General features: G+C 38.9%; 4 protein-coding genes across 6 annotated transcripts; 3 read left to right on the top strand and 1 right to left on the bottom strand.

The window, feature by feature from the left end:
- The first annotated feature begins 11374 nt into the window (after positions 1-11374).
- Positions 11375-44258, top strand: LOC131231005 (uncharacterized). Its single transcript, XM_058227055.1, has 21 exons — positions 11375-11566; positions 11662-11793; positions 11915-11984; positions 12728-12770; positions 20736-20813; positions 20959-21043; positions 21214-21296; positions 21496-21553; positions 23247-23357; positions 26381-26438; positions 26653-26749; positions 27659-27694; positions 34447-34583; positions 36781-36851; positions 36953-37006; positions 37914-38056; positions 38343-38486; positions 39527-39766; positions 40370-40429; positions 41541-41774; positions 43704-44258. Exons 1-21 carry the CDS (start codon positions 11479-11481, stop codon positions 43845-43847), a joined length of 2166 nt encoding a protein of 721 aa, XP_058083038.1. The 5' UTR covers positions 11375-11478; the 3' UTR covers positions 43848-44258.
- A 1988-nt stretch (positions 44259-46246) lies between these two features.
- On the top strand, positions 46247-51851 carry LOC131230991 (uncharacterized). Of its 2 annotated transcripts, none has more exons than XM_058227038.1 (5): positions 46247-46374; positions 47121-47285; positions 50271-50380; positions 51060-51202; positions 51640-51851. In XM_058227038.1, exons 2-5 carry the CDS (start codon positions 47141-47143, stop codon positions 51680-51682), a joined length of 441 nt encoding a protein of 146 aa, XP_058083021.1. In that variant the 5' UTR covers positions 46247-46374; positions 47121-47140; the 3' UTR covers positions 51683-51851. The 2 variants fall into 2 exon arrangements, with proteins under 2 accessions (XP_058083021.1, XP_058083028.1); XM_058227045.1 differs by lacking the exon at positions 46247-46374 and adding an exon at positions 46386-46433.
- A 3080-nt stretch (positions 51852-54931) lies between these two features.
- Positions 54932-60127, bottom strand: LOC131230983 (galactoside 2-alpha-L-fucosyltransferase-like). Its single transcript, XM_058227028.1, has 3 exons — positions 59537-60127; positions 59306-59359; positions 54932-56604 (listed from the first exon to the last, which is right to left on the bottom strand). Exons 1-3 carry the CDS (start codon positions 59781-59783, stop codon positions 55136-55138), a joined length of 1770 nt encoding a protein of 589 aa, XP_058083011.1. The 5' UTR covers positions 59784-60127; the 3' UTR covers positions 54932-55135.
- A 2247-nt stretch (positions 60128-62374) lies between these two features.
- LOC131230973 (uncharacterized) lies at positions 62375-68777 on the top strand. Of its 2 annotated transcripts, XM_058227009.1 has the most exons (4): positions 62375-62711; positions 63810-63883; positions 65560-65621; positions 66511-66984. In XM_058227009.1, exons 1-4 carry the CDS (start codon positions 62481-62483, stop codon positions 66630-66632), a joined length of 489 nt encoding a protein of 162 aa, XP_058082992.1. In that variant the 5' UTR covers positions 62375-62480; the 3' UTR covers positions 66633-66984. The 2 variants fall into 2 exon arrangements, with proteins under 2 accessions (XP_058082992.1, XP_058083000.1); XM_058227017.1 differs by lacking the exons at positions 65560-65621; positions 66511-66984 and adding an exon at positions 68539-68777 and having other exon boundaries at positions 62382-62711.
- The last annotated feature ends 3074 nt before the right edge of the window (positions 68778-71851 follow it).

Here is a 71851-nt window from a genome sequence, read left to right as displayed (position 1 = left end):
CGATGGCCATGAGCACCAGATCATGCCACCTAAAACTATATTTCTACTCTAGTTTCTTTCGTGAAGGGAGACGATATGATGTTTTTTTTAAGTATCTCATTGATACTAATACGGTGTGGATGTCCTTTTAACTTCCCTTTTAGCCAAGCCTTGTTATATCTCAAATAGTATAAATTATATTTTCAAGTCAAGGCATTTATCACGAATGGTTGGGAGAGATCAAAGTTTGTCAATGGGAACGGCGATTAGGTGGGTGCAGCCCTGACCGTGGGGCCTACCTTGATCTATGTATTGTATATCCGCATGGGGCATGGCCCCAAAAATGAAGCAAATACAAATCTCCGGTGGATCACACCATAAGAAATAGTGGTCATTAAACCTCACCATTAAAATTTTCCAGGGGTCCACCATAATGTTTATTTGCCACCCAACCTATTGATAAGCTCGCACGGATTTAGATGCATGGAAAACACAGATAGCAGCTTGATCCAAAACTTTTGTGGCCCCAAGAAGCTTTTGATGGTGGCAATTCAATCCCTATTGTGCAGACCATTTGAAATTTGTCTTTGCTTCTTATTTTCTTTTCTTTTTTTTAACACGCCTACTCACACCCCCCCACACACACACCCAACCAGACCACATGGGCACTCCATCCCTTGTCCCAATTTTGAAATAGAGCCTGTATCTGATTGATTTGAACCAGGCCCTAAAATGAGCTGGCAAAACGAACAGCCCTACAGTCAGAGCCGCACCCACATGGCTAGATCGGGGTTGCACCTGATCCGCATCTTTATGGACGGATAGCATGGATAATGGGAGATAATGCCACTCAAACCTCCAATTATGATCATGAGTGTTTCAAGTTGGACTTGAAACAACAGTTCTTGTAATCTGACGAACAGACATTTGTAAAAATGGAGTGGGACTCACACCACTTTAACCATTTCCATATTATTGATCTTATGATATCATTTCAATTAAATTTCAGTTTTTCTTTTTCTTCACATTTAAATTTAACAAACCATTGGACTTTGATGCACAACGCAACCAACAGCAAGCGACCACGTGCCATGCATTCATCGTCTGGCGATTATATATCATGAATTGAGGAAAAGGAGGAAAAGAAGTGGATGTGGAACATGCCCATGATGGGTCCTTTCTCATATAAAATGAGAAAATGTGCATTGATGGGGAGAGTTGTATTAGAGGTCAGCTTTTGGCCACATTTCCTCTATCTAAAGGCGCATTTATTCCAATGTTCTTTCTATGCCTGCTCGTATTAACTTGAAACGAGAGGCAACAGCATAGAATCCCTTCTCACATGGCTGCTTTTATAAACATGTCTAGCCCAACTGTACTCATTTAAAGCCCCCTTCCTCATTTCAGCACATGTACATTTTCATTAAACTAGAAAAAATAATAAATAAATAAATAAGAAAAAAGAAAAAACACTCGCACAGCTAAGCTACAGCCATATTTGTAACTTGGATGTGGACACCACCACATTCTTCCATTGGTGCTGTTACCCTGTGTTCTGGCGCTCCAATGTTTCGCTTGCCTCCTGCTCAAGCACTAATTATAATTACATATCTAGAAATAAAGAAAAGAAAATAAAATAGAAGATCTATCCTCTTCTCCTGTAAAATCCTTTATTTATAATCCTCTTTATTATAAAAATAATTATCAAAATAAATTAAATAACCAATAGATATATAAAACATAATTAAAAATAATAACACACACACACACACACACACACACATATTTATGGGAAATGGTACTATAAGGTCGACCTCATGGGAACTTCCCATGAGGTCGAGCTGTGTGAACCCTACTGTGATGTGTGTCAAACATCAACACCATGCATTTGATAGGTCCCCTTAAGGTTATCGGATATCCCAAAAATCATTTTTATACGGAACTTAGGTGGGTGATACCATCTAAAACCATGTGAAGACATGGCTAAAACATATCAAAGTACTTTGTGGGGCCACTTGAGTTTTGGATGTGGCTGAAACTTGGTCCCACCCCTCATCCAAGTGGGACACACACAATGGATGGACACCTTGATATGGTACACTACACATATACACATAGTTGTGTACTTGAACAACACGTAAGGAAAACAAAGTTCAGAATAATTGAAAGAGCAGAAATGTGACCTTTTTTTCATCATTCAAAATCCTCAACTGCCAATTACCTGTCCCGTATTTTAAATTTTTTATATATAGAAAAACCTGAGCCCTAATGTCTAATACATGCGAAAATGATGAACAGTTCCCTACTGTATTTTGGATCAACAAATGATCAATTTTGAAGGGCAAAAGTAGTGGAAACCAGCAACAGCAGCTCCAGATGTAGCGTAAAATCAGATGGAAATGGATACTTGAAGGTCCAACGTAGGGGGAAAAGCACATGTTCGTGGCCCAACAAATTTGAGGGATGTATAAACAGCATGTGCCTCAGCAGAAAACAACTATATGACCACCATGAATTTGGTTCCCTAAATGCCTTCAATTAACCTCCTCAACCAAAAGTTTATAGTACCCATTTCAAGGTTCATGAACTATCGGTATCATCAAGCAGCAACTGCTTCCACTGTACTAGAGCTGATCAGATCTCATACCTACTTCTAACTTAACTGCATGTGACATTCGGAGACCATCACCCGATCTCTTCTTCAAATTCAATCACCATTGTTCTTGGTGAGTGATTATGTGACGGTTTAACCCCTCTAATTTGTTGTCTACCAATTTATCCTTATCCACACAAATGGTACGTGGTCTTGCCCGTACATGAGATAAGATTAGTGTAGGAAATATGTACTTAAAATAGTAGATAAAATTCAATAATAATAATAATAATAATAAAGTAATAAAAGATGACTTATTTGTTTGACCCCCACCCCCTCTCAAATCATTTTTAGGCATGAACACAAAATTGAGGCAGATCCATGTCGACACACATCACAGTGGGGCCCACACAGCTCTACCTCATAGTACCATTTCCATATATATATATATATATATATATATATATATATATATATATATATATATATATATATATATATATATAGAGAGAGAGAGAGAGAGAGAGAGAGAGAGAGAGGAGGCATGCTCACCTACGCACCTATGCACGTGCGCACCTATGCACACGTGTCGTGAGTGTCGAATCCGAACGGTCCATAAGATGCAAAATCCCATGAAACTTCAGGGAGTGAATTTTCACCCTGATATAAGATTTTGGTGGGCCATAGCAAAGATAAATTCAAATCAAGGGAAGAAACTGTTTGCATTTTTATGGCTCACCTATTTTGGTTCAAAGTAAAAATTGGTACTAGGGGGTTTTATGAGGTTCTGCTTCATGTGGACTGTTCAGATTTTCGAGAATCATCAGATATAATGAGTTCTCAAAAAAATTCGTACGTAGTTCGTGCGACCAGGTGAGCATTCCGCTATATATATATATATATATATATATATATATATATATAACAGTAGCAACAGCAATAACAAACAGCAAAATAATAGGATAGTAGGAGAAAATCAACCAATTACTTTTGATCTACGGTTTCCTTCATAGAAATTTCTCTAATAAAAACCTCCAACCAATCTTGATGAGCTACTTGGTTTGTCATTCATCGGATGTCAAGGGCTGAAGCTAACTCTCAAGAGACTGGCAACCACTTGATGGACGGAAATTGACAGCGCTTTTGTTTTTTTTGCTTTTTTATAATCAATATGAACCATCCATTTTGCTCATCATTAATTGAATGGTTGGCATCACTGAGTCAAAAGTGATTCTTGAGGGACAAGCAGCCAAGGTGTGGACACCTCTTGATGGATAGCATAGATCAAGGATTCACCTTCTTTTTTTTTTTATAGTAGTCGATCTGGACCATTTATTTTTTCCATCACCGACGGCATAGTTAGAACCATCAAAATGAGCACTAGATAATCCAAACTACGACCACTAGGCTTGAACTTGGGTTTTGGTTAACTGCACCCGACTGACCAACCTGAGTTCAGGCCAGTTGGGTGGGATTGTCCACATCCTCTAGTTGCGTATGGGTTGGGTCCAGAAACACCAACCCGATTTGAATTGGGATTGGGATTAGGGTTCGGCTCGGGTTGAGCATATTTGGATCCGGTCATGTCGTCCTGAATACTTTTGGCTATACAATTCGGGTTGAAATTCGGATCTGTCAGGCCCTTTTGAGGTTGGATTGACCCTCAACTCAACCCAAACCAACACGCCCAAGCTGCACCCCTAGCGCCCACATGATTGATAGTTTAGGCCAGCGGATGGATCTTTTCCATTGTCAACAATCTAGTCATCAAATTATGTAGAGTGGGCCATCAGTTTTTTTTATTAATTGGATGGCTAATTATGTAGAGTGGGTCGGAGAAACTTTCATGTCTAAGATGGACCAGAGAAGGCCAAATTAGAGGTGGAAATCATCAAAACCACCAAAACCTTAAAATAGGCATATCTCCCAACCAGAATAAGTTACTCAACGTACCATATATGATGTTGGGGTAGGATGAGCTATTTTAGCCAACCAATCTGGCTATGCTAGGTTGCCCATGCCAAATTTGCAAGATTTCATCAAATCCACTATCGAAAATCAATTTTATTTCCATTTTTACTATTTATATTAAGTTTTAGTTTGAGTACAACTCTTTATCCATTTAACTTTTGCCATGGTTTACAACATGAAAATTGTTTAGAAAAAAATAGGAGAATAATGTGCTTAGGCCACATAGTACACTTACTATAAACAATAATAGTAAGTTATGAATTTTATGGAAAGTTATGAATTTTAGGGAGTTTTAGTTGTAGTTTAATTCCAAAACTTTTCCCATGGCTTAATATCCCTATTTAAAGGGTTGTAAACTTGTTTATTTAAATCATCAATCAATTTACAAATTTTTATGAATATTATTTCTATTTTCTTATTTTTTACTCATGGATTCGAGAAGTCTCTGCAAGGTGTCCAGAGAAGCTTTGTGGATAGGAAAACGGTGATCGACCTCATCACGTTCATCCCTACGTCAGCTAGGAACATCAGATCAAGATGATACCTGAAAGACATGCAATCATGTGGTCCATTTGATGGAAGAAGCTATTAATTACTGGAGTTTTTCATTGTAATCAATATATACCTAACAAAATAATATTAAATAAATAAATTAAAGGTAATTCATTGTTTTAAGATGTCTATTAGCTCAATTGTTTAGAGCTTGGAATGTTGCAGGTTTGAAACTTGCATGATCATATTTTAAATTATTTTTGTATTTTTGAATTATCTTTCTCTATTTAATTTGTATTTCTAAATTAACTTTCTATATTGTTTTTAATCAAAATTTTACTACTATTTGTTTACTGCCTTTTTTTTTCTAAATTATACTCTGTTAAGACAATCATTTTTTGGTCTATTTTATTTGTTTTCTAAATTAACTTTCTATATTGTTTTTAATCAAATTTTGTACTGTTTGTTTACTTTCTTTTTTTTTCTTCTTCTTTTTTTATAACTTTCCTAATTTCTGTTCTGTTAAGACAATCATTTTACAAGTCACTGTCTCTTTTTGCTTTTGTTTTTTGTTTTCTAATACTATTTTGAGACTTCAATGTATAATGTTGGACATACGGTGAATGGACGATTCCCCATTAATCTCCCCACCCTGTAAATCAGTGAATTACACATCTGCTGATGAGCAGGACCCACAATTCCTAAGGAGTCTCATCCTTCCTAGATAATGATGCTGATAAAGTGAAGAATCATCTGCAAGCCCGGCCCACAAAGTAAAAATAGAACCAACCTAGCCCAGATTTGTGATGGGCCAAATGGTGCCTAGCCCAAGATTACAATGCCCAGCCCATTCAAACACTTGTGCAAGATCCCGTCCACTCATCATACACTGGAGCCTAAAAACAAGCGCAGCATCCAACCAGCAGTTAGTCTACGTGTTTACCAATGAATTATTTATGCAATACATTACAAAATGATCTTACAAACCCCAAATGGAGTGAGCTGGACCCATCAATATAAAATCTATATTAATAATCTATATCGATTTCGTTTACTCATATTGGAACCATTTCGATTATGGATAATAGAAGAAATAGGAATATGTCTGTCAGCAGCTGGGCATATCATTAACATGTGCTATATTTTCAAACATAGGCTGAGTCGAGTGGGTTCGGTCCAGTCCTTTGAGCCTGTAATAAGTTGAGTTGGATTCGGTACGGGTCAGGCTTTTTTAAAATTTAGGTGCATCTGGTCCAGCCTTTGGGTAATGCGAGTTGGGCTCAGTTCGAAAGTTCTACACCCATTTACTAGATAAGTCGAGCTCAGTGTTATTCCCAACCTGAACACCAACCGCTACCGCTTCACACCTAGTCAACAGCCCGGGTTTGTTCCGAGCCAAGGTTGTTCAAGCTCAGTCCACCATGTTAACGTAGGCCCAAACCTGGCCTGGGTCCATGGTGGGACAAAACAAAGAGGCCTGAGCTGGCCCATGATGATTATTCATGGTGTGAGCCCAAGAAAGCCACCCACTTCTATGCACATGATATTTGATGTTCGTGTATTATGGCCTTCATGCATGATATATGGCAAAAATGCCCTTGAAATTCTAAACAGTCCTAGCCAAATGGGCAGGCTCCTAAACAAGAGAAACTCTCAACTCTAGCCGGTTCGATGTCCAACCAGCTTAGAAAACAAAGGTCATTAATGGTAATAAATACACTCGAGAGTTATTCACCTCACTTTGATAAAAGGTGGCAGCTCAGTTGGGCCCCACTGTTGTGTTGATGTGAAATTTACTCCGACCATCAAGTGTGTCATCTCATTTTAGGCTCAAGGCCTAAACATCAACTCCATCCGTGATTCAGGTGGACCACACGATTGGAACAATGGACAAGGCAAAGCTCACCCTCCAAAATATTTTCCTTTGTATGTGCCCCACCTAAATCACTGATTGGATTGATTTTTGGGCCCCTATCCTAACTTTTAAGGTGACATATAATTGTTAAGAGTAGAATTGATATAATCATCACGGTGGCCCCTATAAAAATCAAGCGTGAACATCTCTCTTCTAGCTATTTCCTTATTGTAGCCCAGCCGCATCACAAATAAGCCCAAGTTTTTATCTTTGAGCCTAGGATGAGATTATACATCTGACAGTCAGGAATGGATATCACGTACACATTATGTTAAAACACAGCATCCAAGTGGATCTCGCATGCACATCATGGTTGTAAAACTCACTTTTTCTAAAGGTCTCAAGTACAGCCTGTTGAACTACATTTTAAGATGCAACCAAAGATAACCTTCATCTAATAAGTTATGGGCCCATCATAATCATCATCGATCTTTTAAAAGAACTTTGTAATGGTTAATCATTGAATGGTTAAGTGTGGTCTGTGGCCAACCTATTGAAAGGGTTGAATTTCACATCCACTTAATACTTTGAAAAGTATCATGTGTGTGGACTATAGGGCTTGTGGTATTGTAGGTTAAGACTTATAAACTTCCATATTCAGGAATAATGGCTGTTTATCAAAACAGGTGTGAGATCAACGTCCACCCTTAAGTTTCGAAGAGGCCCACCGTAATGTGTGTGAGGGATTCTTTTAAACCATTAGATGTGCAATCCTATGGTAGGTGTAGATCCAAAAAATCAAACTTATCTATAATTCAGGTGGGCCACTGGGGGTGGCTAACAGTGAACTGAGAGTGGGTGTACTAAGAAGCTAACAAAAGAAAAAAGAAGGTGGGCCACAACAATGAAAACAATAGGGAGAAAATGTCCATTCTTAATTTTTACACCCCAATCATCCATATCTCAACCGGTAGACTGAGTGGAAATACCTCGTTTCAACACTTGAAGTCTTGGTATCGATTTGGGTGGCTAACAGTGGAGTGTGCGTACTGACATGGGTGTATACTAATAAGCTAACCCAAAACAAAACAAAACAAAACAAAACAAATTAAAAAGTCCATTGTAAATTTTTACAAGGTCCACTGTATTATTATATTGACCACTCTGGCCATTAGTTGCCACACTAAAAGTTAATCCTGAGGTCAAAAAATAAGCCCATCAATGATTCATGTGGGCCTAGAGGTGTACACGAGTCGAGTCGAGTCGAGCTTGTGCCAAGCTCGACTTGGCTCGGCCACTAGCTGATCCCAGCTTGAACCCGACTCGGCTCGGTCCTCAAGCCCGATTGGTCATCTCAGCTCGGTTTGGTCAGCAGCTCGGGCCAATTTGAGCTGAGTTTGCCTGTACAGCATTTTCACAAGCACATGGACTGCACATTCAAATTCTCACTGTATGTAAAACAGTAGCAGTAATTTTACAGGTATTTCATCCAACACCCTGTAGGCAACGTCAGAATCAAGGGAAAAAAAAAAAAAGTAGTTCTTTCATATACATACCTTCCTTGCACCAGCTGACACTTTGTTTAGTCATTTCATCAAACACTTGGTGAGCAACATCAATATCAAAGTAACTGAGTCATCAAATCAGTTTGATCTGAGTTCGATTCAAGTTAGGGTTCGTTCCGATTCAAGTTGAGCTGGACCAAGCTCGAACTCGGTTTGGAATTTTTTTCGAGCTCAAAAATTCAGCTGAACTCTGTTTCAAACCGAGGAAACGAGCTTTTTCGAGTCGAACCGAGCGAGCTACCGAGCTAACTCGGTTTGTGTACAGCCCTATGTGGGCCACACTTAAGGGAGAGTGAACTTTGCCCTTGTGTAGTCCACCTCAATCATGGATGAGACTGATTTTTTTTTAATTAGGCCTCATATGGCTCAACGCACATAGTGGTGATGGTGGTGGTCAGTATGGATTTCTTTCCACCAGAGCCAACGACCCATATTCCTTCCCTTATTTACATTTATTAAAATTAGTTAATCATCAATTTAGATGCTGATTTGATGTCGGACTGGTTGGATTTGGAAGTCTCTCTAAACAAAGGGCAGACCTGCCACGTTATTAGATGGGCTTATATCTTCGGCCTGGATCAGCCCTCGCTTTGTATTCTATCCCAGCCCGGCCCAAATTCAAATGGAATATCCCGGCACATTGACCGATCCAGTTAAAGATGACCACCATCCAATCTTGGTCACTATTTCAATGTGGGCCACATATTTAAGAGTTAAAATGTCCACTTGGAAGCCCATCAGATTCATGGCGTCGATGAGCGAACCATGGACCCATTCGAACAAATATAGAACGTTCCTCGGCCCTAGTTCCTCCGGAATGTACATGGCATCCTTTGTACAAAGTGGGGCCAAATGAGTTGAACATTGATACGTTGGACATACCGTGGATGAACCAGAATAATCTCCCCACCCATCCAAACGGAAGCGGATTGCGTGGTGTGCCCCATGGCACTAAGGTTGGTGGTTTGTTGACATCACCAAGTTATGTGGCCCACCATGATGTATGTATTATAATCATACCATCCATCTATTTTTTGAGATCATTTTAGGGTATGATCCCAAAAATGAGGCAGATCCAAATCTCGGGTGGACCACACCACAAAAAGGCATGGGACAATAATTCTCGTGTTGAAACCTTCCTAGGGCCCAATATGTTTTTTTTATTTTCCATCCAACCTACTCAAAAGGTGGCAAAAACCTGAATGAAAGTTAAAACAAATATCATATTAATCCAAAACTTACTTATGTGCCCAGATAAGTTTTCAGTCGTAGGTGTTCAATATCCACTGCTTTTCATGGGATGGTTTGCTTGAGCTTTATATCTGTCTCATTTTTAGGTTCAAGCCTGAGAATATCTCACATAAATGGATGGATGGTTTGAATATAACACATACATTAGGGTAGCCCATAGAACTTGGTGATGTCAACACATTCGGAGGTACTTGGTTTGTGGCACACCACCTAATCCACTTCCTATCAAAACTTTTCTCCTTTTTTAGCAGAGCTTGATTGCAACCTGGAACCAGACACATGGGGTTACATTTGCTGCTATTGTTTTCCGCTATACATGTGTGGGCATGATATAATTGAAATTGCGGCTTCATTTCAAACCAACACAACAATGACCCCAAGTGGGTCACATTTGTTGTTGTTTTTTTCAGCTATACATGTGTGGGTGTGCTAAAATCGAAATTGCAACTTCAACTCAAAAAATAAAAAATGACCTCAGCCATTAAGATAGGCAAACACGTAGTATATGACTGACATTTAGTGAAATTAATCACTTATTCAACCACTTGCTTAATGTGTAAAAATTGATGAGGCGTTATTCAGATGGTAGGGTTCATCTTTTAGTGATGGGTTACTCATTTGTCTTCCGTACAAAAGGATTTTTCAATAAAGATAAGTGAAATGAGAAGAGTAATCCTTATAGTTGGTCACAGAGAACAGCTACAGAGCACCTTTCTAAGTGAGTAACCGAATCCAGCGCACAAGCGTAAACTCAAATTACAGCTAAAGATTATTAGCTATTTGATTAACGCTATGGATTACACTACGAAATGTACATAGTATGCTGAAAATTAAAAGATTACATTAAGAAAGATAACTTACTTGATTGAAAGAAAGATGGATTTGGTTTGCTTGGGTTGGTATGTGATTATTTTTCTTGCTAAATTATTATTCTATTTATAATTTTAATCCAGCTCTCTATATCCTTTTTACGATCTGATGGTTACCATAATCGTTCATCACAGCTTGAACTTATACTTTTGTTCTTACCAACCTTCCATTAACCGTTCGAACACAATTGCTTATTCATAAGATGCTTAAGTATTGCACAACACCTTCTGATAGGGTATAACTACAACCACTAAGAAATCTTCATTTGTACATATCTATAGATCTTCAAATGCATCATGCACAACTTCTTTGGCCTGGGGTTGTCGCAGGGGATGACCATACTTAGAATGAACGACACCAATGTATGTAATGTATATCACATTGTCTATCTGTTTTTTCAACTTATATTTAGGGAGTGGTATTTGGATCAAGCTTATATTTGTTATTTCCTTTCATCCAGGTCTTTTTTTAACCTTATCACAAGGTTGGATGTTCAAAAAACATGGTGGAACTTAGGAAGTTCATCGGTGAGCATTCAAAGAACACTGTTTCCGGTATTGTGGTCTACCTGAAAATTTTATGTTGTTCTTTTTCCAAAAGACAGCTTAAAATAAACTGTCAAAACATATGAACAGAGTGCATATACAATGCATGCATCTAGGAGGGCCCTACGGTCAGGGTCGGACCCACATCGCTGTATCCGTGGTCGCAACCAAATCGCGTTCGTCTCTTTCCAGTTGAAAGTGGAATGTTGTCGTGTCTCTTTTGTTAACAGCGTATCTGCAGTCCAGCTGACGTTTTGTTTACGACGATCCCAAGGAGGTTTTAATCCGGCCATGTTAAGATCAACGGTCTGGATCATGAGCGTTACTCGTCCAATGGACGAACGGACGTGATTCCTTATGACCCAACCTCTATCTTCGGTTGATTTCAAGAATAGAAATTTCCCGCGGCCGCGCAGATACCGAATTCGTGCATCCGAGAATAAAGGTTCCGAACCTTTTTCAAAATCTTTGGATTAAAAGAGAAGAAACAGACACTTTCCTAAACTCTTCAATCTCTCCCTCTCTCTTCCTCTCTGCTAGGGCTTCAGAAGGCAATGGCAGCGATCGCTTCCTTTCTGAAACGCTACTCCTTCCCTCTAATCCTCTTATCTCTTTCAATCTTCTTTCAGCTCTACGTCATCCCTTCTGCTTTCCCTCCTTCTCACTATGACGGTGAGCTCTCTCATTTCATTCATCTTTTACTTTCTTTTTTTTTCTGTAGGTTCTAGGGTTTCGTTTTCCCTTCGCTATATTACTCGACTGCCTAATTGTTTTTATTTTTTCCTTCGATCAGTTCTTGGTGTGAGGCGGTTTACTTCCATTGAAGAAGTCAGTGAAGCCTACCAAAAGCTGTCATCGAACTGGTTATCTCTTTTGTTTTCATCACTCCATTGAGTTTCTTTTATTTTGATCAGTATCTGGTTTACACTGGTTATTGAATTCTGTTTTTCCTTCTAATTGTGCGAATTTCAATGCTGCGGTTCTGATATTTTTTCTTGGGTTGATTGAAATAAAACTTTCAATATGGAAAATGCAACCTGTTAGAGTTGGATGGTTATGATTATCTAATTGGTTCATCTTTTGCACTGTGGCCCATGACGAGTGGGCTCGACTGAGTAGATGCTCCAGATTGATGTATGGACTGTCTACTTGTCAGTGCAAATAGTTGCTCTGGATAGTTTTTTCCTTTTTAAATTATTCAGAATAATAATTCCTCTATGATTGTAATATTCACATAAGTGCATATTAGGGATGATTAACCTCAAAGTCCAAACCTGTTATTCATTTTGTTCCACAACCCTTGCAGGATTTTGTCTCATTCCTCTCTCCTTCTCACCAAAGTAATAACGTGTTATAAAACAGCATGCATTATCAAATCCTTTCCACATTGTTTTATTAGATGTCAAGCTTCAGTAGATCTTCTCATGAGCAGTTATCTGATAAGGTTCATGCCTTTATTTGTCTTTCTTAAGGTCAGGTCAAAATGCTTGCTGATCAAGTTCTTGTTGCATCTGCTACAAGTGTTTCACTGTCCAATATATTTTGTTAATACAAACATGGATATATCTATTCATGATATTAAATAACCTCATGTGAAAATTTTCAGGAACGCAGGAACTGAGGTCCCCAAGACAGTTGATTTCATCAAGGTTTGTTTGCGTTCTTTATTTAAGAAATCCCTTGGATTAGGAAGCCAATTATCAGATTAGTAGTTGCCATGGAATTTTTTTTCTTTTTCACAATGGATGATATTGACTTCATGGAAATGTAGAAAGGAAAAATACTGGAAAATACATGCAGTTCTCTCATTGTTCAATATGAATGAGCTTGTCTAAGTAAAAGAAAACAGGTTATGATAAGTACGTTATGTTGATTGGCACTCATTTACTGATGTTACACATCTTTTTGTCATCAACTTTATTTTTTGCTCACACTCCCTGGGAGGGATAGATCCAACTTACATGGATTTGTGCTTCATGATTCCATTATCTTTATTCATCCAATTTCTAAATACGTTTGGATAAAAATTGTGTGACTACACTTCTTTCGTCGAGTACTGATATGTGAAGGATTCAATCACCATCATAACCTTGTATTCCAGGCTAGCTTTGAGAATCTTGTTTTGCCAATCATAGATGTGAAGGGTTTAATCCTTTTAAGTTTTCAATTTAAACCTCTCTACTATTTTAGTTGGCAACAGAAGGAATCGCATTTTTAAGGCTGAAGAGCAACCAGATTATTGTGCCAGAATGAACCATTTTTCAAACTAGACGTCATTAATAAAAAACAGATTTGTAGTCATGAAAGTTTGAGTGTTGATGTTTCTACTTGGGAGATTTGATGAAATTGAAAAAAAATGGACACTGTAAATTACAAGTTGCTCCTTTTCCTTTTTCTCCCGATACCTCCCAAGGAAAATAAAATCCCGAATTGGATCCCGAATTGACGGGTTGGTGTGAGCTTATGCACTCTTCGAATAGGAATCCATTTTCGGAAAGATCCTGGCTTTCGTGTTGTGGTGGGTCGTCCGAGATCCTGCCTGTGCTCATGTTACCAATGGCCCAAAAAGAGCCATAATAATGATGGGTGCAAAAAGCAATGACTTTCTCTTATGTTAACATCTGTTCTCACCAATTCCGTGGGGATTACCGCTAGGTTAGAGTGCTTGTGAATGCGAGGGTGCTTGGTGCTTGGTCCTATGAGTGAATTGTGGATGATGCCATAGAATATGAGTTTAAAGATTCAACCACTCATGTTCCTTGCAAACAACATATGGATGGGCAAAGTTTTCTTTTGCAACTGATCAGACTGTGGTTCCAGTAGAGAATGATTTGGTGATAATAATAGAGGAGAATATTGAGAGAGAAGAAGAAGAAGGAGAGCTTGGGAGAGATGTTGTGTTAGGCTTGCTTGCTCTAACACATAATATTTTATTATAATAAAGCATATAGTACACCGCAGGAGAAGAGGGAAGTGTACACACGCACTTACACTAAAAGGGGCCACTAACCACATACACAATACACTAACATTCTCTATACTCCCCCTCAAGTTGGAGCATAGATGTTGATCATGCCCAACTTGTCACGAACAAGATGAAGAGCATCTCGACTCAAGGACTTTGTAAGAACATCAACAAGTTGATCCCTATCGAACAAAAGGAGTGACGATTTCCTTAGAAGCTACTTTCTCCCGAATAAAGTAACAGTCAACCTCAATATGCTTGGTTCGCTCATGGAAAACTGGGTTACGAGCAATATGGATGGCCGCTTGGTTGCCACGGTGAAGAGGAATAGGATTCGAAGGAGGATAGCCAAGTTCTTCAAGAAGATTGCGAAGCCACACGAGTTCACACATCGCATAAGCCATAGCACGATATTCTGCTTCAGCCGAGGACCGGGCAACAACTGGCTGCTTTTTGCTCTTCCAGGTTATAAGATTGCCACCTAGGAAGGTACAGAAGCCGGATGTAGAGTGGCAATCAAAAATACTACCTGCACAATCAGCATCGGAATAGACAGAAAGATGAAGATGACCATGCAACTGAAAGCGGAGGCCAAGACCCGGGGCTGATTTTAAATACCGAAGTATGCGGTAGACAGCTGTGAGATGAGAAGTACGGGGAGCTTGCATGAATTGGCTAACAACTCCCACCGCAAATGAGAGATCTGGGCGAGTAATAGTCAGGTAAATAAGCCGGCCTACAAGTTGTCGATACATCTCGGGATGAGTAAGGAGAGCACCATCATCTTGTCGAAGCTTCTGTGAAGTATCCATGGGAGTGGAAGCAGGCTTGCACCCTAACATGCCGGTTCCATGAGAAGATCGAGTGCATATTTTCGTTGTGATAAGACCAATCTGGATGATGAGCGAGCAATTTCAATTCTGAGGAAGTAGCGAAGAAGATTAAGATCCTTGATCTCAAACTTGGTCTTCAAAAAATCTTTGACCTCCCTCATTCCAGCAGAATCACTACCGGACAGAACAATATCATCCACATAGACAATGAAAACCATGATGCCCGTCGATTGACGACATATAAAGAGAGAATGATCGGCATGACTACGAATAAAGCCAAATTTCAAGAGAGCCTGACTAAAATTTTCAAACCATGCACGTGAGGATTGTTCGAGTCCATAAAGAGCCTTCTTCAACCGGCATACAAGTGCAGGGTTATGAGAAGCAACAAAGCCAGGAGGTTGATGCATGTAAACTTCCTCTGCAAGATCCCCATGGAGAAATGCATTCTTAACATCAAGCCGAAACAAAGGCCATGATAAATTAACAGCCAAGAAGTGCACAACACGAATCGAATTAAGCTTAGCCACCAGAGAGAATGTCTCGAAGTAATCCACACCATGAGTCTGTGTAACTCTTAGCAACAAAACGGACTTTATAGCGATCAATTGAGTCGTCTGGAAGAAACTTGATCGTATAAACCCATCGACAGCCAACAGGTTTATGGCCTAAAGGAAGTGGCACAAGGTCCCAAGTATGATTCTTCTCAAGAGCAGACATTTCTTTTATCATCACTTTCGTCCAATCAGGACTCTGAAGAGCATGTGAGAGAGATCTAGGAATAGTCTGTGATGAAAGGGAAGCTGCAAACGACTTAAAAGACGGTGAAAGATGATCATATGAAACGAAATTACTAATGGGGTGTTGAGTACAAGATCGTGACCCTTTGCGCAAGGCAATGAGAAGATTTAAACTCGAGGTAGGAGAGTCACCTGAGCCAACATCCAAAGTGAGCGAAAGGGTGGATGGCTGAGCGTGTAAAGATTTATCTCGATGATGATACACCTGCAGAGGCTTAGGCTCACACATATCACCAACAGGATGCTGAATAGAGGGGAGGTGAGTTTTCCCATGATCACTAGTGGAAAGAGGATAAGAGTCATACTCCCAGAGAGATCGGCCTAGAGCAGAGAAAAAAGAAATATGCGCAAAGAAGGTTACATCGGCAAATACATATTTCTTACGAGTCAATGGGTCAAAGCATTTATACCCTTTCTGACTCCGAGGATACCTGAGAAAGACACATTTAATTGCTCAGGGGCTAAGTTTATCATTACTTCCATCTAAAATTTGAACAAAGCATGTACAACAAAAAACTTTAGGTGGTAGAGGAAATGGATTATCATGAGGATACAATATGGTAAATGAAGATTTGAAAGACAGGATACGTGAGGGTATACGATTAATAAGAAAAGTAGCAGTTAGAAGATCATCACTTTAAAAATGTTTAGGTAGATGCATACCAAGCAGAAGGGTGCGAGCAACTTCAAGAAGATGACGATTCTTGCGTTCTGCAATACTATTTTGTTGAGGTGTGCGAGCACATGACGTCCTAGACAAAATACCACGTTCCTGCAAGAAGGACAGAAAGACAGTAGACATATTCCCCCCCATTATTAGAATGGAAGGATTTGATGGAACAATAAAATTGAGTGCATACTTCATGATAAAAACTTTAAACACATCAAACACTTCACTTTTAGATTTCAAAAGATAAATCCAAGTTATGTGTGAATAATCATCAATAAAGATAACAAAATATCTAAATCCAAAAGTGGAGTAACCGGAGCTGGTCCCCAGACATCCGAGTGAATCAGAAGAAAAGGTTGAGTTTTCCTCCCAGAAGAGCTAGGAGGAAACGTAGCACGATGATGTTTAGATAATTCACAAATATCACAGCATAATGGTTTAGTGACAGATAAGGAGAGAAACAAAAGTCTTAATCTATCTATGGATGGGTGGCCTAAGCGGTAATGCCACCGAGTGGACTCTCGATCTAGAGAAAGGGTGCTATAAGCGGCAACGGGTGTATCATCGAGGAGATAAACACCTCCTCGCTCATGCGCCCACCAATCACTCTCTTCGTCTGTAGGTCCTGAAACAAACAATAAGAAGGAAAGAAGGTAATGAAACAATTGAATCATTTAATAAGAGAGCTAACAGACAATAAGTTTAATGGAAAATGAGGCACATGCAAGATTGAGGGCAAAGACAAGGAAGAAGAAAGAGGGATGGAACCAATCCCAGAGATGGGAGATTGGGTTCCATCTGCGACTGTGACATACTAAACGTGAGGAGAAGGAGAATAAGAATAAAAGAATTGAAACTTACCAGTCATATGGGAGGAAGCTCTATAGTCGATGACCCAGGAGGTAGGAGAGGATGATGTAAGAAGGGCAGTACCTGACTAGGCCGAAGCTGTGTGAGAAGGCTCAGGAATATCACGAATGTGAAGCCGCATAAGGGCATCATATGCAGCTCGAGAAATGATAAGAGACTCCCCTGAAGTAGACTGCTCAGCTGTCGGGGTGGAAGACTGTCTCAAAAGCAAATGTGGATGTAACAGAAGCAGCGGCATACGTAGGACGACCATGTATCTGCTAGCAATAATCAACAATGTGATTAGTTTCACCGCAATGTGAACAAATGCGGGAACCATCACGTCCTCGTTCACGTCCACCACGACCACGAAGACTACGGCCGCCACGACTACGATTTCCCTCGCGGCCTCTACTGCGACCACCAAAACCAGAAATGCGCCATAAACTCAAGAATGGTACCCGAAGACCAAGAGATGACTGATCGCCAACAAGATGTGCTGAACGCTCGGGTGGCACAAATGAATGAGAAGGAAGAGTAGAGACAGTAGCACGCTGACACATAGCATAGACTATCGTCAATGGGGGAAAAGGATCCTGCATAACAATCTGATCTTGAACATGAAGATAATCAGAATTCAATCCAACCAGGAACTGCATGATACGAGTATCATCCCGCTGCTTATGAGCATGTTCATGATCCTCTTTACATTTGGAAGGAAGAGGCTGATACATATCCAACTCATCCCACATACCTCGAAGCGTCGAATGATAATCTTTTAAGGATCTGGAGTTTTATTGGAACCGACCAATTTCTTGAATAAGCTGGAATACCCGTGAAAAATTCTGAGAACATATCATGAAGCGTATCCCAAATGCCTTTAGCCGAGCATAAAAACATCACTGAGTGCTTAATCGAGGAATCCATACTATTCAACAACAATGCAATAACTTGATAATTCTCCTTTGTCCAAGACTTGTAGGTAACATCGGTAGAGCTTGGGGGATCATCTAAAATATACGACAACTTGTCACGGGCTCCTAAAAATACTTTTACAGGTTGTGCCCATTGAAAATAGTTGTCATCATTCAACTTAGTGGAGGTAATCTGCAAGGAGTTGGATTCAAGAGACCCTATGCCAAGAGATGAGAGCCCTTTGTCAGCCATAGGAGAGTCCAAGAGAGATAAACCTATGCTGGCCCTACATCAAGAAGGATTGATTCAAACAACTATATCTCACTCAATCCTTCAAGATAATGAGAGATAAACCTCAAACAAATATCAATCATCCAAAATACCATGAAACACAATAAAAAAAAGCCTAATTGAGTGAAAAACGGCCCAGCCGCACGTCTGTTTGAGGTTAAAAACCTCTCAAATATTGATCTTAAGTAAAAAATCCTCCACGGGTAGCTTGGGAGGAAGATTTCGGTCCATCTTGAGCAAAGAAACCAAAGAAAAGCTTACCGATTTGAGGTAGATCGAAGAAAAACGGAAGATGGGCCCGATTTTCGAATTTCTCTATTTCGCCCAAAATACCATGAAAGAAGGTCCAATAAATTCTGAAAAAATCATGACAAATCTTCTAAAATCAAGATCTATCAAACCTCTAAACTTTTAGCTCAAACAGAGTCCATGTGTCCGTACAACGTTGACGTCAGCAAGGTGACGTGTCGCCTCTCAATCTGTTAGATGCGGAATGCCTGGATCTAGGCTCTGATACCAAGTAGAGAATGATTTGGTGATAATAATAGAGGAGAATATTGAGAGAGAAGAAGAAGAAGGAGAGCTTGGGAGAGATGTTGTGTTAGGCTTGCTTGCCCTAACACATAATATTTTATTATAATAAAGCATATAGTACACCGCAGGAGAAGAGGGAAGTGTACACATGCACTTACACTAAAAGGGGCCACTAACCACATACACAATACACTAACATTCTTTATAGTTCCTGCTAGTGCTACCCAAGCTAAACCTTGTCAGACACAAGGGTAGAGGTTCTCATTGTCGGACTTGAACAAAAGAAAGAAAGAAGAATAAAACCGTTGCTCGCAGCATGTAGGTTGAACTAGGGAATCAGTGGATTGACTAACAAACTGGCAATAAAAGCTAAAATGGGAAGGTCAGGGGAGACGGATGAGCAATGGCTTCTAGTTAGGTCTCTCGTATGGTTCTCTGACCTTCTCTCAAAGCTTTTCAGTGGTATGTATGTACTAAGTCCTTGATTTTGTTGAATACAGAGCTTTGTATGGGCAATGCGGCAATCTGGCAATGGCTAGACACAAGTTGCTCAAAGATGGTTCTGTTGGACCAATCCAATGGATTTTTGTGTCTTGAAGTTTGCTGGCTCTGAATGAGAGGCTGCCTCATCTGCAAATGGATACCTCAGATCCTCGGGGTATAATGATCGCATCATCATTGGACATGAATTGATTAGGGATAGAAAGTGTCATTTCATTGAGGGGACTTAACTGGTTGGTATCTTCGAAGAATACACAGTTTCTTTCTGATCTGATGCTGTGAACCCTTTAGACATCATACTTCTTTGGGTGACTAGAGACAGTGAGACACTGTTGAAAAATGAAAGCCCACAATTTATTCCTTCAAAGCGCCTTCCATACTCATCCAGTAAGGGACCCCAAGTTCTGTTGCTGATGGGACACAGATGACCAGTGTATGCTAGCCTTTCTGTTGCATCTCACGAGCTGTCCGATATGTAAACAGAGTATTCACTTAATAAAAATACGCCAAATCAGCAATAGATCTATTCTAATGCACAAATCCAAGATTCCATAACCAAAAGTCAGTAAACAAATCAAGGGAGATCTAGAAAGCCAATGAAGTACCTTGCATTAGAAGATAGCATCATACAATATAAATAGAAACTTCTTCGAGCATGAATCTTGGCAAGAGAGAAGCAATAGGAGGAGAGCACGAGTCTCAAAACCAAGAAATAGCCTTTTGAGGAGTCCTAGTTTTCAATGAGAGAAATGTCTTCTATCGAACTGCCCTTCCTTTATATATTCTCTAATAACTAAACCCTAATGAAGGTTAAAATGACTTAAATGCCACCCTTCCCCCTTATTCCCCAAACCAACCGTGGCCCCCTACTCAAGCTAAAAGGCACGTTTAGCTGGAATTGTGATTGAATCTTGACCACCATTGTGTCCGGCACAACGCAACATTCTGAATTACGCAATCTCTTTAGTGATACACATATCTCGACACGTAGACGATGCCAATGTTTTTCAATCAGAATACGGGCCTGTCTCATACCAACAGCCATAAGTAAATATGGTTGCTTGAGAATGAGGGTTCTCAGCCTCTTGAGTAGCTATATCAGCTTGACTAGGGTCTTCAGACACATGGCTTGTCTCAAATCACCAGGATTTTTTTGTTTGAAAGGGAAGAAAATGATATGAATCAAACCTAATGTTTGTGGGAACGGTTCTTTCCAGTGGTACTTTATAATGATTTTGGGTTTATTGTATTTGCAGATCCGCTATGCTTTTGAGCTGCTGACCAACCCATTATGGAAGAGAGACTATGACAGATTTGGCATTGATGAATATTTGGTGAGATATAGTTTAATTTTGTTGTAACAAAAGCATGCCATGCTTAGCTGTCTCATAAGACAGGAGGTGCTTTTATCGTTCTTGCTATGTTGCTGCTTTTGTTGCCATATGATTTAAGAGTGTGCTGTTATTTTCTTGGCTGTAGCATGTTCTTGAAAGGGTGAAAGGACAATATGATAGGGAAAGCTTTTCAAAGATAGGCCTCCCACTACTAGATGAACCTCTCTCCGGTTGGTTAAGATATTTCATCCTGCATCTGCATGCCACTTGAAAAACCTTGTGCTGTTATTTTATTTTGATTTATATAGATTTTTACCTCAAAACGTTTTATGTAAGTTCCCTTATGGTGGGAATGCAAGTTTGGTGGGGTAACGCATATTTAAACCTTGTCTTTTTTTAGATCCCACAGACCATGCTTTAAATGTACTCACATCTCAGGACTTTATGTCTACCATTGCAACTGATAAGGCACAATTAATTCAGGTATGGTCTTTAGCTATCTTTTGATCTAATGTTTGAGTTCCTCTATTAACTTCTGTTAATTTGAATAAAATCATCAATTTAAACATAAATTTTATTATATTATCTATTGAATTGGTTCGTGTAGTTCATTTGTTGTTGGTTTTTTTTTTGGTCAAACTACTCTTGCATTGTGAAGCTTATGTTAGCAATTGCAATCTAGGTTTATTCATCTGGGAGCACCCGTTGCGCACAATTTTCTAATAGCTGGAAAATAATTGGTATGTGCTTCATTAATACAGTATTTCTACCATATTGAAGAATTTGATTGTGTATTTATATCTTTTTCATTTCCTTGCATTTTATTTTGGTAACTTATAATGAATATAAGCCAGAATAGCATCATGCTGTTCATGGGAATGTTCGGAGCTGGAAACAAAGGTTTCAAATCTTGCTCTCCAAGATGCTTCTTGTCCAGTTGATTTTAACCCATACCATTGTATTTAATACTTTCTAAACCCTAACTAGAAGAATATTCAGAGCATACCCAAAATATTCAATTGAGTTCAAATGTGGAGATTAACTTAGAGAAATTGTGGAATTTCTAGCTTGGAAACATCTTGAACTCCAAACCAAAACCCCACATGGATCCTCTAGGAAGCTGTACAAGTAGTCCAATCACACTTTTGTTGGACCATTATGACATCACCATAATCCCTGTCACGAGGAACTTTTGGATAAGTGACTCGACGCCTTTCCCCCTGCATATTGGGTTTTCAGGTCTGTCGAAAGGGGCTCATGCTTTGCAATGCAAGCCAACATTTTGTTGCATCCCACAGACCATGTGCCCAAAAATCTTCTAATTCAGAATATCCTAGCCACCGATATTTCAAATTTTTTTTTTCAGTTGATTGTGGACCATCGTTGTGTTTCTCGTCTTGACAGTGTCTTTGCAGGCCACAAACCAAAAGGTTGTGATTTTCCTATCTAGGAGCTTTTTTAGCATGGGTCCATCCATAATGGGGGTTTCAACCAGACTAGTGGCCTCGATTACTGAAGAACAGGCCCACTGTTTTGAATTGAAAGCTAACATATATTGTGCAAAGTGTCAAGTTGCATATCCTATAATCTATTTCGTCATAACCTCGTTTCCCATTGATAATTCATCATAAGTTGTTTGGTCCTTATCAAATTGTGTGATCTCGAGCCCCCATTGGAAAGCTTAGCCAATAGGCTACTGTAATAATTTTCTATTATTCGGATATCATTTGAACCTCGAACCATACCCATTTTCTTTGGTTACAAAAATAGGATTCCACTTCAAAAATCATGCATACCATGCACACCTTTGGAGGCATGCCTGTAGAACCATGAACCCATGCATACCATGCACACCTTTGGTTTGGCCTACATCACCATGTCACCCTCATATGAATCAAAGGACTAAAGACTCCGCATCACAGCTATATTGAAATCATGAAGATCTCTCAAGTTGGGCTTTCTTTCATAGAAATCATGAAAACTCTTGGAGAACTGTGGAAATTTTTAGGGAAAATGCTTATTTATGTGCCTATATATTCCTCCAATCTGCATGAAATGTTCAATGGTGTGGTTATGGACTATGGATTATTTCAAAATTTGCTTATAAAATATTTGAAGATCTTTGGAAAACAGCTGGAATGACAATGATACCTAGGTATGACACCAACGATTAAAGACTTATTATCAGTGCGCGAAGGAGAAGATGATTGAAGTCGATACGATGCATATAAAGTGCCCACTATTATTTGAGCATAATATGCCTTTCAAAAGAAAAGAAATGAGGATAAGATGGTTTCAGTCTGAGTCATATTTATGCCTGATTGGGTGTGTTTTTAGAAAATTTGTCATGTTCATGCATGCCCCTTTATTTTAAGCCATGAGCATGTTCTGTCACCATTTACAACCTTTTCTTTTTCTTTATCCCACATCCAGCTCGTTTGTTGGAGGGTGTTGCTAGCACTAGCATGGTAGAACTGGGCGAAGTTCAGCTTGCAACCTACCTTGCGGAGAGGAGGTCAACTGGCCAACCCTTCTTTAGAAATGGTAATGCTTTCAACTGTACATTTATATTATCCATTTCTTGCATTTTGATAGGTGATTTCTGAATTGGTTCTTTTAGTAGAATTGATGATCAGGGCAAGATTCCTTGTCATGTGCATAAGTACTCCTAAAAAAGCAGGATTAGACACTTGATGCAACTCCTATCCTTCTGTAATCAATGAATATCAATTAGGAGTTAGCTGACTGTCAGAATAAAATCGTCTCATTCAAGTTTCGGAATATTATTGAGATGACAATAGAGGGTGATGAAAATGAACCAGCTGAGATCATGGTTCTAAATGATGGTATCGGCCGCCATATTGGCCCCGCAAAAAAAAATGATACGATACGGCGTTGTGTATTGGAATTGGCTTGTATCAGCCCGTATTGGTCAGATATTTTTTTTTAAAGTAAAAAAAATATGAAAAAAAATCAGAAAAAAAGGATAAAATGAGATATTCATGAATCTGTCATTTTCTATTTTTATTTTTTGTATTTTGACCATGTATTTAATGATGTATCAGACCATTCTTTGGTAAGAATGTTATCCTGACGGGTTGACCTATTGTAAGTTCCAATTTTGATTTTTTCTTCATACTATTGATATATATCATAATTAAAAACTAGACATAATATTTGAAAAATGGTGACCAAACTACTCAGGTCTTATATATATATATATATATATATATATATATATATATATATATATATATATATATAAACACCTAAAAAACCCAAATATTTGAAATTAAAATTTTTTTTTCCAGAAATCTCAAAATTCTAAAAAAAAAAAAACTTTATTTTTAATCAGATCTTATCGAAAATGCATGGCCTCTCTAGATCTGTGATCAGGAACATCAGATCTACATAGATCTGATCGGAAATGGCTGGAGAATATAGATCTGAGATCAGATTTTAAAAAATGATTTTTGAAAAACATACAAAAAACGGGCGTAAATGCCCTAAACGTTTTTAAAAAATCCATAAAAAACTCAAATCAATTTTCAAAACTAATAGTTTTTGGTAGATCTAGGGGTATAATAAGCATAAATATGGATTAGAAGAAGGATTGACAATAAAAAATGGATTTTAACCTATTTTTATTTTTATTTTTTCAAAACTGGCCCCAAAGTGTTTCGATCCTTTAAATCGGATGAAATCCAATGTTTTGATCCTCCAAGTTGCTGTTAATGGTGCCGAAAATCACTTAGGATTGATGTATTCGAGGGATCTCAAAGATTGGAGGAGAAATGAGGGAGAGAGAGATCGAAAAGGGGAAAGAAAGGGGCCGATTTTGCCATTTTATACGGGTACGTAATATCAGAACCAATACGGCCCAATACAGCTCAACCTTTATCGACTGATATGGCCGATACAGGGCTGTATCGCGTGTCATATTGAGCCAATACGGATATGATACACCGTATCAGCCGATACAATACGGATATTTTGAGATTCATTTTGTACTTAACTATCAAGAGTGAGTGAAAATGGTTAAAATGGTATTTTTTTCATGAAATGTGTAGAATATGAGGTCATTGAAAATACTCCACAGTCCTGAAGGGAAACATGTCAGCTATTCTTGTTGCAGAAACAAAAATCATTGTGGTGGCTAAATTTTAAAATCTGTATTAAGGAAAACATGTGAAAGTTTCACATGATAGTTTCTTAGATTCTAGTGCTAAGAAACATGAACTTTGGTGTTGCTATATGACTCCAAAAGTTCATAAGTTTTTTTTTTTTTAATTAGTTATTATCCGCACAAAATATCATGTGGCAAAACCTGGCATTTAGTTGTCTAAACAGAAGAACTTGTGCACTGTTTTTCTGAAAGGTGATAAATTTTATTGAACAGCCCAAAGGGCAAAAGAACTATGCTAACCCAAAAGAGAGGAACTATATAAGCTCAAGCCCGAGCAAAAGAGAAACCAACACCCAAGAGAAATCAAGAGGCCCACTCCTCAACAAGCATCAGTGCTTTTCTAAACACTTCCAAGTGGAACCTGCTCCAGTTCCAAAAGCATTGGTTATTCCTCTCACCCCAAATAGCTCAAAGGCCCGCTAACAGAGCCAACTGCCACTTCACCCTTCCTCTTTTTCCAATACCACCTCCATACCATGCAAGAAAGAAATCATCAATGGATCCTCGTGTCACCCAAGAAACTTAAATGTTCCAAGAAAGCCTTCCCATACCAACTTGGCACCAGGGCAATTAAAAAAACAGGTGGATACACAGAAGGCATACGTTAGGAACTTGGGTACTGTTGAAGCTCTTGTAGCTCCAGTGTAGGGGCAGACCCTTCATGGAGGGATCACTGAGGATCGAGCCCCTATCCTTTACCTTTATCTGCCCAGAAAAATTAACTTGGGCACTTCCAGGGGCGTTATGTTTTACCTGCTGGCCCCATTTAGCTATTTCCCTCTGTGCATTTAGGTGGCAATACCGACATGAAGCCTTGTTAATTGGTGTACTTCAAAGATACCGTTGGACTTATCAGCATGTTTGTTGTACTATAATCATTTCATTTGCTTCTTGAGGCCTTGACTGTTATTTGCTCACGGTTACTTTCATCCCCACGAGAATTTCTATTTTGTGTTTTCAACTGATCCCAATAAAGTAAATCCTCTATTTCTTGGGCCTTCAAGCTCTCATGACATTTGGGGTCATAGACTCAATAAGTGGTACTTACCATTTGTAAACCTTGTAGCATTTTTAAAAAGTCGAATGAGTTGTTGTGCTTTGTTTCCTTATTATGTTGTGACATGCCATCATTTTCTTTCAAATTCATTTTCTTCATGAGTTATCAGAGTTTCAAAATGTTGATTGGAGTTGGAAGATCCAAAACCACCTCGTGAGATTTTCAAGCTTTTGGAGTCCACATAAGCTGCTTCATCATTTTTTGTCATATATGTTCTATTTTATTTATTATGCTGTCCATTCTAAATTGGAATCTTCTAAGCCATTTGTCTGCGTATATGCTCATAGTGTGCTCATAGTTTCTGATTCTTAATGATGCATGCAGGCCTTCCTTCCCTTGTTGCACTGCCTCCTGGTTGTAGAAGTTCAGATTGTCTTGTTAGGTGAGTTTCCACAGTTTATTTGTTATTTTAGCAAACCAATGTTATTTTTCCTGCATCCCATCAAAGCTTCTTAGTGCCTGAAATTTCTTCACTTGAGAATGATACAAAAAGGTTCATGACCATGTTGCTAAATGTATGCTTCATTTTACAAACCTAAACCTGCTAATTTGGATCTTTCTACTGTGGCCTATTTTGCTTTAAATTCTGGTATCAGGTACCATGGAGATCTCCAAGTGGATGCAATCGTTGATTGGGTTGCAACAACCATACTTGGTTTACCTCGTATTCTTTACTACTCGAAGGAATCATTGGTAATTCTTGAGACCATCGTCTAGTGCATATATTGTTATATACCAAAAAGGTTTTAATTAATAGTTGTTTGATCTGTTATACTTGGTTTTAATGAATTTCTGACGATTAAATTTTGTGTAGCTGCACCCAATAATTTCAGATTTTTTTTTTGCTTTGAATCAAATTGTATTGCTGATATGCTGAATATTTACTAGAGGAAAGAATACCCAACAACAAGGAAAGGTCTGAAAACACCATCCCAAGCAAGTGAATCCACTTCCCCTCACTATAGGTCTGTCAGTGGGCTGGGCCCTGGCCAATCAAAATCCAAATCTTGAACAGGACTGCCCAGATAGGCCTGGCCCAACCAGTTAAAAGTCTATATCTAAACCTACCCCAGGGAAGCCTGTTGACAGCCCTACTTCCCTATGAAATTGAGAAAATAAAATTATGGTCTTTGCGCTGCCCCTAATTTCTTACACCCACATTGCTTATCTCCATGAGAATAAACCCTGGGAGTTAGCCAACAAACTGTGTTTGAGGAGTCACCTTCAATCACCAAATAAAGAGAAACTCCTTAAACAGTGATTATGGCCACCTTCTATCACAGCCAGACCTGAGTAGGGAGAATCTCTCTAATGAAAACTTCATGGTACACAATATTCTTAGAGAAATAACTCAAACCAGAACTCTTGGTAACTATAGTCGGCATTTATCCATATTAGAATTTCAGCAGCTCGATGAATTAGGTGGATTGTTCATTTACACTAGTTTTTGCATGACAACATCATTTGATATCCTGCCTAATTTCCCTTAACCTTGCAATGCTCGTGATTTACTGTCTTGCTTATAGGTTTAAATTTTAAAATATTGCGTGTTCATTTCATTTTCGACCATCAGAAGTGATGTAGAACTGTTTCAATTTGCAGGGACAGAAGTTCATTATGAAGAGTGGGCAACATAAGGTATGTGTTATTTTATTCGGCTCTAGTAAATCAGAGACCTTTCATTTTTGCAGTGCATTATTTTTCTTATATGGTGCTGACCTTTGATATTTTCTATATTTGCTTATGAAATCCTTCTGTTGATCAAGTCTAGATCGATCCCTGTCATAACATGAATGCTATGATTAAAGCACAACCTGACTGGTGTTAGGTAGATCTGCTAAGAGATGAGAGCTGGACGCTCTTCTAAGTTTTCTTTATTTTCTCAACATAATTATACATTAGCATGAACTTCCAATTTTACTGTTTGGCATACTAAATGCCTAAGATATAACGCTTTTTTTAAGCTTCATATATATTTTAATGTATTAATCTCGGATATACAAGGTCCTTCACACTAATTGAGTGCAGTGCGCATAACGGGAAGAAGAAGATGTAAATCAATGGTAAAGAATTTATGATACTTGAGGTATAAAAGAATAAAATAATTGCAGTGGTGTATATCTGAAACTTGTGTGAAAAAGTTTAGTAGTAACTACCCGATCGCACGTCTCACCATCGTAAGACAGAGACAATGATCAACGTCAACACCGGAAGCTTTCTTCAGTTTGAGAAGACCAATTGCGAGGGTGGTTGAGATGGCGGGGGCACTTGAGATGTCAGGCAAGAGGACAATCAGGCTTCCAAGATGGAGACTGGGGGGCGATTAAGTAGGTGGGAAGTTAGGAAAAAGATTTATATTCCACCTGAGGGTTGCAGGAGATGGGGGGTTGAGTAGGAGGATGGAGTTGGTATTGAAGGAGAGTCGAGAGGCTGCCTAGCCACAAGGGTTGGAGGAGGACGATGAAGCAACTCTAGAGGGCCTAAAAAGGGTGAACAATGGATTGATGAGGCAACAAAAGGCGAAGGAGGCAAGGTGGAAGTAGTTAGGCAAGAAATCCTTGGATTCTGGGTAGGACTCGACGCCGTCGGGCCCTATCCCTGAGCTACCCACCCTCTTTGTGGAGAATTTCCCGGAGGGTTGGATGGAGCTCAACTTCCAGTGAATGTTTGAGAGATTCACAGCCGTCTCTGAAGTGGTGATTCCAAGAAGGAAAGGCTTAGGGGAGAGAGGGATTTTGCTTTTGTTCACTTGGAGAAGGTAGTGGAGGTGTCTGGAGTGATCAAACGTTAAATGGTAGAAGATTCGTGGCTCTCGGTTCAGTGAGCAAGGTATGGGCCTGACTTCGTCAACCACCAAATCATAAGAAAGGGGAAAAAAAAAACTGAGAGAAAAGAAGAAGAAGAAGAAGAAGAGAAGAGCGAGAAAGGGAGGTTGGGGGAAGCAAAGGAGGGCGGGTAGTAGTTCGGGGGGAGCTTATCCTGAGGAAGATCCATGATCCTGACATTAAAGCATAGGAGATGATTCTATTGGGGGAAGATAAACCTCTTCGTAGGAACCTTGGGCAAGAATATGTAAGGCGTCTCAAGGAGGATGAGATTAAATGGAGGCAAAGATTGTGGGCTACCTGGCTAAAGGAGGGGGATAAGAATACAAGATTTTTCCATAGCATTGCAAGTGCTCGTGCACGATGTAATAAGATGAATAGCATTGTAGTGGAGGACGAAAAGGTGGAAGAAAAAGGCTAGATGTGTGATAGGGTAGTTTGAGTTTATAAGCAATTGTCGACAACAAAAGAGTGGAAAAGGCCTATTCTAGATGACTTGCATTTCCAAAGCTTTTCAAGGGTGGATGCAAGGTTGCTTGAAGATTATAGGCCCATAAGCTTAATTGGAAGCATTTATAAAATCCTCTCTAAGGTTTTAGCGACTAGGTTCAAAAGGAAACTTGTAGGTGTTATCTTTCAGTTCCAACGTACACTTGCCGAGGGCTAGCAAATTTTGGATAGTGCTTTAATAGCCCATGAGTGCATAGACTCTAGGCACAAGGAAATGCTGCAAGATGTTATTTGTAAGTTGGACGTCGAGAAAGCTTATGAGCACGTGGATTGGGATTTCCTAGACTGCATCCTCGGTAGAATCGGATGTGGGATGAAGTGGAGGGGTTGCATGAAGGAATGTATTAGCTCTACTGGATTTCAGTGTTGGTTAACGACTTGCTGAAAGGATTTTTCCATAGCTCAAGGTGTTTTGAGACAAGGGGATCCACTATCCCCTCTTCTTTTTGTGGTGGTGGTTGAAGCACTTGGTAGGATGCTTGAATGAAGTTTACAAAATTCTCTTTTCTGTGGCTTTTGTATAGTTAGGGTGTCTTCCCCAGACTCTCTTCTTCAATTCGCAGATGATACGCTTCTTTTCTATGGCACTAACAAGGTTGTGGTGGAAAATTTGCGCATGATTATTTGTTGCTTTGAAGCGGTCTCCAAATTAAAGGTGAATATTGCAAAAAGTGTTATGCTGGGGGTTTATGTGCCTAGGGAGGATCTTCTGAAGCTGGCTTCTGCTTTCGGGTGTGAGGTGGAATCTTTCCTTTCTACCCATCTAGTGCTACCTTTGTGTATTGGGATCCTTACGAAACATCTATGGGATGTAGTAGTGGAAAGATTTGAAAAGAAACTAGCCCACCATGGGAACTGCTTTTATTTATCTTTGAGGGGTCGTATGACTCTCATTAAAGCAACCATTTCAAATTTGCCGATGTACTTCATGTCTCTATGCCGATGTCCCAAGGCAATGCTTATGAAGTTGGAAAAATTACACAATGATTTTCTTTGGCAAGGTGCAGGAGTGTCCAAATTCCATTTATTAAGTTAGATTGAGGTGTGTAAGCCTTTTGACGAGGGAGGGACTAGAATTAAGGAGTGGATGATGGTGAATAAAGTGTTATTGGGTAAGTTGTTGTGGAGCTTCTGATTGGAAGAAGATGCATTGTGGAGGGTTATGATAGCTTCCAAATATAGTTGCTGGGGCAAAGGGTGGTGCACTAAGAAGTCATCCTTGTACATTGATTCGACAATTTGGAAAGGGATTCTTTTTGTGAAGGCCAATTTTGATGATGGGGTTGGTTATAGTCTTGGAGATGGCAAGAAGATCCGTTTTGGGGAAGATGTGTGGGTGAGAGATACACCGTTGCAAAATTTGTCCCAAAAAAATGCTTGGCCAGCTTTGTCTGATAACATTATTGTCACGCATTGTGCCTCGTCCATGGTGTGGTCTCCTCCATGTTGCCTATTCCTTTCAAATGAGGAAAAGTGGTGATTGAAGGCCCACCATTACAAAATTCCTATTGCCAACTATAATGTTTATTTGTCATCCAACCTATTGATTAGGTCACCAAGACCCGAACATCCTTGGCTTTTAATTGCGCCACAGAAGCGTGCATGTGCATCGAAGGGTTCATATTTTAATGCAGTGGCATTTTCACACCAGGCTCGAGTGGGGTGGCCTGTGTGAAGCGGGGGCACACTCGGGGTGGGTGGCCCATGTGAGGCGAGACCCATGTGAAGTGGGTCTTCGGCTAAGGGCCTGACCAGGGCCTGAGATAAAGGAATTGATTTGCCATGCTCTATCGGTTAGAGCTTTTAGAGCAAGTGGTTAGTTGTCTTGCATCAAAAGTAGTATCAAAGCGGGAGGTCTCGTGTTCGAGACTCCTCACCGGGGGTGATTAATGCAGGAGCATTTTCACATTGGGCTCGAGTGGGGTAGCATGTGTCAAGTAGGGACACACTTGGGCTTGTGTGAGGCCGGTGGCTTGTGGGAACCGGGACCCATGTGAAGTGGGGCCTATGAGGGGGTTCATCCAATAGCCTGATCAGGGCTTAAGATAAAGGGATTGATTCGCCACACTATCAATTTGAGCTTTTAAAGCAAGTGGTTGTCATGCGTCATATTTTCTTTTTATTGACTTGTGATTCAAAGAGAGGGTTGAACCTGCGTTTGAGATCTATGCATAAGGCACATGTGGATTTGACCCATTTATACCATGTATCAAGGTAGCAGTAAGTGAACAAGTGAGCGGCATATGCACATTGATCATTGTGGGTTTTCTTTTTGTTCTAACCATCCATTTTGTAGTCCACGGAAGAGTCCATTCGATCATCTAATTGTTGTGATCTTTTGTAGGTGACATCAACATCCATTTTGTCCCCAGATGGCCATAGGTTGCTTGATCCATCAGTTTGAAACTTTGAATTATATTTTGGTGCAAGTGTTGTATATTGACACATGGGCAGTTCAATCGTGGCTCGACTGATTGCTAAATCAATTTAATCCAATGATCTTAGCAACACGATTGGTTAATTGGCCCTAATTTCACACAATGGCTACTCACGGAGGGTGGTTGGGCTGAATGGATGGTCCAAATCGATGTTTTAGACTATCCTTGTACCCATTGTTTTAACATCTGGGGTCATTTAGTCCAACTGTTGGTCCAACTAGTGCGACCATCTAGGCCCCAAATGTTCAGAGTCTTGTGCCTCGGGACCTATAAATTGAGTGACATTCTCTTACTAGAATGCATAAGAGGAAAATAAAATAAAAAATCGATGGATTGGGCATGGGTGTGCCAAATTTGGTGCCATGGCAATATTAGGTTCCATCTCATACAGTACGAAAGATATTTATGGAGACAAAAGGGGCAAATATGACAATTTGCTTATTGTCAGACACTTGTGATTTTGTATTTACCAAGTTTTTGTAAAAAAGCAGTTCTTATTTTCAAATATCGTGATATTTTTAAGACAAATTAACAAATGATTTTTTCAGTACTTATAAGTACTAAAATTCAGTACTTCAAGATTTCAGCATTTAATTTAATTTTCAGACCTTATTTTTTAGTTTACCAAATGGCAACGAACATAGAAATCAAACCCAACCAAGGTTTGTATTAGGATTAACCTAACATGAACCTGGAATCTTATGGAATTAAATAGAAGTTCTAGAACTTTTAATGATGACAACAATTTTATTGAAACTCATTCTTAAGTTAGGGAGCTCACAACTATGACTCTCCTTGAGGTGGCAAAGGTCTAAAAAGATAAGTCATTTATGAAACCTCTTTTAGCAATGAAGCAATTGCTCAACTTTTTTTTTTTTTTTTTTAATTATGTTTATTTGAAGAAATTTCAAAGACTCCAAACCCAGACCCAACTTTGAAAAGTCCACCATAATCCCATGCCTAGATTGGGCTTCTGATGGACTTGTGACATGTATGGACCTAGTAGAGGTCACGTCGCCACCCTATATCTCAATGCCGCTAACAAACTATGTTAATGTTGTGATAAATCGGGCTTAGCTCTAATACAACTTTGTTGTAATCCTAAACCCAACAAACCCAAATCAACCCTAGGTATTAGAAATTCGGATCTAATACCACCGTCAATCCGTGCGGAAGCACATTTAATGAAGATATAACAATCAAAATAACTAGAATAATCAAAACAATCAAGTAAGCAAACATATAACACATCGATTTTATGCAGAAAACCCTTGTGGGAAAAAAACCACGGCACAAAGTGATAGATATCTCCACTATAATCAAAAGCCTTAAAGTTTACACCATTCACCTTCTTCGATTACAGAATCACCCGATCTCTCCTTGCATTGTGCACCTAAGAAAATCCTAGCCCCTTGAGAAAATTCCTTTTCAAGCTGTTACAAGTGTTGAGAACCCTCTCACTTCACAAAACCCTTGCCCTTTGAGAGAAAACACTCACAATGACAAGCCCTAATCGCAATTAGGCTTAAATATCCTGATTTGCACAAAACCACGTAACATAAGCAAAGTCCGTCAGTCGGACTGACAGAACCCTGTTCAACATCTTGAGAAAACCCACACTCTGTGGGTCGGACTAACAGAGCCCTGCATCAACTCTCAGACTGGCAAAATCCAAGGCATCTGCACAACAACTAACTATAATTGGTCATATCTTTTTCCTTGTTTTCTTTTTTGAATGGTGTAACTTGGCCATATCTTGCTCAATTGATCTCACAAATCTCGTTATTCTAGCTTCTTAGAAGGAAACTCAATAAGTTTTCAAACAAGACTTCTTCTTCTTTCGTTCTTTTTATTCTTTTTTTATTCCTTTTTTTTTTTTGTCTCAATGTTGTTCGATCCTTGAAGACCCATAATCACGGCTGAGAAAATTAGGTTACTCCTTGGGAATCATGCACTACTCGAATCTAGCCCAGGTGCACATTTTTAGACATAGAACCATGCAGTTCTCATTTTCCATTGTAACTAAGCCCTTGGTGTATGTTTTATGGGACACCCCAGGTCTGGATTGCGTCTCTTTCTTTCCCTTTACTAGATTGGTCAATTCTTTAAGCACTAAACATCTGCCTTTGAATTTATTGGGTGTTGAATCTTTGATATCTTTTGGCCAATTTTTCAGTTTTTGGTTTGCCACTAATTTGCAGTAGTTACCCTAAAGCAGCTGAGAAAGACCTGGTGGTCTAGTGGCAGTGCGGTGCCTAGGAATTCCCAGTTTTTGGATTTTTGAGTGACAACTAAAATTTTCTGAAATAGAAAAGAAAAAAGAAAAAGTGGCCTAGGTTACTGAATGAGATGACAGGGTATCATCTAATTATACTAGGGCGAGGCCTTTTTTTTTTCTTTTTTTTTTTTTTTGAGCAATGAATTTTTATCAAAGGCCCAAGGCATTTGACAATTATCTATCTCTTCTATCAATTCAAAGGTAATTTTTTACTTTTCTTATGCCTGTCAGTGACATATGATACATGGTGGTGGTTATATCACAAACTAGTTCATCAATCATCATTGATATTGTATACATTTCCTTCATTCTGCTCATTGTTGCTACTTTGGCTAATAGGTAAAAGTCATTTGCTTCTCAAAGACTGGGGAACGCGCTTCTCCGTTCTTGCGGCAAGCTGCTAAGGACTACTGGGCTTATGCCTCTTTTGCATTTGTGCTATGGCGAGAAGAGGAATCTTCTATATGGTGGAACATGTAGGTCCCAAAGTTGGCAACAACTGAATCTGCATATGATTTCATTATCCATTTAATCTTTTGCAGTTCCTAGTTGAACACTTTTGACAAGCGTAGTGAATTATCATCCTCATATTTCAACAGAGTTTTCTTTCCAACCATCACACTTTCTTTAAGAAATTGAAGCTTCAATAGAGAGAGAAAAAAAAAGAAGAATGGAACCAGCACGCAGATGCTTCAAAGTTCTTTAAAAAAAGCATATTTCTCTTATCATTGTTCTAATACCACATCAATGAAATTTTTTAGAGTTACAAATCTTTTATCTTGGAATGGACTTTAATGTAAAATTTTTGGAGGACTATAATTTAGATTTTCTGCTTTGTTTGTAGTTTGCGTCGCCAGTTCAGCGCCTTTTCAATGAAAGTTCTTGTTTCCCTTAAATTTTTTTTTTTTTAAAAAAACCACATTAATGAAAAATAGAATATCAGCTATCCTTCTCTAGACGATTGCTGCAGTTTTAGTATATCTGCTTACCTTTGCTTGGTTTCTTTGTACAATTATTACATTATTTGGATGATATATTTCCATTTCATGTCCATGACTCTGGCACAGCTTTCTAGCAATAGCTCTTTTCATGTATAATAGTGATTGTAAATGGGCAAAATGCTTGATTATGGAAAGAATATGTGGGAATGTCTTATATGGAACGTTGGCCAACTCACTGTCCACTGATGCAGCAAGCCTATAAAGAATGTCACCAGTAAATAAGCCTTGGGAATATATATATATATATATATATATATATAGTTGTGAATGGTGCTGATTGACAATGACCCTCGGGGGTTATCCCAAGATATAGTGCTGAAGTTCTGATCACGTCTTTCTTATGCTTGAACCTTTCTTATGTGAATCTGTGTGCTTTTAGCCTGTTTGGCCTGGATCGGTCTATGTTGTAGTTTTTTCTTTTTGCTCTTTGTATTCTTTTCAGCTTTGCCATTTCAATAAATTGTCATCCTTGAAAAAGAGTAATAATACCAGGCTCTTCGATTTGGTAATTGGTAATCTAAACATGTAGCGGTGGGCTCCATGCTATTCCCTGCAGCCAGCTACTTCAGTGCATCCTTTCTACTTTTGGCCCGGTTTGGTACATTTATGTTCCTTTTAGTGCTTTGCTCACAAATTCCCTTCCATAACCCTACTTTGCCCACACTCCCTTCAAGACGTTCATCTAATAGTTGGTCTGGGGTTCAATACTGTGTGGGATATTACTCATAATGTGAGCCTATGCATGGCCTTCTCCAAGAGCCTGGGTAAAAGTGCAAGGTTGATGTCTGGTTGAGCCAATCACAAAACTTTTGCCAAGCTAGCATTTAAAAGCCAACCCGAATTACTGGGATAAGAGGATGATTTTTAAATTTTTTTTTTTCTTAAGAGATCTTAATGGATCAGCCAATCGCATCAATGTTCATAATTTTATAGAAACTTGTGGTTCCTATGTGATATGACACTTGGTAAGTGGCTTCCTAGGAGTGACAGATTTCTTTTGCCACTGTATAATTAGTGTTTACTCCCATCAGTTGGCAAACAGTATGGAGATTGTTGGGAAACACCAGATCTCAAGGATCCCCTATGTGCGGTAATGTGAAGTTCTCTCTTTGAGATTTAATCTCTTTAGGCATCTAGCAAAAAGGGTCCCCCTTTAACACATCCCATTTTTTCCAAAAGACATAAATCACCAAGCCTTCATGATATATGTGTAATGTAATCACTTTTCAGAGGGAGCCTTATGTTTTCCACTGCTGAAGGGTGAGGACCATAGTTGTCACTGACTACTTGCCCTTTTTCCAGTCTGAATTCGCAATGCCCCAATAATTAATACTAAGGTTGTGTCCTTTTCAGTGTTTCTAATTTTCAACTCTTCTCCTTGTTTACTTCAGCCTCGAGACAGTGGTTTTTGGATATATAAACGTTAGTTATAATGTTTCTTTTGTGTTGTATATATATTGATGTTTTTGAGTCTTATGAATTTCCAAATGCATGATTCAGGATTATTGATCCTTTTTTTTTTTTTCAATCAGCCTAGAGACAGCGCTTTTGGATTCATAAACATTGGTTAAAATGTTTCTTCTGCGTTGTATATATATTGATATTTTTAAGTCTTATGAATTTCCAAATGCACGATTCATGATTATTGATCTTCTTTTTTTTCCCCACTCAGGTTAGAGGTGGAATCTGCCCCTGCTATTGTGTTTCTGAAAGATCCGGGTGTAAAACCTGTTGTGCACCAAGGCATGCTACTCTCCCTTGTGTTTCATTTTGTGGTCTGTCTTGTGCGATACCAAGCTATCCATTTGCTCTTACTAGATAAGTAATTGTCACTTTCATTGCAGGAGCCTTTAATAGCTCATGGTTATTAAATATCATGGAACAAAATAAACACCAAGGTAGGGTCACTATTCGTGAATCTCTGATCAATTTGATTTAGTTTACATGAAGCCTTAAAATTGTTGCATGTGACTGTTGCCTTCTTTTGATTAGTTACTTGGGTTACTTCATTTTTTTTAGTGAAGAAATACTTTTTAGTAAATACTTGTAATAATTGGTTTATTGTATCGATGGAGTTTCCTCTTTTTTGAAATGGGAACAAGGATAGATGTGAGATTGCATCATAGTTGTCAATTTCATTCCATTCACCCAGTATGTTTCTTACCTGTAATGGTAGAATGTAGCAGTCTTGTTCCTTCTGCATTATTACATTGTTGTGGTAGGTGTTTCTTTCTGAAAAGTGAGTTATTGGCTTGCTATTTTTTTACGGGGGTTTTTTTGTTTTTTTTAATGACCATTGGACCTTCTACCGACCATTGGGTGTAGTTGATTATTTGGTGAATATTGTGAAGGAACTGGTCACTGATAAATTGTTTTTGGGCTATGTCAGTTTCTCACTGTCCGTCACTGATAAATGCATATCCATCTAAGTTGCATTAGCGTGTATGGTCTCTTGTAGCAGCTTAGTTCCATGAATGGATTCAGTCTGCACTAAACAAGTAACAAGTAGAGATTCCTTTTGACATAATCCGATTGCTTACTGTAGCCATCTAGCCTCTTTTAATTTATATGTAATTAGGACTTTTGTGATAGTTTGTTATTTTTTTAACAAATATTCCATGATGCTTTATCAACTTATGGAAGCAGGATTTATGGCTAGAAAAAGTTAGCAGTTGTTAGTATATCTGTAATCATTGACAGTATTTTTTTAAAAAGGACAAATAGAGTTCTCTCTTGATCGATTCAATCCATCTTGAAGGACAAGTTCCTAGTAACATGCATTTTGTCCTTTTTCATGTATTCTAGATCTTCCCCAACTAAGGAGTATAACATCTATGGAGCTAGGTTGTGATGCAAGAGGCTATTCTCGTGCGGGAAATGATACAATGACCTGGTATTGCGTGGTTCTTGCTGGGAGACCAAGCCTTGAACTTAATAAAATGCGCGAAGTAAGCTCCCTTTTGTTCGATTTGCCGACTTTGATTGATTTTGTAGTTTATCCCTAGATTCTTTACTAAAGCTGCAGCATACGAAACTCTTGAAGTGTCCTTTACTTGATTGTATCACTGATTATCTTTTGCTCCTTTATTACAATATTTATAGTCTGTTTGTCTTCTCTCTCTCTCTCTCTCTCTCTCTCTCTTCTTCTTCTTCTTCTTCTTCTTCTTTTTTTTTTTTTTTTTTTTTTTTTTTTTTGCACTTAAGAATGTACACATTCACCTGATGTTCTCATAGACCATTCGCAGGGTCCAAGGTGTATTATTCAATGATATAGAGTCAAATACTGCTGATAAGGACCTTTCAGTGCCACCACTGGCTGCCAATGCATTGAAAGAGAAGCGTTTGACATTTGCATGGCTTGATGGAGAAGCACAAAAAGTGAGTTGTTACTTTGTCATGTAACAAGTTTTTTTTTTTTTTTTTTTTTGTACACGCACTCACTCTCGCAGACACCCCACATGGGCACTTGAACTCTGGACTTCAGTGTTGAAATGCAGAGTGTCTACCACTGAACCATCAATTGAGACCCAACTACATAGTTGTTGAGCTAGTCTTTTAGTAATTAATTTTTAAAATATTTGTAAACAAATTGATTGAATTGGCAGGTACCCCCATGGTTTTAAATATCGTTTGATATGACTCGGTATTGTCTGAGTCATCTTGGTTTCGGTCTGAAACAATACTAGTCACCACACTCTTACGGGACCAAATCAGACCGGGTCAGGGTGAGTTGTACCAGTTTTGGTCCCCAAGCGAGCGCATTTAGAGACAGGTACTTAATCCATGGGTACCTTGTAGTTGTGACTTGGACTTGGACCTCATACACGTCAACTTTTGCATTCTAAGCACTAATTTTTGTTGGAAACCATGGAGAGTGTTTGCTATTGATCTTTTATAGTAGAGAGTGAATGAGCTTGACAAAATGTTTCTTTTCTGTTTGTAAGAATCTTTTCATGATCACTTTTTTGGAAAAGTGGATCCTTTCATGATCATGGACCTTCAATGCTTTATGCTATTGGCTTTGAAAGCAATTATCCACATGCTCACAAGCCTCCGCCAGCCCCATATAGTTGACTTGATGCCATTCATTCTTCCTCCGGTATTCATTCCAGCATTGAATTTCTTTCCCAATGGACACAACTAAAATTTAGAGTGAACATTCTGTTACAGTTTCTGTTATGGGGTGGTGCCTCAATGGTTCTGTGTACAATTCCTCAATCGATTGAAATTTGGGCCTGTAACAGTTGGATTCATGGGCTGTTACAGTGAACAATTTTCATGTCTCAGGTCATTGATGTTTACCGATTTCTCGAGTGTTGAAGCTTGAAAGTGGCACCATATGTTTGAAATGCTGATTTTTCTGTAATATCGGGTCATTTACTACTGTTTATGTACTAACACTGCCTTCTCTTATGCAGAATTATTGTTTTTTCTACCTCTTCTCTGAGGACAGCTATGAAACATGTGGACCTAGGAGGTACGGAGATCTTACTGATGTCCCTCGATTGTTCATTGTGCGGTACAAAAGAAATTCTACAAGGGATGATGCAAAGGTCAAGAAAAATCCCAAAACCATCTGGGATTCATTTCAAGAGGAGGATCTCAATCTTGCATCCCAGCTTGTGGCAAGGTTTAATGGTTCAGGGGACATTCAAGAGGTACTCATGTTACTCGATTGCAAGATGTTTAACTTCTTATTGTATAGTGAATAGCTTAATTATCTTTTAGCCTTGCATTATATCTTTTCCAATTAACCTTTTTTTATATAAATATATTGTACTGATTATTATTTATCAGAGGGGTAGGTGTGCATTTTAACCACTCCTTGCATAATCTCTACTCTCTTCCATTTATTATCTTATCTTGTTTCATATTATAGTGCCAGGGAGACAACTTTGTCTTGTTAATTACCATAAGGAACTGCAGTTGCTAGGGAGGAAAGATCTCTCTCAGTTGTGATGATCTGAACTTTTGAACTAACTTAAATTATGTTTTGTAAACTATAATCATGTTTTTAAAGGAGCCAAAGACTTTATGACCTTACAGAAACTGGTATTTCTTGTAATGATATTAAAGAATATCATTCTTAAATAGAAGTGGGAACCTTGCAATTCTTAGTTATCAAATTCAATGCTCTGAAGAATATGTAAATGGCCTCGATGCTATATTTCATACGAAAAAATTTATATGCAGTAACTTTCCCCTTTATTACTGACTGTGTTTTTCTGATGGATCATTTTGTTTCTCGATGTTACTGGCAGATAATTCAGTGGATTTCACAGATAATAAAGGATGGAGACACTAGGGATCTGCCTTTTTTTGTAAGTAACATTCATAAACACGAGCATGATTTTGAGATCAAAATTTATCCCACAAGTAAATTAAATTGTTTACACTGATGTTTTGAAAGTAATTGTCCACACTGATGTTTTGAAGCATGCATAGTGATTTATGTCAAATGACATGTTTTCATCATTTTTCAGTTATTTGCATCTGGAGAACTTATAGCAGTTGCCGAGCATTATGTTTCAGTTTATCATAATGTACCAGTGAGCCACATGTGCTCCTTCTGGTGCAATTTATGTTGTTCATACTTCATAGGACCCTTTTAGTACAGTGCAATTTATGTTGTTCATAGGACCCTTTTAGTAAAGTGCAGATGGGAATGTAAAGTTCCCTCTGAGGTTATCTTTGTACTCAAACACTGTGGTTATAGCCATACTCGAGAATACCCCTTTCATTGCACTCAACTGGTGTTGATTTGGACTTCCAGAAGGGAGATTCCTACCATTTTATACTTTTGGAAACATTTTAAACTGTAGAAGGAAGCATGGAGGAATTTCGGAAAGTATTAACCCTAGAGAGTCACCAAAATACCCCTCGTGCCTCCTTTACATGAGTTCCACACATTGATGTTTTTCGTATCTCAGTTACAGTATTTTACTTCATGCTCTGATTTTATTGAGCTTCAGCTGATCTTATTTATTTAGTTATTCCAAGTGTGCTTTCTCCTGTTCTTATGCCAATTTGTCAACATGTGGCAATCCTCCTCAAGATGTTTCCTATGAAAGCTCCCACATTCAAAGATACCTTGTGTTCAAGTGTCGTCTTGTTCATAGAATGGCTATAGCTTCTGCACTGCTGTTTGCTGAAATACTTTCTTCTAAAGTAATTTCTTCAATTCAGCTGGTTCTATCTTCTGGAAATGGAGTTTGTTTAATTCGTGTCATCATCCTTCAGATCACTTCATGCACAGTTTGTTTTTGGGGTGTTTGCGTTATGATAGTTTTAGGAGTTGTAAGATTCAAAGATATTTCAACTGTTGCTTGAACAAATCTGATGCACTCTACCTGAAATTGTCTGCGATGCTTCTGTTTTTCCTTCCCCTACTATCTGCAGGATGTGCTAATTGATATGTTTTCGTTCATGCAGACAGCAAAGACTCCGGAGCTTATTCCAGAGGATGCTGATCCAATCTGGTCAAAGGGTACCCAAGGCATCCTGTCTTCAAGCAAGGGATTGAAACAAAGGATTCAGAGCATAACTTCCGATATGTATGATCGAATGAGAGATCCAAGGCTCGGTCCAATTTTGCTTTTAGGAGCATGCATATCTTTTGGTAGCATCTGGTTGCAAAGGAACCAACCAACGCAACCTAGCGAAGAGGTAAGGTGGTAAAAGATACAACCCAGAATGCTTTTAAAGAATATTAGAAATTTAGAAGGGCAAATAGTTAACCTCTGGAGTGTTATTTGTAGCAGCAAAAAATATTGTGTTTGTGTGTGTGGTCTGGAGATAGCTATGTAGGGCTGCCAATGGGCACTGTGATTATGGATACCCAAAGTGACCCATATTCAGACCTAAGGGAATTGGATTGGGGTCCGGTTGCATTTGGATATGGATCTAAACCCAAAATGATTTTAAAAAAATAAAATTGAAAATAGGATGTGAATATTGTTAGGGCCAGAGGCCAGAAAACACAGAAAACAAAAGCAGAACAACAAAAAAGGACTATACAAACCCACCCAACTGGGCCAGAGATGCTCAGTAAAACCGAAAAACAAAAAGGAAAAATGAGCTCAAACCCAACTACACAACTGAGGTTCACAACCTAAAAAACATCAAGGGGCCCAATCTCTAATATACATCAACATAGTATTGAAGATCCTAGCTGAGGACCTGAGCTTATTAAAGAAACACCGAGAATTCCTTTCACCCCGAATAGCCCATAGCACAGCTAAAAGGGCTACTCTCTACTTGAGACCACCAACAAGCCCTCCACCATCTCCATGCCACGAACTAAAGAGGCCTCCAATGGACTCTGGCATAATCCAAGAGAAAGTAAAGACCAGACCTATGCAAAAGTGCAGTGAATAAAGAGATGATCCACTGAGTTCCCATCTCAAAGGCAAAGGAGGTAGACATTAGGCAGGATGAGGCCTCTTTTGCAGAGATTGTCAATCGTAATAAAATACGATTTCTTCATGCAAGCCAGGCAAACGCAGCCAGACCCGTATGCCTGCAACCATCAGAGGACTCCATAATGCTACACCGGACCCTTGTGCCTGCAACCATCAGAGGACTCCATAATGCTACACTGGATCCTTGTGCCTGCAACCATCAGAGGACTCTGGTTGAGCTAACACTGAGTATAAAAAGTGCACCGAAAAGGAACCCGATTTACTGAACCGCCAGCAGAGAAAATCCTCAACACCCAGGCAAGTCTGGATACCCTGCATGCGAGCAAGCAAACAGATCAGGTCATCCACCTCAAAGTCCTGCAGATTCCTATGGCACAGGGGAAGCCACACACCCCCAAATTGACATTTTTATAAACCTTAATTGAGATCTAGACCCAAATATGAGTCCAGACTGATTATAAACCAGATTTCATATTGAAACCCATTCACAATCCTAATTCATGTTCCCCCAACAGGACTCAGTGGAATACCCGAATCTGATTGGATTCAGATATTTTATACCTATATCCAAACGCAACCATTCCCCAATTTGCTTCCCTTAGGTCTGGATATTGGTGCACTTATGCCTGACCCAAATCTGTACATTGCCCAATAGAAATAACATATACATATATAGAGTGGATTCGGTGCCTATGTGAGGCACTGCATTTTTGTCTCCATGTGATTTTGAGATCAAAACCATCAACTTCCTATTTCCTGTAGTGAATGGGTCATGTTTCAAAAATCACAATGCTTGGATGATCCTAGCCCTTTATTTCATGGCATACTTATGAACACTAATGACACAAATCAGCAAAAGCTCCCATTAAGTGAGAACAGGTCCATTTCTTAATAGTTAAGACAGTCCAATCAAAGTAAATTTTGGTTGGGGGCCAGTCAAGGGTAGAGCATCTATTGGAATCATCATACACTACACAATCTAGACCCTGAAAATCATTGAAGTTTTCTTGAGCAAACTTAACACTCTCCAGTGACCTAGAAACACCTTGATTCCATGAGAACAACTTACTTTCTTTCCATGATTTGCTCATATGGTTGCATGCATGTTAATATTATTTTCAGTTTTACGTAGATGTAATCAGTTCAGTTGTGAGATTCTGTACTTCTTTTTCAGATGAAAGATAGAGCAGATAGAGCTGCAAGGAGAAGTCGCAGGGCAGCAACAACCTCAAGCCATGACCGTTCATCTTCAATCACTGATGTGGAACCCAAAGACGCATATCAGATGTTGTTACCAACCGACTCTGATTCAGAATAGCTGATGTTGTGGGAAGGGCGTAATTTCGAAGCTCACAAAGAGGCGTGAGGGTCTACCAAGTTTGAAGCTCACAGATAACCAGTTTAATTATAAATTATAGCCAAGCAAATGCTTGCAAGTCATAAAAAGCTGTGGCCAACATGCATTCGATGTCCATTTAGGGAGCCACTAATTAGACCCACACCCTTTTAAACTTTTTTCGCTGTACAACAGGACAGCCCATTATCTTCTTCAATATTCCATTACCAATAGTAGAAACAAGGGTGTATTTATCAAACAGTGTAATGTGACTATCAATTTTCTTTTATTTACTCTCCATTTTCATTGAATTGGCTGGAGCAAGAGATGTGAATTTCCATTTTGACTTTCATGAAAAACCATAATTAAATACATGCCTTGTTTGAGAACTCATATGGGAAATGCCATGTTCTAGATATTTATGTTCCAAGTTCTTGATTAGGATGATATTGGGGATAGGTTAATTGGATTGCCTCACCATGAACCATCATCCTAGGAACCTCCAGATGGAGGATCTGGATTCGACAGCCTTTTGCAGTCAGTGATATGGTGATTAGTGGCATCAGAAGAAGAGCTGTTCATTGCTGACGTCATTCTTGGAGTTCTCCCTGCCAAAGCATGGAGGCCAGTCCTTCTGTTTACTCCACCCCTTGATAGGTATTACTGCTTTTACTCTATCAGCTACAAGGTACTTGACTTGGATTGAGATCTCTATGGGCACCCAAAATAAATAAATAAATAAAACTATGGATATGGATCATATCAGCTTGTGGGGAAATGACATTTTATGCAGGAAATCTGGCGGAAAGGAAAATCTATTTGGCCTCATTCATTTGCGGGCTGTGGGACAATACATCATCTTGTAGCCATATTTTTGGTGTGTTTATAGGACAAATGGATTCAGATCATGGAGTGCAGTCCCATGTACTTGATGGATTCCTGATGATTCTATGATGCCATTGAACCATATGCTTTCCATTTTCAGGGTTTTTGTTTGGGTAGCAAGTGGGAATCTTATTTTTGGGGAGGCAATCCTCAGCTTGTGTCTTGTGCTTGGAAAATTGACATATAGAAAAGAGTAGTGATTGTTAAAGGCCTGTTTAGAAAAATGAGGTGAAGGAGAAGATTTCCCGAAGGAAAATTGATTTATTCAATTCTTCTGTTTTTTCACAAACTAGGAAAACAGGCAAATTTGAAGAAATTGATTTCATTTACTCAATAATTACTGTTTGATTCCCACGAATCCAAACAGGATGGAAAAAGTGTTTCTTTTATCTTTCCTTCTTAGTTCTTACAACCTTAATTCAAACAGGAACATCATCTTGCAAATAACTACTTCCATCTTAAATTGCACGTTTTTCTCATTGGAGGTTAAGAATTAAAATGGCATTCATATCTATCGGGCCTATCCTGATAAGTGATAAGCAAACAGGAGTTCAGTAATGAAGGCAACCCCTAGTGGAATATATCAGGCGGACATGCACAGAAAGAGTAAATCAACTGTCCACATTTGATTTACACACGTGGACCTTCTAACTCAAATAGCACGTGCGCACTGCGGAATCAGAGGAGTCTGGCGTGGCCTGTGGACCTGAACTTGGGCTGTTACCAAAGCCCATGGGACCTTTAATTGAGAAGCACGTGTGTGTGGCTAGCTCGTAATTTTTATCCAACGAAAATGCTAGCGTAAGTGCATCAGATCCAGCCCGTTCTTCAAGTACCCCACACCGTGTCCCAAAAGTCATGTGGGCCACAGAATTTAAAGAGAGTGGAATCTCTCCTCATCAACTGTACTTTTTTTTTTACACACGCACACACACCCCCACACACTCACACTAGTGGAATTTCAACACCTATGGATACTCGAACCCTTGACCGGGTGTTGAGCCTACCACCCGATCCAATGGAATTGCGTCCTGTCCCCGTCCGTGAAGGCGATCTGTGGGGCCCACCGTGGTGCATGGGTTTTATACACGCTGTTCATCAAGTTTTCCATATCATTTTAGAGTATGAGACAAAAAATGAGGCATATCCAAGGTTCAAGTGGACCACACAGTGGGGATTTGACACTTTCCGTTGAAAACTTAAATGGCGGAAACAGAAGTTTTGGATCAAGCTGAAATTTTTGTTTTTACTTCATCCAGGTTTTTTTGACTTTATGAACAGGTTGGATGGAAAATAAACATCACAGTGGGCCCTAGGAAAGTTTGAACGGTAAGCGTCATTATCACCGTTGTTTCGTATGGTGTGGTTCCCTTGTGCATTGAATCTGACTCATTTTTAGGCTTTTAGTCTAAAATGACCTGAAAAAATGGATGAACGGCGTGGATAAAACATATAAATCACAGATGGGTCACACAGAGCCCCTGCGTGGACCATTCACGTCCAGCGGGGGCAGGATGCAATCCGCCTCCACTCAAGCCACCCCCTTCCATTCCTCTCTCTGGTTTCATGCATGCTTTTTTAGGTTGCTAAGCTGCCAGACCCAAAGCCGTTGATTATCAAAGGGGTACTCTCTCTTTTTAGGTTGCTCAGCTGCCAGACCCAAAGCCGTTGATTATCAAAGGGGTACTCTCTCTCTCTCTCTCTCTCTCTCTCTCTCTCTCTCTGATACTTGGTTTTGAATCAGAGCTGCTGCAATTCACGATTCTGGATTTTCCTTCTCAGATCGTCTTTTTAGTTTCATGATTATACGGGTTTTTGTGGGTTGTCCTTTTCTTTTATCTTTTCCTTGAGAAATCAGAAAGTGAAGGATTTCACGCTTTTAACAAGACAATCGCAATCCGGTGTACTTGGATTATTGATTTTAATTATATGATTGCATGCTTTTGGTTCATGAATTGCGTAGATGACTTTGTTGCTCGAAATCCCTTATCTTGTTTTACAAAATTGAAACTTTTTAGGGACCCATTTGAGGGGAAAGGTGAGATAATTAGCCATCATTCTGCTTGATATCATGCTTTTTGAAATTTCAAGCGCGTCTTGAATTTTCAGAATTCATGGGTCGGAGTTTTCTTTTCTTTTTCTTTTTCTTTTTCTTTCCCTCTTTTGATCGAGGACATCGGAGGAATTTCTTTAATGTTTTACTGCATTATGCTGCTTGGCTTATGTGATCTTTTCTCTTTAGAGAAGCGGCATTTCTAAACAGTGCCTGAGTAGAACTCGAGTAACTTTACTTTTGAATTTTCATCATTAATATAGAATCCATGTCAATTTTTCCTGTTATGAGAGATGGTTGCATTTCTTATGAATTAGGAATCTAGGATTGTTGGGTGATGGGGAAGGATGCTAAGTCAAAAGAGTCAGGAGGGAAAGGCAAGGGAAAGCAGTCCAGTGGTGGAGGCGACGAGAGTGCTTCCAAGGGTAAAGGGAAAGGTGGAAAGTCAGCAGATGGGCTCGGAACTTGCACTTATGTTAAAGGTGTTTACTTCCCCTTGCAATCAACCTGCTTCTAATTTATACTTACAAGTCTTGTTTATAAATTATAATTGATTTGGTTGATTGCATAACTTGGATGTAGTGGTTTTGTTTCAGTATTTAAGGATGAAATGGATGAACCCCTCCTTGGGTTTATTGATGAAAGCTTTACAGTTATTGCATAAATGATGCAAACTTGAAGGAACCGCCTTAATTAGGAAAGAACCTGAGGGATTTCGTTTATATCCCTAAAGCTGATGATATTAACGTCTTTGTTGTGTGCATTATTGTGAATCTGTTATAATATTTTTTTTTTCAACTAGATTTGATGTGGAACTATTGTGAATTGTTTTAAGCCCATGTTATGCATGGCATTTAGGATCTTCGATTGTTTTATAGTGCTTATGATTGCCTCTATGGGCACAAAGGCTTATCCTTTTGAATTGTCTATTCTCACTGTCAATTTCCCCTCAATCGTATGTTGATGTTAGACTCAGTTCAAGTGTTAGAGATCACCTTTTTTGCATGCCATTCTTCATGGGTTTAGAATAAGTAATGAAACATTCTCCGCTTAATTGCTGTTTAGGTAACCTTGGAGTTCTTGTATTGCTTGGCCTGAGAAGGTGGGTGTGGTTGGCCAACATTTGTATTTCATGTCTGCTGCGTGGCACCTTGTTTCTTTTTATTATTCATGTTTAATGAATATAAAAGAATCTAAATAATACATAATGAAGAAAAAATGATCATATTCATAAAGAATATGTAATCCATTCCTTTCTGTTAAAGCTATATATAACAGGGACCCAACCTGAACAAGCAAGATATATGATGAAGTAACATGATTTGACTTTTAAATCAACCTTTGTATTTGCCTTCCTATTCTGCTCTTATTGTGGAATATATCAGCAGGAATCTTCAACACATAGAACAGCACTGCTGCTTCAGACTCTGCAAATCATAGATGCTTCAGTATATATAGCTTATTTTCTGCTTTTCCTTGTCCTTCCCATCTCTGAATGTGATTCATTGTCCTGCCTTCTGACTTCTGAGTAACCATATAGAGTTCAAAAATGATCGTTTCTGTTTCATGAGGTTTGCTAATTTCATTTGGATCGGTACACATCCATATGTGGGAACACTTGCATGAGATCTGAGCTTTCCATGAGGTTGGAAATAATTCTTAGATTTTCTGTCTAAAAAATAAGTCAATTCTTATGATATGATATTGCCCACCCGATCTGTGAAATGGCCTGATTTTTATGGAAGAGGATCTAAACAATGTGTCTGACCTGATGGAAAGTTCAGATCTCACATGTGTATTTCTTATTTCCACGTGTGCTCACTTGTGGATGTGTACAGCTCCCACACGCATGTGGAAGTAGCAAACTCCTGTTTCAGAGTTCAGTCTTGGGGTAATTTCACATTTCATAATTTCCATATGCTTCTCCAGTGCATTTGGCCATCTCTGGGGCTGCTAAATATTGCCCCTTCATTTGTTCGTACCAGTAATCATATTTTTATATTCAGCATATGTGATTTGACATTTTTCTTTTCTTTTCTGTTAGATAAAATGGTTTGGTTATTCAATTAAAGTATGATTTCATCATCATCATCATCATCATCATCATCATCCAAGCCTTATACCAGTTAATTGGGGTCAGCTACATTAATCATGTTCCACCATTCCTCTCTATCGAGATCCTCAGTTAGACCATAGGTCATCAAGACTTTTCTTACTACCTCCATCCATGTCTTTGTGGGCCTTCCCCTATCCATTCTACAGCCTTCAACTGTACCAGCTCACTCCTAACCGGCGCATTTCTTGGTCTCCATTGCACATGACCAAACCATCTAAGTCCGATTTCCCCAATCAAGGCATGATTCCTCCTCCAAAAATGCTACATAAGTTCCAACTATGTAACAAGGAGAGAATATTTTGCCAGACATGTGTCAGTGGAAATTGTCCTGCAGAGAAAAAAAAATGTTTATATGGTTTTTTATGAATAACTAGCATGCTTCTTTGAAGTGTGTGAGTATGAGAACTGAACACCTACAGGCAATGGCACTGTTACTTGTCATGCATGTGATAGGCCCCAACATAAAGATCACCCAGCACAAAATTCGGGCAGGTCCACTAATCAAGTGCACTGCATGATTGGAAATTTGGAATTATGGACAACTGACAGTCTCGCCCAACACAGAGGTGAGGCCCATCTAATTACCATATCAGCTTGATTTTCGAGATGAGTCCTGCTGGTCCGATCATCATGTGGGCTACACCATTCGAAACATTTGGACAACCAACAGTCTTACTCAACATACAGGACCCACCTACTGATCACATCAGCCTGATTTTCAAGAGGGGTGATCTTCATGACAGGGCCTACCCTTTTCATGGTGTAGTCCCCCTTAGTTTTGAATCGGCCTGATTTTTGGGACTCACTCCAAACACAGAGTGGTGCACCTGATGGATGGGTTGGATCTTATACACATGAAGTCATTCCATCCACGTCAGCAAAATTCTCCCTGCTTTGCAACTATGCAAGTGTTTTCATCCCGCTGGAAACTGCTCTGTATTTTAACAGGATGTAGAGAATTATACTGATTAGTAAGGGTACTTTGGGCATGCAAAAGTCCCGGATATGTATTAAAAAAAAAAATTTTAAAAAAAATAAAATAATAATAATAATAATAATAATAATAATAATAATAATAAAGCTCTATTTGCTTTTATATAGTATAGAAAAGAAATCCATAAATAGTTGTGTTTCATATTTAGTGACATGCTTTTTTTTGTCTATTTTTAAAGACACTTCTAAGTTTCATGCTTTGAGGAACTAATACACCTTTTTATGATATCGCTTTCAGTGTTATCATATAGCTGTATGGATGTCAGCATGTCAATTCTCCGTGGTCACCATGTGTAAGCTCCATAGTTATTCCAAGTTCCTCTCTTCTAATATTCTTTGGCCTTTGGATCTGTTTCAGCGAGACATATCTTGTGTGAGAAGCAGGGGAAGATCAATGAAGCATACAAGAAGCTGCAAGATGGCTGGCTAAGCAATGGAGACAAGGTTCCTCCTGCTGAGTTTGCAAAGGTAAGTTTCTTAGCTGACAATCCTGCAAGTTTGAACTTGTTTTGAACACGTATAAAGCCATTCTTTTGTGTTGCACCAATGTCATTAAATATCATGAAATTTTGCACCAAATTTGACTGATTATCATGAAACATAATGAAATGTCGCATAGAGATGACAATGGGAGTAGCCCAACTCATCCATCAAGTCTGTGGCAAAAAGCGATATTTATGCAACCAGACACACCCAAATTAATAATAATGCTTGAGAAATATCCAACCTCTATTTTGGAAGGCACATGGCCAGCATTAAAAAACTGAACAAGTACTTGAATTACTCAGTTTACCAGCTCAGATCGAAAGAAACTCAGGTCAAACAAAAGGTTTTTGAAACCCCCCAAAAATTGATGGAATACTTGAAACCTTGAAAATCAGTTTACAGCTTTAGCTTAAACATACTCAACTGATGCCTTAAGCGAGCCTCAGGTGGACCTGGGCTATTCATCGTTGAGTCATACAGCCTGGAGATTTTTTTAGCCTGGGGAAAACTGACATAGTGGTAATCACTTTGAATCTTGGTATCATATGGATGATTATCTGATGGCTAAAACTGCAATACTCACACACACACACACACACACACACACACAGGGTTGTTGCTTCCTACATTCATGCATTTTCACCAGCAAGTTTGTTTTTAGGTAGCTGCAGAGTATTCAGAGTGTCCATCAGGGAAGAAAGGTGGAGACCTGGGATGGTTTCCACGAGGAAAGATGGCAGGTCCATTTCAAGATGTTGCTTTCAGCACACCCATTGGAGCTACTAGTGCACCATTCAAGTCAACGTACGTATTTGCATTTTTGAATCTGCAATCACATCACATTACCTAAGCATGTATAGCATTAGCACATGCCTCTTATATGCAGGCCATTGAATGGTCTGGATAGACCAAGGGACTGAATGGTGTGACGTGCTTTCAACTTTTAAGGCCACCAAAAATGTTTGCCAGGCGGCCCAGGCCTGGTCTTTTATGAGAAAGGTCCAGTGTGTCATCACTCATCAGTACCACTAAAGTATATTACTGATATTAGTTGGGATATAGTTGCCATAAATAATAGAGACGAAAATGCACGGCTATATCACTGTTGGCTCCTCAGGTTTCCTGGGGTGGCTGCATCTGACAACCCACGGTCATGGATATGAGAGAGCCAGACAGGTTATTTATTTTATCACATTTTGATCTTTGTCAAGACTACCTTCATTTTCCTTTTGGAAATGCAGGCATGGTTACCACATAATCTTATCTGAGGGGAGGAAAAACTGATGGTACCTGTGATCGCAATCGGACGTGATGAGAACGAGCATCTAAAATTTCATATTTACGAATTGTTGAACGAAACATTGGGTGAAAGAGAGAGAACTCCAAACTTTTCTAGTTTTGTTTATCAGACTATTTCCCATCAGCAGTCATAATGTCTGAAATTTGAGTATCATATGCTTCTTCGTCGAGGATTTTTTTTTTTTTTTTTTACACAAATTATCAACAATGGTCATTCAGATGCATGCTAGATAACCATATGAGTGGATATGCTGGTGAAATGGCGTGCTAGATAACCATATGAGTGGATATGCTGGTGAAATGGGTAAACCTCCACTCTGGATCATCCATATGAGGTAGGTGCCCCTGCCAGAAATTGCATCCAAGAAGTGCTTTCTCCCCACATATCTGCCCACATTCAAACAGTTTCAAGTCTGATTTGGAGCTATATGGATGACAATTTGGGCGGAGTGCATTTCATCTGCTGCAGAAGTGGGAACGTAGCCCCCTGATAAAAGTAGAGGATATTTCCCTTATTTCCCTTCCATTATTGTTCTGACAGGCTAGCTAATGATCAAAGTCAGATCATTTGGGGTCTGTTAGGGGTGAAATTGAGACTTGTTTATCAGATGTCTCCTGATGAACTATTTTGGTTTTTATTAAAGAATTATTTGAATCTGAAAAGGTAAAATTTTGGTCTCTACAAGCATCAAAAGGGCTATTTTCGAATTACTTTCATCTCCTGATTGAAGCGAAACAGATATGGGCAGTTCCCTCATATTCAATAGAGGCCACCACCACTGGAACATGAAAGAAGAGAGGATGTCTCTGCCGTGCTTGCCTAGTATCCTTGGGGGCCTGCAACTACACTAATGCATTTACACATGAACTTGCGATCATATCCTCAAACCAACAGGGGCATTGTAGCCACTTGCACTGCAACAAGGGAGTATTTTCTCATAACTTTGCTTACTAAGCTGGCAGGTTGTATGTTCCTCCACCGGGGTTGATGTGGTCAACGAAAAAACACTTAATGAAATGAGCAACAATTTAGTGAAATGAGCAACAATTGACTGCAACATCCTTCACATTCTTAGCATGTTAATGCATCCCCATGCTTGTAACGTACAGTTGGATAGGCATGCATGCATATTTGTTGACTACAATATTTGCATTTCTTTCAATAAAATAAGAGCAAAGGTCAGGCATTTGGAGTCGCTCCCAATTGTCAAAATAGTGAAGAGGATCAAAGTATCCTTATAAATGGGTTGTCCTTGTCCCAAATTTGGTGGTATTACTATCACGGACTTGTTTGGGGAATGGTTCCTTGTCTCAAATTTGGTGGCATTACTGTCACTGGTTTGTTTGGCCACTGGTTATTAAGAAGCCCATTTGGAGAACTCTGCCGATTTGTTGGTGGAAGTTCAACTTTGATGGGTCTTTGCAGTCCACGTGGCATCGTCAAAGGTATTTTGAGAGATGATAAACTTGAGTTGGATAGTGTTCTTCAGGTCCAGTAGCTTTGGAAGGTGAATGAGAGACTCTTGACTGAAGAGAAGGTTTGAAGCGGGAGAAATTGACACCAAGAATGTTATCTCGTGGACCTCTTGTAAACTGGACCCTTCCAAGTTGCATACTGTTTTTGGTGAAATTTTGGTCCAGTAGCTTTTGGAAAGTGAATGTGGATGAGGATCTTGACCCCAGAGAGAAGTTTTGAGACGGGTCCTTTGTCAGTGGAAGGTGGCTCCAGGAATGCTCTCTTTGGTTCCAAGTTGCAATGATGTCACCTCTTCTTTAGCTAGAGAGGGAGTGAGCTGTTCGACTCAAATTAGGGGAATTCTTTCCCCATGTCCTTGATGTTTTTTGCGTTGTTGTCTTAAAAAATTCCAGCCATCTCTCAGAAAACAGAAAATACTAGCAAATAATGAAAAGAGATCCCCATGTCTGTTGAAAATAAAGGCCCGCAAGCAAACTGTCTGGTGGTTTTCCACGGCTTAACCTCTGGGAACTGAATGTGTATCAAGAACCCATAATTCACCAAAATTGAACATATTAGTACATAAATCAGGACTCTTCTTGAACGCAACACAACGGCAAGACAATTTGAACATTCCCAATAGGTTGCTAGTTGTTGCCTCAACCACTTCAAATAAAATTAAAAATATTTTAAAAAAAAAAAAAAAAACAAAAAACAAAAAACACGGAAGGAAAAGCCTGGAAGACAATAGTGCCAGAAGTTAATATTGAATAAAGTAATGTGCATTTAGAATATGGATGCTTTTGAAATAACTGTTTGGCATGGTTATCCTTTGGAGAGTGATCGGCTCAAATTTTCCATCAGGATGAATAAATGTCGCTGGTGGTGCCTCTCATCCAATTTTATTTTTTTTTAAAATAAAATAAATAACAACTACCAAGTAAATTCACTTGCTATGGTCTGACTAAAGCAGCACACTCTGCACCTTGATCTGAACTAGACTAATGGATGGTGTACCTACTCTTCCATAGCTTTAAGCCATACGGGGCTCAGCCATTGCAAGGACCATCACCAGCTTCCTTATCTTCGTCTATAGAGATCTCTCCTCTCTCTCTACCTCCATGATGAGGGGAAATCAAATGTAATATCCTATCAAATCAAGATTATTACATTTTGGGTTCTCTTTTATTGTATTTTATTCTTTCTGGATGATCCCAGTCTACTCAAGCACAATGGCCTGAGTCAACCAAGTTGGGTCGGAGAAATTAGTGATGTCATCACCACCTGTGCTAACCGTCTGAGATGGCTTGGAGAAATTAATGATATCACCACTACTTTTAGTCTGTTGCTCACCTTTTGTCCCATGCTAAACTGTTCTAGAAGGCCCAATATGGAGATGGGCCGTGTAACAAACATCCTTAATATAGACGATGAGGATCTCTGAACCATCTTTTCCAAGATGGGGCCTACTAGATGAGAAAACTGCCGGCATCCTGCAGCAATGGTCAAAAGGTAGCTCTGGTTACTCTCAATTCAGAGAGAAGTGAAGCTTCATTGATAAGTGTTTTCCTTTCAGAAAGAGAAGCAAGATAGTTGGAAGGTACTGCTACCATTTGAATGATGAAACAATGCACTTTAGATTTGCTAAATTTCCCTACAGCAATTTTAAATATGCATCTAAAGAGATCTTTCTTAAGGAGTTGAGGAAGAATCCTCTTGAAACTAGGAGCTGCATTGACCTTCCTTGAAGCTATGCACAAGGATCTTTGCACTCCAGCTAAATGCAATGGAGGCTTCAAATATTCTTGACCTACCCGGATAACACTCAAATGATACCATGCGAGTTCCACTACAGCCAATGGATATGGTTCCAAGTCCAAAGTTCCTGATACGAAGGAACAAAATAACCTCCTATCATACAACATATAAAGAAACACAACAAAATCTGATTTTCCATGCTCAAATTCAACTATGGCCAACAGCTACAACTCATCTTCACCAACCACCTTAAGACCCCAGCTCATGTCTTCACAATGCCTGACGTGGGGGACAAGCAGCCCTGTATCGATGCCTTTCTTAGCTTTGCAGTCATAAAAGGGAGGTGCATGAAAACAAGGTTCCATTGACATGGCTCGACGACAAGGAGGGTCAGGTGCAGTACTGTTCTCAGGCTTGTATAGAATCCACGGTTTTAAGCCTCCAAGACCCTGTGCCACGTACCCAAATGTTGACCACGAACTTGTGACCAATGCATCGGTTAGGCTTAGAAGATACATTTCTGCCCATGCTTTCATGTTATGCATCTGCTTTTCAGTCTGCTGATATTCTTCATGGCTTGGCTGAACGACACTGACAATTTCACCACTAATAGTTGGGTTTTCCCAATACATGTTCCTTATCTTCTCAAAGTACCCGGAGCTTAAGGATGTCATCAAAACAGCTTTCAGTCTCCGTTTAGCAGTAGAGGAAGATGGTTCTTGGAGGGCAACTTTTGGCAGCAGTTTCTCACTCAACGAGCAGGCAAGGATCTGATCCAATACATGTTGGAAGGGACCAGTTCCAGTATCAAAGACTCTGATTTGTATGCCAATCCGTTCTTCTGCATGAGCTAAATAAGCTTGATAAAACCGGGTGATCAAGCCCCACACCGAATTTGATGGGTGGAAAAGATACCGACCCAAATGGTGAAAGACCGTGTCTTTCCTGGGGAAGAGTCTACTTAATTCCTGTTCAAATGTTGGGATCAGAAAGAGAGACGGCACAAAGTAGTTGTCAGATCTCAAGATCAGCCATGGGATTCTTTGAAGGAGGAGTTGATCTTGCTCGCAAAAGAAAAGCTTATCGTAATCATCATAATCATGGGCTAAATGGAGATACGCAAAGGCGGGTAATGATCCAGCTGAAATGTTTTCTTTGTTGTCATTGATAATGTTGTTTTTCAACATAATGCCATAGCTCTGAGGAGATTTTTCAGTGAAGTTCTTGAACTGATTTAGAGGGAAATCAAGTGGCAGCAACCATGAGATCTTGGGAAACGGTTCACAAAAGAGGTCGCCCATATCAGCCCCTCTATCGACAAGTAGGACTCTGTCTGTGAGGAGAGCATATAGAAATGTGGAAGCCAAAGTCAGGATCCTATTCCCCAAGCCGCTGTGCGATATCCAGACCACATATTTACAATCTGTAGTTCCAGGATTGTGCCCAGACTTCAGTTGGTCCACTGTTTTGTTGTATGAATCAGTATTTGGACCACATTGTCTATGGAGAGCTTCATACTTCCGCAGCCTTGCCAAGAGATTGGATGAAGGCCTCTGAGTTGATGCTTTACGATATAAGACAGACTGGTACCTGCTCAGACAGGATCCTTCATCAAACCCAGGAGCAAGAAGGCCACCAAGAAGTTTGTCCTTGAGCATATCAGCCGACTGAGAGAGGCCGTCATCTTCCAAGCCTAGAAGTTCTCATATGAACAAGCCAAAGTAAGTGTGGGGAATGTTATCAGAGCAGATGGAAAGGGTCAGTTTAAGTTACACATGATCAGTGTGGAATTAATGAGTCGAAATTCAGTGTCAAGTGAGCAACAGGAAGACCCAGAAATTATTATAAACCCTCAGGAGTATTATTCTGGACATTCAAATTTCTGTATCAATTTTACTTTGAAGTCACAAGATACTAAAAAGTTTGTCACTATTGTGTAACTACATGTTATTGTGCTGTGTGCATGCAGCCTAGGTATATGTGGTTGGAAGCATGCATATGCTTGTGCACAGTGCAGTCAAAAGAGAGCTGTGAACTTGTGATCTAGACTTTACCCCTCTCAAGTGATGGGGCTTAAAAATTAATGGACTGGTTACATATACTTTCTAATCTTCATTTACATTTCCAGAGTCGGGGTTTAGTTAGAAAGAAACAATGGAGAAAATTATTATCGGCATGCGTCGGAACTTTGAACCAAAGCTACAGTTGGTTCTAATGGGATGCCAGAGATAAAAGTCATGAGGAGCAAGTTCCTAGAAAGGCTCTTTTTTTTACTGGAGCACTACTAACTTCAAGTCATGCAGTAAACATTTTCTTTTGCAATCGGCAATGCGGATCTGCTCAAAGATTTATAGAAGGGGGAAAAAAAGTGAATCAGTATATGGGAATAGAAGGGAAGAAATAAGCCAGCACCTGGCTATGAGGCACTCTCAGTAGCAGAAGGATGTATGAAACTATATGGTGCTGGAACAAGAGTTGAATGTTGAGCAACATAAGAATTAGACGACACTCCAACACTCCCAACTTAACAAAGGCTCAAAAAGACTTCCTTGAGAGAGACTAAACATTCATGTAGCCTGAGAAAGAGAACTCAAGCTGTATTTTGACAGTGAATACATGCATATCCAGTTCACCCCGTAGCTGTGACCAAGAAGGTCCCAATATGATTACTAAGAACTGGGTGCTGCTCTAATACTATAGTTGCAGATCTTTCTGTTATTTTATTATGGACTAAACCAGGTCAAGAATTCCAACCAAGAAAAGCACCATATAGCTTAGATAGACAATCTGTTGAACTCAGGCTGTATCTTTCTTCTTTTTCCTCAACAAACACGGATAAATGATATTTTGAACTTCATTTGTACCACAAAAAAAAAAAAAAAAGTCTGAGATGAAGAAACTTAAATGGTCCTAAAGAAAATCATTTGGTAGACCCAATTAGATCAAGATTAAATCAGATCACTTGGACAAGAAAATAAAGAGTAAAATGGTCCGAATCAAGTTCGTGGGTGACTCATATATCATGGAATGGAACCCTAGAAAGCAGAATGCAAATACTGGAACTATTAGAGCAAGTACTCAAAAATCTCAATTCAACTCAATCAGACTACAGAGTAAGTTGTTTAAACTTGAGAAGCTCAATCCAGGCACTCAACTAAGTTTCAGGTTGAATTGGACCAGGGCCGTCACCGTGTCTCAGTTGACTTTAGAATGCTTTTTTGACCTTTTGCTCTGCCAATAAACAATTTCATCTACATTGTGTTACTTTCCAGGGAGCACGATCTTTCAAATAGAATAATTAATGAAGCAAGTCTTAAAATGCAAAAGCAGCAGAATGGTTATTGGAAAAATTAGCCACATTGCCAGAGCACCAAGAATGTATTGTATAGAGATCCAGATTTCTTCACGTCAGTGTCTGAAACTCGTGTTTGTGTGTGTGTGTGTTTTTTTTTTATTTTAATAGTAGCAATTCAGAATAGTTCCTGAGTAAGAACATAAATAAAAGAATTCAATCCGGTTGCAACAAGTGAGGAAGGTCTGAAAATATCCAAGTTCTGAAACAACCAAAAAAGTGACCTCCTGCGACTCCAAGATTAGAACAAGTGATAACAGTAACACCCATAAAGGGGGAATGCTGCAATTCCATGAAATGCAGGGAGCAAGAAAAATTGCCCATTTTGGGATATAAATCTTGCTGAAAAACAAAACCACAGATGAAGAGAAATTTTTCCTTTGTTTCTTTTTTGGGGTCATGTGAATGCCCATAAAGTTTCAGCTTCAGCAACTCCATGAATTTGAAATGATCAAAACAGGAAGAAACAAAGAAAGGGAAACATAAAGCTATAAATTTGTGAAAATGTGAAACTTTTTTTTGAAAGGCAAACAAATGACAATTCCTACTAAAAATACCATATATTTAAAAAAATACTCAGGATATAGGGAAAATAATAATGCCTAAATTATGTGGCTTGTGAATTCAATCTGATGAAAACAGGAAGCAAGTCAGAACCCCCAAAACAACAACAAAAGATTGGAGCATCTTGAAAGAAAAATCATGTGGCTACGAAGATTCTGCCCATCGAGTACAAAATTACAATTCTTCCTAGCAAGACCCGAAAGGTAGACCACTCTTCTTTCTTTTTTCTTTTTTCTTTTTTTTGTCAAATGCCCCCAAAATCCAAGATCTTCATTCTGCAGCTCCATGAATTCGATTTAATTAAATCACAATAATACGATGCAGTGAAAACAGCACTATTGTAATTTTGTGAAGGGGGGGCAGCAAGAAAAATCTGCCAAACACAGATCTTACTGAACAAACTCAACAAAATATGAAACCACGTTTCTCATAAATACTAAATAAAAATTAAAAAATTAAAAAACAGCCAAAGAAGCACCTTTTTCAGCTGTTTCTTCAGAATCTCTGCCTCCTTCAACTCGATGAATTCGATCTGATCAAAACAGGATACAATACAAGTGAGAACACCCAAGACAAGGAAAAGCAATGCACCCCACTCCCATTTTTTATGTTCTATTTTTAAGAACAAATAGAAAAAAAAAATAAAAAAAATAAAAAAACAGCCATTCGAAATTCAAATCCTACTGACAACGTTCAAAACAAGCACTACCTTTTTGCACATTTGCTTTAAAGCCCAAGTCCTCTGAAACTCCACGGGCTCGATCTGTTGCTGGGTCTCGATGAATGACACCAAACGTAACCAAGATCAGCAAAACCATCAAACAAACAACCAAAATCGATGTCAATCTGACCATGTTTGAACCCGATTTCCTGTCCGCAGATCGATGAAACCCGTCATTCTCCGGATCTGTACGTGTTGACGAAGATAATTGTCTCTTGATCCTCTTCATATCCATCAAATCCTCATCTGGGTATCACGAATTTCAGCATATCTCGCGCGAAAATGAAATGGGTCTTTCGAAAACGGGATTTTCCCACCTGGTCTAGTAGAAACTCGATCGTTTGGCAAAATCAGCAGCTAAGCTCAAGAAATGAAAAAGAGGCGTTAATTTAGTTTTTCATTTCAATGAAATTTCGAGAACTGGTAAATCCCAGATTATTTGATCAGTTTTTCAGCTATTGTCGAATCTGGTTGATAGAGTGAAAAGAATCTTGCGATGCTGACTAGTATGATTTCAGTAGATGGACGGTTTTAGATTAGTCGGTGCGAGTGGGACACATGGATCGTTGATTTCGGCCGTGAACGACGATTGCCCTAAATAGGGGAGCCGATTAGGTGAGACCCCGGATCCACCGAGGTGGGTGTGACCTCTAACTGTGGGCCCACTGTGATGTATGTTACTACATCCATGCCATCTTTCCTCATTGAAAGCTCATTTTAGTTCATGATCCAAAAAATGAAGCAGAGCCAAATCTCAGGTAGACCATAGTATAGGAAACAGTGGTAACCAACTAAAACTTCTCGTAAGCTACAAAGTTTTGGATCAAGCTGATATTTGTTTGGTCTCTTCATTCAGAACTAATAAACAAGTTGGATGGCAAATAAACATTCCAATGGCCCTATGAAGTTTTTAATGGTGGGATTCAATCACTACCGTTTGCGGTATGGTTTAGATAAGATTTGAATATGCTTCGTTTTTAGGATCATGCCCTAATATAGCTTTCAATACCATTGGATGATGTGGATTTAAGGCATGCGCATCACTGTGAGCCTCACAATTAAGGAGCAGTATACAACTAAGGATGAAACCATACAGCAAAGCACCCAAGGCTTTTATCACATATCGCTATTTGTCCAGCCACGACAATGTTCACGGAGAGACTGTTCTCACGTAGGTCTGTCTGTCCATTGGAGGAAGACCACCTTGATGTACCGATACATCCGATCGAGAATTAGGATGTGTTTGTTAATGTTGAAGAAAATTATTGTATACCAAATGCGAATTTCAGGAATTGTCGCTGCGCACATTGCCATGGAATTTTTCTTCTGCCTAACACATTACCCAACTTTTAACATGTGAAAATTCTCAAGTCCCACTATAGTTTATGTGTTAGATCAACACCGTCCATCAACTTTTCAGAACCCAAAAAATAAGACACATCTAAAGCTCAAGTGAATCACACTACAAAAAGTAGTGGGAATTGAATAACTACTGTTGAAACTTTTTTAGAGTCCATTGAAGTTTGTTTGCCATCTAACACCTTTATAAGGTCACAAAAATCTGGATGAAGGGAAAAAACAATTACCGGCTTGATCAAAGCTTTTTGCGGCCTCAAAAAGTTTTCAACTATAGGCATCTAATTCATTGTTTTCTTGTAGTGTGGCCCACTTAAACCTTAGATTTGCTTCACATTTTATTTTAGGGCATAAAATGGTATAAAAAAAATAAAAAGGGGATGTGGATAATATATATATATATATATATATATATATATATATATATATATATATATATATATATATATATATATATATATATCATGGTGGGCCCCACTGAACCCTTAATAAGAACATCCACCTCACTAGCTCCTAGTTGGGTAGTACCCAATCCCCATTAGAATATTGATCGGTGTGTTACACACCATCAACCTACCAGGTGTGTTGAGGTTACTCAGTTTTGTAGGTCCCACCACGATACACACACACCCCGTCAACTTACTTTATGAGATATTTTTAGAGCATGGGACAAAAAATAAGTAAAAACAAAGTTCAGATGGACCACACCCCATAAAATAAGGGGGATTGAGGGTTTACCGTTTGAATTAATATGATATTTGGTTATGTTTTTTTTCTTTTATTTTGGTATGTGTGACCTCGTGAACATGTTGGAGGACAAATAAACATCATGATGAGCACTAAGAAGGTTTCAATGATAAAAATTATTGTCTCACTGCTTTCTATTTTATGGTCTACTTAAGATCCGGATCTCATTTTTATCTCATGACCTAAAGTGATGTTGCCAAATGAATGTACAGTATGAATACAACATATACATCATGATGGCCCATAGAACTTGATGGAATCAACACACCACCGAGCACATATTCCCGGATCCGACTGGGATTGCCTACTAACGCTGCCACAGGCGCAATGGCTAATGGACAGTGCTATGTGGGCCCATCATGATGTATATGTTTTATCCATGTATTTCATCTATTTTAATAGATCATTATATGATATGTACACAAAAATTAGACATCCTAGTCTCAAACGGACCACACGACAAGAAAACAGTGGTAATTGTACACCCACCATTAAAAACTTCGTAAGGTACACTGCAATGTTTATTTACCATCCAACCTGTTGATTAGGTCACGTATACCTTGACGAAAACTTTTGGAGTCCCTGCGAAGCTTTTAACGGTGGTCATTCAATCATCATCGTTTCCTATGATGTCGCCCACATGAGATTTGGACCTTCCTTATTTTATACACCATAATGAATATTCTACGAGGACTAAAGAGTTCGTGGTTTCGAGCCCTTTTTAGTAGTGAAAATACCAGTGTAATAGGCGTCGACCGCCGATTGCTTTTGAAATAGTAGAGTAGAGCAGAGCAGAGGAAATCGAAAGCGGTAGAGCTTCCCAAAAGAAATGTGGGGGAAGGCAATGATGTTAAGAAACGCAGCGGGGAGTTTGGGGTTTAGGTTAAACCAAAACAGTAGGTGGAGCCATACGGCAGCTCTCCAGGCACCCTTGGAGAGGGTGATGGACCTAAAGAATGAAACTGAATCCGTTGGAAAGTCGGGAAATAAGCAATCAATGGAAGCTCCCCATTTCGGTTTTGGTGGTTCCATGGAGCTTATGGCCGTTCCAAAGAAAAAGGTTATTCTCTGTTTCCTTTTTATTTTATTTATTTTATTTTCTCTCCTTCGTTTACCCTCCTTTGGTTGTGCTGTGGAGTTTTTTTTTTTTTTCCTTTTCCTTTTCTTTTTTAGAGCTTCTGTTTGGGAGTATTGAAGATATTTCAATATCTTGCATCCTTGCTGTTCTGATTCTCATTATTATTATTATTATTATTATTATTTTAATGAGAGAACTTGTTTTCTTGGGAAGAGTTTTAATGAGAGAACTTGTTTTCTTGGGAAGAGGTTTTTGTGCATCTGATGTATGTTTTTGATGGACACGAACAGGCCCTGGTTCATAACCATTTGTGATCGTTACACCTTAACCCATATCATACATCTATGTCCACTTTTTATTATTATTTAGATATCCATTGTAACCGGGGCATTTCCCAAAAATCACACCAATCGAATGATCATAGCCAATTTCTGGCTATCAAATGGATGGTTAAAACTAAATAGTTATAGGTTAAAGTTCAGTGGGTGAGATTGGTTGGTTAAGATCGTCTGGTAATTGCAATTTTCAGGCTGTGCCTTCTATGATGGGTCCATGATTTGGGTGTCGTGATCCCCATACATGCATGTCACGTGTAGGGTGGATGTGTTGACCCTATTTTTCAAATCGTTGACATGACGAGCCCAACCATGGATGGCCCCCTATGTTAAAAAACCTCCCAGATGGTACAGTCCTAACCCTTCAATTCGTGACTGGAAAATGGATGGTTAAGATGGAAAAATACACCAATGGTCCACATTCAAACAAGGAAATGACAAAGATTTAATGCCTATCATCTTCCAATCTAGGGGATGTTTGGCGCAGGCCATCTAGCGGGAACCATCATATGAATGATTTGGATCACTCTGGTGGGAACCGCGGTCACATTTGTTTAAATTGAAAACCTAAGCTTATTCTAGTCTTGTATTCTCCAATCAAGGTGTAGAATACCTCTTCGTAAAATATTGCGGACTTGCATTTATTATGATTCTCGTACTGATTTCTTACGGATGGAGTTCCAATATCTATAGGAAATGTTGTTGAAGGCCTGAAGATGACTTATGAGGATTGTGAAACATGCAGGTTTCTCCTTATAAGAGAGGCTTAAGAAATGGTCCGAAGGCTTTGAAACCTGTTCCGGTGATCATGCGCTGCCGGTAAGAAGAGCTTTTTTCTGTTTTAAATAACTATGAAGTGTATTTCCTATCCTTCCTAAAATTATGATAAGCTGCAAATGTATGTGGTCTGGAAGACAATTTATACTCAACTAAACGTGGTTGTGAGTATCTCATTACCCTTTTTTTGGTGATGCAATTCAATCTAGCTGTTGTCAGAGGTATCCAAACTTTGTTACATGATTTAGTGTGAGTTTCAAATCTTGAATAGCAAACATAACCTCTCTCTCTCATTGGGCAAGCATACCTCTTTTTTATTGAATTAATGAAACTAAATATTTTATCTACCAAAACCACACGATTCCATAAATTGGAAATGTGGATGAAGTCTCTCTTTCTCTTGATGAAAGTTCTCTCTCTTTCTCATGGAGCAAGCATAACCTTTTTTTTATTGAATCAATGTTACCTAAAACACGAAACCCCCCATGTTTCCCATTCCAGATTATGGGTCATTTGCGATCCAAATTGCTATTTTTTGCGACCTGCAATATGGCTCTTTATTCTTATTATTGATTAAGTTAATGTAAATTTATCTATATAATGTAGAGATTTAAACTTTTATTTATTTAGTTATAACATAACACTATAAATTACAATTTGAGTTCATATATAAAACTATATTGCATATACATTGTATGTATTGGAGTGATGCACATACCCCTAGCATACCATGTATTTGAGGAAGTGGCATACTGTGTGCTGTTCTCATACCATGTACCAAAGCAACCCACGATCCAGGTAACCTTGTATTGAATTGATAAAGATTTTATCTATCAAAGCACACAGTACCATGAAGTGGAAATGCATATGGAATCTCTCTCTCTCTCTCTCTAATGGAGCAAGCATAATCTCTTCTTTTAATTGACTTGATGGAACCCTAGTTTTATCTATCAAAACCACATGATTCCATGAAGTGGAAGTGTAGATGAAATATCTGGCACATGGGAGATAAGAAGTAACATGTGCAAGCTATATCTTACCCTTCTATTAGAAATATAAAATTAGAAGTTCCTAGTAGAGGCACAAGTGCCCTTTTCTTTTTTTTGAAGAAATGGGCATGTGCTGTATTGAAGAAGAGGAGCAATGTACATTAAAATATAGATTAGAAGTGAGAAGAATCTAGATGACATGTTGATAGCTAATGGGTGTGGGACTACTGGACTAGAGAGGGTTTGCAGAAATGCATTATGAAGTACACATGGGGAAGGCACAGGAACATGTTAATGCAACTTCCTAGCTTAGTTGCTTTCCCAAATAGATTTGATCTTTAATGGAGGAGCGTAAAATTGCATGTGTCCCATCAGCACCCTTTCAATACTTAAATGGTTGTCCTTTTCTTTCTTTCTTTTTCTTTTCTTTTATTTCTTTGTTTCTTCTTTTTCGTTTTCTTCTTTATCTTCTTCTTCTTCTCCTTTTCTTTTTTTTTTTTTCTTTTTTTTTTTTTTGAGAATTTGAAGGGGTTTCAGGCAAACTGAAATCCCCTTTTACCAATTTTCACATTATAGGAGAGGTGCTTGGTCATTATGAAGGTGGAGATTGTCAGTTGGTCTAGATGTGTAATGTAAATCTATTTATCTGACCCGTCCAGTATGCAGATAATGTCATAAATTATTGTGAAGATTCCATTAATCATCATGGAAATGTAAATATGTTTCCAGGTGCTTTGAAGTGGTGTTGGGGTTAACGATGAACACCTGGAGAGCTTGGTTTGAAAGCGCAGGTATGGAAAGTGATTAAAGGACTTCACAGAAATATTGGGTCAGAAAATAGAATCACTAATCTCTGTGCTGGTTACTGGTTTGGGAGTTGCATGTCTGCATGAAAACTGATCATGCAGAAATGATAGGTAATGTCCTTCTGTTGGGGTGCGGATTGCATTTTTGGAGAGCATTTGTATGCACTTCATGTTTCTGGACTTGAGAGGTGGACAAGGGCTAAAACCCCGAAGATGAGGAGGTAGAAGCGTCCAGTAGAGTCATTTGGTAGGTTAGGCAAGGTTTAGACCCTGGGCTATCCATGGAAGAATTGGATGTGGGATCCCTGGGGCTTGTTCTTGTTTTTTTTAATTTATTTCTTCTTCTTTATGCATGTGTGTTCTATTAAGAGTAAGCATACTCTCACTCTGGTCTATGGCCTGCCTCAGCATATTAGCATTGATTGACATGTGCCTTATGATGCCTCCAGTGTGTTGGGCAGTAGTTCTCCTGGTAGGCATTCCTCACAATGCAGTCTACGAGAAGGGGCTTTCATTATCTCATTGTCTCTTATCTAAGCTAGAGCTTATCTCTTAGCTTGTTATCATTTTTAACTTGGAAAGAAGTAGAGAGATAAACTGCCAAATTAGTTGGGATAAGGCTTAGATGATGATGTGAAAGAAGTAGAGAGAGAGGGATGCAGTAGCTCTCTCAGTTCCATTTTCTTCACATCCTCTTCTTCCTTCTCTCTAATGACAACACAATCTTCAATAACCATTTAAAGTATTGATCAATTTTTACTTGACTATTCAAAAACAGCTGATGCATCTGGACAGTAATTATGAATTTTCAATCAGCATTACTTTTGAGATGCGGGATATGTTGCAGGGATTATCTGGTTTACCTTTTCCTCAGAAGGGAGGATTATGTGGAAGATGGTCCCTTTTGCTGTTTTCTGGAGTATTTGGAAAGAAAGAAATAGAAGGATCTTCGAAACTAAGGTGACAACGATGGAGGGCATCATCTTCACTAATTGAATGGGCTTTGGTGAGTATTGGATTCATGAGTGTGCTGTGTATCAATAGAGGAAATTCTCAGGAATAGAGAGTTAATGCCAGAAGATAGGGGGATCATTGATATGTAATTGGGTGTTGTGGTAGCTAGTGTCTTGAACGGCCATGGGCCCTGTTTGGTCATTGTTGTTTTTGTGGTTCTGTCGACTGTGAGTCTCCTTGTATTTCTCGTGTGGTGGGTCATTTTTCTTTTTCGAGTCACAATAGGGTCACTCGTTGCTTGGCCCCATTTGTACTGTTTTCTTTGTCATAAATAAAGTTGGTTACCCATTAAAAGAAGAAAAAGAAATAAGAATTGTGGCCAATTTTCTCAACATTGTTATCATATCGCAAATTGTAATGGAGGTTGAATTGCATCCAATTGCAAAAATCGTAAATCATAAGATTTTTTTATTTTTTATTTCTCAAAAAAGATATCAAAAACATCTGAAAAAATATAAGTAAATCAGAAAAGATTTAAAACTGATAAATCATCCATTTCCCATCAATATGTACTAAAAAAGTAATACATATTATGATATTATCAATTGGGAATACGTATATGGTATGCATATCATGAGAGTAAAGGATTCTTGTCTTTTTCCCATTTTCTTTCAAAAAATTTACCTTAAAACACATACGGGTCCTTTATAGATGCTAAGTTTTTGTGATTAGAGTAATGTGACCAAAGCTCTTTGCACTAATCCCTGTAAATGTAATAATGGCAATTTTGCCAAAGTTGATTTGAAGCCCAGTCACCACCTCAGAGTATATGAGAGTTCAATTGCCCTGACTTAAGGTGCTCTGAGAACTTCTTATTCATTGATGCTTCAGTTATAATAATAGCTTACTTTCTAATCTCTACTACCATTGTTCCTGCTTTCTACCATTTATGGTAATTGGATTAATCTGCCTGTAGCTGTGGTAAAGCCTGACAGACTGAAACTACAGAGATAAGAGAATAAGGGAACTTCGACATCTATGTCCTTTGTTTCTAACTTCTGTTGATGGAGATGGAATTGGTGGATCTTGAAAGTAATTCACTAATATGAATGCTACAAGTTCCTCTGTCAAATACATTGGACGTATAACAACATCGGTACTCTATATATATATATATATATATATATATATATATAAAGGGAAAAGGTACTATGCACTCGACCTCACGAGTCCATCCCATTAGGTCGAGTTGTGTGGGCCCCACCGTGATGCGTTTCGAACATCTACCCCATCAGTCAGATGCACCATTCCATCGTGGGCTTAGGTCTCAAAAATCAAGTCAATCCGTGACCTGTGTGGGCCACACCACATATAGAAGTGGGGAGGGGCCGTGCACCATTAAAACATTCATAATCATTTTTTGGGCCCACCGAGATGTGGTTTGCAAATCTAGCCCATCCATTATGTGTGTCCCACTTGGATGAGGGTTCAGACCAAGTTTCAGCAGCATTCAAAACTCAGGTGGGCCCCACCAAGTGCTTTTATATGTTTTAACGGTGTCTTCACATGATTTTAGATGGTATGGCCCACCTGAGTTCCGTATACAGCTGATTTTTGGGATATCCCATAATTTAGAGGGGACCCATCAAATGCACGGTGTTGATGGTCGACAGGCATCACGGTGGGGCCCACACAGCTCGACCTCATGGGAGCTTATCGTGAGGTCGAGCGCATAGTACCTTTTCTATATATATATATATATATATATATATATATATATATATATATAACTTTATATTTTATCTTTCTTTTGTATGGTTACCATCCTATTTATCTGGATGCACTACTTATCTGTTTTTCTTGGTGTGGATGCAAAAGCTTTTGATAATGTTTCATATATGTATCAAATGGGATTATGGGGTTTTCTAACATTACTGACATGTTGCAGGAGCTGCGGCCGAGTTAAGTTGCCACATTTCTACTGTTGCAGTGGGGATAGGGGCTCCAGTGAAAGGAAAGATTCCTCTAGCTGAGAAGATCCGAATACTTTCCAGTCTGCTGAGTGCTGCTGCATTGCCAAAGCATGTGCAAATGGACTAGTCTTTCTACTATTTTTTATTTGATAGGTTCAAATGCAAACCCAGTTTTTGGATTTAATTTCATGAATGTAAAATGGACATTTAAACCCGTTTGGATACCACCAAATAAGTTACTTTTTCTACTTACAGCAGTAGATAGTAACTTATTTCAGATAAGTAAGTTTGGTTTATGATTAGTTATAGTAACTTTTTTACTTATATATATAATCACTTCAGTTAATTTTTTTCAAGCTTTTCTACTTATCATAAGTTGCTGAAGAGAGGCATCAGGAGAGATGAAAGAGAGGAGAAGCTGATAAGTATGTTGTTTACCAAACATACTTATCTTCTTAACAAGTAGAAACTAAGATAAGCTGCTCATGGAATAAGTAACTTAAGCAACTTACAATCCAAACTTCCCCTTGGGGAGTAGCTGTAGTTTTGCCCAAATCTTCCACTTGCGTGCTGCTCTGGTTTTGAAATTTCATGGTGACATAAAATTTTGGATTTTAAAAAGTTAAAAGTACCTCTCAAAAGAAGAAGTGAGTAGTAGTTTAAATACAACAGAAACGATCTCTAAATTTGTCATTACTATCTTGCACCACCTTAGCCTTTCTCCCAGCACTTTGGAGTCGGCTTTTAAATGGTAGATTGTAAAAAGTACTATGATCACCTTTTGGAAAAAAAAAAAGGTTTATGATCATCCCACCACCATACATTTACTAGGCTTTGGAACTGGTAGTGGCAGAGGTTCACAGCATCCTTTAAATTTGTTAATGTTTGAAAATACAATGTCGTGCCATGTAGTTTAGGCCCTGTTTGGGATTAAGGAAATCAGAATAGGAATTTTGTAAATCCATGAACTCGTCAACTTCATGGATTTGCACTAGATATGGATTTGGGGTTGTTTGGAATCCAACAACAAATCCGTGGATTTGGAGAGCAGTTATTGCATTGTAGAGTATTAATTGCAAAGGAATTACTTTTCTAACTTTTAAATTCTTTCATTTTAGGATCTAACAAGTCCTTAGTATTTTTTTAAGGATTTGGATTACCCAAAATCTATGGATTTATGGAGGTGTATTTGGGAAATCAATGTATTACGCAAATCCTGGACAAAAGAAATGGAAAATTTGAAACCCATGAATTTTACAAATCTCTACCCCAAATCCTTCACCCAAATAGCCCCTTAGGGTGTGTTTGGTTGTGACAACTATCATGAAATTTCATGACTATTCAGTCTAATTTGGTTCAAATATTGTGAAATTTCATGATATTTGGTGCAAGCTAACACACCCTTATGTGATGGATGCTCTTGCTTTTTCTGGGGATTGAATGCCTTCCCTTAGGATTAACCACTTGGGGCACAACAAGGTCATTTCCCTACAATTTTTTGGAACCCAGTTATTTGCCTAGGAAAAGTAATATTTTATTTAAGCAATCAGTTATCCTCTTCCTAGTGGATTGGTTTGATCTAGCATGCACCTGTGGATGAAAAACCTCAAAAGTGTTGTTCGAGCTAAAATTAGGCGAGGCAACAGGTGGCCCTCAAATTAGTATGCTGGGCCTGTCTGTTCAAAATTTTGCTCCCAATGGCCACCCAACTGCCAGCCTTATCTAATCACTCAACATTAAAGGCCACCACTGGATATTTGAGCAGTGCTATTAGAAGACTCCTGCAGTCTTAATTGTATAAATTGTTGGTCTCCTCTGTCTAGAACCAAAGTCGGTGTCCTCAACCTAGTATAGATAGCAGCAGTATTGGGGCTGTTTCTTGTTTGATTTGACCATCCTAACTGTAGGTGGCTGCCAAATTATAATCCAGGATCATATTCTGCCTGTGGCATCCAAATGGTTGTGATTAAGCATGTTTGTGGGCAAAAATTTTAATAAGCCAGACTAGAGCTGTTCAGAAGAAGCTGGGCCCCCGTTGGTCATGGCCACTGTCAGTCACACCCATGTTTTGTTTTTTAAAAAAATCTCATATAGGTTCCGCAAGTATGGTTTTACTTGGAACAATGCAAGCCATCGATCGAATTTCTTTGTTGAGAACTGATAAACTGCAACTGGTTGTATTCGACAAACCCATTTGGTATGCCTTGAGAGTTTTTATTTCCAAATCTTCCCATAAAATTTGGGGATACTTGCAAGGGAGAAATGCCTGTGAAAACAGGTTACAGGTTATTGTTAACTGCACATTTTTGTAGGTGATCTGTTCCAAGGGCAACAAATAGTTTAGTTTTCCTAGAATAATAATCCAAGTGCTACTCTTCATTTTCAATGTTCATGGGCCCTTTCTATCCAGATGAATTATAAAGCGCTCTAGTTTGTTAGAGGCTCAGGGTTCTGAACATGTGCAAACTAATAATCAGTGACTCTGGATCATTAATAAGATGATGACACCGATGGTGGATGGGGGTCACCATAAACAAATTGGAAGAATCTGACCCTTTGATCGGTTCTCTGAATAGACAACAAAGAGTAAATATCCTCCATCCGTGGGTGAGGATCATCAGACCAATGGGAGGATCACATTCAATCCTCTAAAATGCTTCTTCTTCGTTTTTTTTGGGTGCATGTGTGGCCTACTTGATCAACAGTCAAATCAATTTTGGCCTAACAAGGTCCAAACCGGTCCATTGCCACCCCTACAAACAAGGGTTTGACCTCAAACGTTCCCGCAATCTAGGACAGTATGTGCACAATACCTGTTGATCATGGTTTATTTTATTTATTCTTTTAATTATACATTAAATACATACACTTCTTATTAACAGCTTCCAAGCTGGTCCTTGTTTGAGCCCTATATTGGATGAGGGCGGATAGGGCTGAAGTAACACCGCATCAGGTGTGAAGCGGATTGCCGGATGGCCGGATAAGCCCCATTTGTCTAGATCATTTTAGGGTATGAACCCAAAAATGAAGTAGATCCAAGGTTCAAGTGGCCCACACAGTTGGGATTGAATGCTCACCATTAAAAACTTCTTAGGAGCCCATGAAGTTTTGGATCAAACTGATATTTGTGTTGTCACTTCATCTAAGTTTATATGACCTTATGATCGGGTTGGATGGCAAAGAAACATCATGTTGGCTCTTAGGAAGGTTTCAACCGTGGGTGTCATTATCACTACTGCTTCCTGTGTTGTGGTCCACTCGAGATTAGGATTTACCTATTTTTTTAGT

The sequence above is a fragment of the Magnolia sinica genome, chromosome 2 (assembly GCF_029962835.1).
Source record: "Magnolia sinica isolate HGM2019 chromosome 2, MsV1, whole genome shotgun sequence".
In the NCBI taxonomy this organism is placed as follows: Eukaryota; Viridiplantae; Streptophyta; class Magnoliopsida; order Magnoliales; family Magnoliaceae; genus Magnolia; species Magnolia sinica.
Note: the sequence above shows the minus strand (reverse complement) of the source record. Positions and strands in the feature narration are given on the sequence as shown.

Coding starts and splice junctions, on each gene's coding strand:
- LOC131231005 (XM_058227055.1), top strand. CDS start 11,479: ATGACCCAACCTCTATCTTCGGTTGATTTCAAGAATAGAAATTTCCCG. Junction 37,007..37,913: donor GGAACAAAATAAACACCAAG/GTAGGGTCACTA, acceptor CATGTATTCTAG/ATCTTCCCCAACTAAGGAGT. Junction 38,487..39,526: donor TTGATGGAGAAGCACAAAAA/GTGAGTTGTTAC, acceptor TCTCTTATGCAG/AATTATTGTTTTTTCTACCT.
- LOC131230983 (XM_058227028.1), bottom strand. CDS start 59,783: ATGGATATGAAGAGGATCAAGAGACAATTATCTTCGTCAACACGTACA. Junction 59,360..59,536: donor TAAAGCAAATGTGCAAAAAG/GTAGTGCTTGTT, acceptor TGTTTTGATCAG/ATCGAATTCATCGAGTTGAA. Junction 56,605..59,305: donor TGAAGAAACAGCTGAAAAAG/GTGCTTCTTTGG, acceptor GAGAACTTCTAG/GCTTGGAAGATGACGGCCTC.
- LOC131230991 (XM_058227038.1), top strand. CDS start 47,141: ATGGGGAAGGATGCTAAGTCAAAAGAGTCAGGAGGGAAAGGCAAGGGA. Junction 47,286..50,270: donor AACTTGCACTTATGTTAAAG/GTGTTTACTTCC, acceptor GATCTGTTTCAG/CGAGACATATCTTGTGTGAG. Junction 51,203..51,639: donor AGTGCACCATTCAAGTCAAC/GTACGTATTTGC, acceptor TTGGAAATGCAG/GCATGGTTACCACATAATCT.
- LOC131230973 (XM_058227009.1), top strand. CDS start 62,481: ATGTGGGGGAAGGCAATGATGTTAAGAAACGCAGCGGGGAGTTTGGGG. Junction 62,712..63,809: donor TGGCCGTTCCAAAGAAAAAG/GTTATTCTCTGT, acceptor TGAAACATGCAG/GTTTCTCCTTATAAGAGAGG. Junction 63,884..65,559: donor CCGGTGATCATGCGCTGCCG/GTAAGAAGAGCT, acceptor ATATGTTTCCAG/GTGCTTTGAAGTGGTGTTGG.